Source organism: Orcinus orca, chromosome 6 (genome assembly GCF_937001465.1).
Source record: "Orcinus orca chromosome 6, mOrcOrc1.1, whole genome shotgun sequence".
Lineage (NCBI taxonomy): Eukaryota > Metazoa > Chordata > Mammalia > Artiodactyla > Delphinidae > Orcinus > Orcinus orca.
The window spans coordinates 62,701,879-62,773,967 of record NC_064564.1 but is presented as its reverse complement, the minus strand read 5'-3'; positions in this window follow the sequence as shown (position 1 = coordinate 62,773,967).

Below are 72,089 nucleotides of genomic sequence, written 5' to 3'. Positions count from 1 at the left end.
CTGTGCCAGAGCTTGTGCTAAAAGCTTGAGATAAAATATTGAACAAAATTAGACATGAGCCCTGCTTTCCTGGACCCATCGATGGGGGGAAGTCATTAATCAAAGAATCACATGATAATACTATAAATACAACTAGGATAAGTGTCATAAAGTCCACAGAGCTAAAAGGGTATGAGATAAAGGAAATGTGAAGTCTGCAAAATATTATCTGCATTTTATAGATGAGGAACCATATCAAAGAGACTGACTTGCTCAAGATTTCTCAGCTAGTTGATGTCAGAGTCAGAACTGGAATCCAGTACCCTTGAATCCTTATCTACTGCTTTCTCCATTATACCAAACATTGTGCTCTTAGGTGGCATTATGCATTTTGATTTGAAATGATCCTTGGCCAATCGTGGCTCCTAGTAAAGACTTTCTTCTCAGAAAACACAGTATCTGTCTCTCATGACCAATTAAAATCAATACCTTCAAGAAAATTATTTCAGTCAGTCTTTTTGCAGTGAGGTGGTAATGCCATTTAGCTAGAATAAGGTCTTTCATAGCAACATAAGAAAGGTTAAGCTCTGGGGGGTGGCAGGAGCAAAACATCTGTAATACATTTTCAGTACTACATTAATGTCATTTTCAGTTGTGCTAGCCAGATTCCTTGACTTTACTTGACAGACTGACAAAGAATGAAAACTAACCCAAATTATGCCTATTGAGGTCACACGTGGCTTAACTGGACTCTTTGGTTGAAGTGTTGACATGTGGCAATTTTGTAGAAACAAATGATCATTACAGAGGGCATGATAGTCAACACAAATAGGATGCAATTATCATGTGTCACCACTGGCTTCTGGTAGAAACATCTTAATAGACAACACATAATAAAGGTCAGTGTATTGAGAGCAGCTCAGTTAATTAGTTCCTTGTTGTTTCTGAGGAAGAAAGTAAACTAATCTTGTTTTTCCTCTTCTGTCAACAGCTACCACTGCTCCCCTTGGGAAGAGTCAGGGTCACTTGTATTCTCTTTAGCTCCTCACTTCTGTAAGGAGAGCTCTAAAATTTGTCCTTACAGTTTTATCACCTTCTTTGTAAAATAGATTTTGTTTTTTATTGCATTTTTCATGCTCAAGGTATCCCAAAGCAAATTACAGTAATGAGTTTCAAGTCTGGATTGACGGTAGCTCGGTAGGCAATCATGTTAGCCATTACATATTCAAGGCTAGCTTACATCCAGACCTGAAATTAAAATCTGCCTCTTCACAAGAGACAATGTCTCCTGAGAGACTTAGATAATTCTCCTCTCTTTCTCCCTCCCTCATTGTCTCTGTCTCTCTCTCTCTTTCCTTCTCCCCCTCACACCTACTTGCCCAGTACAGAACACCTGCACTGGCGATTATCAGATGGAGGTAAAAGGATATGATGTGTATTGCCCTCACAGGGATAGTTGATGATTAAAGAAATTAATTTGGAAAATGCTTGGAGCATCGTGGGAAAAAGTCAGTACAAAGAACCAGGTGAATGCAGCTTACACAGGGTCTGCACGTCAATGCTACCAGCAGGGCTAAACTTGCCTCGAAGAGGCATACAAGTTCAATGTCACTTCCTGGATACTCTATGCCTTCGTTAGTAACCACTCCTAACTGCTCCTAGCAAACTCTCCAAATCCCCTGTCATACCCTTTACAATACTTATTGTGTATTTATTAAATATTTACTTATTTACCTATTTATACCTTTCAGTAGACTGTGAACTCTGTAAGAGCAGCAACCTTGTCTAACTTGCTCATTGTTGAATTCACAGTTCTTACTACATTGCCTAACTGAGAGTAGTTGCTCATTAAGTATTAGTGAGAAGTGAGAAAAAATAAAAGATGGAAGGGAGACTAAGGGAGCAAAAGTGGAAAAGAAGGAAGGAGAAAATGTAAAGAGAGCAGGAAAAAAGGAACAGTTTTATGCACATACTGGAATAAGATCTGATTGGTCTGATTCATGGTAGCCAATGTAGAATATTCAGTTTGTAAAGGACAATGAAATGTATCTGATACCTTCCTCCTAATGCAGGAATCTCTTGTATCACAACTATGATGAAAAGTCATTCAGCCTTTGCTCAAACCACACAGTTTGTCCAAAATGGCCCTAGATATTTTTGAAAAGCCTTGATTATTAGAATATTTTTCTCCAAACTTGCACAACTTATCTTCTGCAACTTTTATGTATTTGTCCCATTTTGTACCTTTAGCATCTAACAAAGTAATTCAACTCCTTTTTATACATGAGAGCACCCAGATACTTGAAATGTCTTCCTTTAAAGAATCCTAGATCCGTCCTTGTCACTGTTCTAGTCATTGTCTTTTGGGCATCCTCTGGTTTCTCCTGAGTAATGGCACCTGTCATTGTAAAGAATACCACAGATGTACCTTCATCCTAGAGAACATATGGCACTCTTCCCTAAACTGAGCAAGATCCTCTGCTTGTATTTATGTAACTCTCTTCCTTGATTTTTTCTGAGCCTCTGGTTCTCTAAAACTGCAGATACCTTTTACTTTAATTTTGTGAAGCCATAAATTCTGTGATCTTTATTTTCAATAGAGAGTGTTTTTGTTTGTTTTTTGTTTCTATTTATTTAAGAAAAAAAAACTTTGTTTTTTTTTAATAACACTTTTATTTTGTCTGGATTGTTTGAGCTTATCTTTTGAGATTATTGATTTTTTTAAAGTCCTGATTTGGTCTTTCATTCATTCAATTCCAGTTAGTCTTAGAACATGGCAGGATATAAAATAAACTGCTAGGCTCCATGCTAGACTTTGAAGATAGAGAGTGAAATAAGATAAAATGTCTGCACGAGAAAAATTATAGACAACTTGACAAAAGAAAGAAATAAAATCAATGACTTCTAGACTATAGTTGAGGGCAAGGCATTGAGCAAATATAGATAAAAGCCATCTAAATCAGCTGTTGGTGGGAGGACAGAAGGCTTCCTGTAGGAGGTGACAGTTGAGATGAATTTTGAAAGATGTATATGAGTTACCTAGATGAAAAAGAAAGAATAAGGGGATTTCAGGCCAAATGAAAGACTCAGACAACAGCTTGGAAGCATGAAAGCAAATGACAGATTCTCTCACCTACTTTATTAGCTTTCCCATTCATCTTTGTCTCTATCACAAATTTGAAAAACACACCCTATGTCAACATCCACATTATTAATGAAATATTCAGTATATACCTGGACTGGCTCTTGCATGCCATAGTATGGTAAGAAAATAATTCATGTAGGACAAATTGACATTCTAACACTTATAAACTATATTTCCAGAACTTACCATCTCTAGGTCCCAGACTCTTAAAAATTTGTTTTTAGCCCAACAGAAAACATGAAATGTTTTCACTCTCCTAATATCCATGCAGCTAGTAAAATAATAATAATAATAATAAGGAAAGACAGAAAGAATGGAGGATAGTAGTCCTGGCACTCTTTACCTTCCAGACACTGGGTCATCCATTTTCTAGTAGGTGAGAGAATTACCACCAGCCAGAGCCTGTCACATACAGACCACTAAGTCTAGAACTCAATCAAGATGCCCCATTTTAATGGGCAAAACAATGACTTTTACAGAACTTTAACCTTTTTACTTAGAGTAACACCAGCTCTGATGAAAGCAAAGCATAACAAAACAAAATTACAGTGTCTTAACGTAATGAAAATTTATCACTCACGTAACAGTCTGATAACAGTTCTGAGTCAATGGGCAGATTTTTACCTAATGATTCATGGACCCAGGTGGCGTTCATAGTTCCACTCATCATAATAATATGGCTTCTAAGGTCTTCATGCTCATTTACATCAGACTGGTGAAAGGAGAAAGAAAACATAAGAAAGAACATGCACTTCTTAACCCCTTTGTCTTAGACGTGAAACTTATTACTTCTGCTTACATCCCGTTGGATAAAATTAGTCATGTGACCATACTGTGCCTTCTCACTGGTCAGCTGTTTCCCTGTTCTCTGGAAGGCAAAGCTCAAGGTTTGATGTCTTGCTTCAGCCGCAAGTTTTATCAGTTTTTTTTTTTTTTTTTTTTGGGCGGGGTGTACGCGGGCCTCTCACTGTTGTGGCCTCTCCCGTCGCGGAGCAACAGGCTCAGGACGCGCAGGCTCAGCGGCCATGGCTCACGGGCCCAGCTACTCCGCGGCATGTGGGATCTTCCCGGACCGGGGCACGAACCGATGTCCCCTGCATCGGCAGGCGGACTCTCAACCACTGCGCCACCAGGGAAGCCCCAAATTATTTTTAATATTTTAAACACTAACAACTAATTAAAACTAATTAAAACACTTTAAATATTTTAAAATCATCAACTGAGGAATATACCAGCCATCTACCCAGCACCTAGAAATTATTTCATTTCCTCAAAAGAAACTCCCTCTTATAATTATTAACCTATTACCATTAATTAGTCAATTTTTACCAATTTAAGGTATTACTTCAAAATAATTTTTAATAATTATCAGGCTCATGAAAATGACTTCCTGAAAATTTAATCACCCCAGAGGTATTTGTTATTGTCAGAAACAAATGGTTTAAAAAAACAAAACAAAACAAAAACCAGGGATATTCTAATATTTCCCTGAGATACAACAGCACACACAAAGCTTTCTTCTAACATTATAATCAAAATATTTGGCAAAATAATTTAACAGGCTATGCATACACTAACTATATTATCATCCAATGGATAATTTTCCATATTGCTCTAAAGACAAGGCTATTCAGTTTGGCAAAATGAATATCCTGAAGGGAAGCAACTGCATGTATAACTTGACGTGCTTGACTCCTGGTCCTATTTTAATACAAACAAACAAAAATGTGTGCTGTGTTTCTGTGATTTACTGAGTAGGTTTTTACCTATTCTGTCTCCTAGTGAGAATCAATTTTATTCCAAAGTGCTCAGGAATTATTTATTGCATTTCAAAAATGATTCTAGAATGCAAGAAGCTCTACTAGTCTGATAGATCCTAGAATCCATCACCCACACCATTGAAGTTCACTGGGGATCCCATGAAGCTGTCTTTAAAAAGTCCAATAAATTGGAACAGCCATGGCTTTCAGATTTCTCATTCTCAGAGTTATTAAGGCATGACAAGAGAAAGAAAGTAATAGAGAAGGGAAGAAAAAGGTTTTCATACTAAGTATCCTAGGGGCAAGGATATGGTAGCATGTATCAAAATTCCTTAGGTTTTTGTCTACCTAGTGGCATCCTCAGAGGGTCTATCCCTTGAGGAGAAAATAGCTGTTTTCACATTTTATAGCACCATCAGAAAAAAAGGCTTATCTATTTGCGTAGCCATATTATAAAAAGATACATCCAGAGTCCTTTTCTTCTGGGAAACTACCAGTAGAACTAATCTGTTAAGAATTGAACAGACAGTATTTCTATAGAAGTAACAAATTGGAGGAATGTATAGCTCTTGATACTTTGTCAAGGTGCTTCTGTGCAACTTTTGTGGGAAGGTAGAGATAGCTTCTACTTATTGGGCTTATTTTAAGATGCCAGAAATATTTGGCCATTGTTGGGAAAATGAGAAACTTGGGGAAAGTTGTCTTCTTTTAGCTTCTTTACTTTGATCACTGCTCTTATCTAGAGCTCTTTTGGACTATCTGTAGTTTGGTTTCTTGAATTATTCGATCTAGAATTTTTCCGTCATGAATATTCCTCTGAAAATCCATGGAAGCAGAACACCTTGGTTTGGGTCCTCCTGAACCACTGATTTTTAGTGGGACACACCACTTAATTATTAACTTTACTGAACCTCAGATGTCTCAGCTGCTAAATAGAGATGATAATATCAATCTACGTCACAGGGCTTGTACAAAACTTAAAGAAGATAAGCTATTAAAGAGTACATAAGGTGTTACCCTTGGGAATATCTCCAGAAATGGGGATATCTTACTTTTTCCATGTAATCTTCAGGTAAGCAGAGAGCCTTCCCTGTATACAGTTACAGCGATGATAATCACTGTGATTACATACCTCATTTCTGTAGAAAGGATCCTTATTATTTTTGTCTTAATTGGTATTACTGTTGGTCCTCCAAAACCAGAAGCAAATTAGACCAGTGACCAGAGTTTGAAGCTTGGTGATACGAAGAAGCATAAAGGACACAACATGTGGTGTCCGGCAGCTGTCATTTCTGAATTGATGAATTGTTATCAGTGCTGGGAAAAAAATCACATGACATCTACTGACACTGATTAAAGCTGATTTTCCCCTGAAATGCTCTCTTACATCTATTGCACGGTAATGAGTCATGCCCAATGTCAGCCTTTCACTTTCTGACAGTCTAAGTACACATCCTTGGATAGGCTCCAGCTGGGCTGACATCTCAAACATAATGAACAGTGCCATTCTAAATTGCCAATGCACATAAAAGTAAATGTGTGAGGAGCCATATGGAACTTGTGATTGTACTGGATGCTACAGTACATTGTTGAGCATTACTTAGCAGTGGGAAATGTGTACAGTAAAGGATGGGTGACATAATTCTCAGCTTGAGCAGAAAAAGCAACTTTTGAAATCACGATCATATAAAAATGTCCACATGCACTTCCAGACCATAGTAGTACCATGTCAGTTTCTCTCCTCTGGAGCTTACGCAGGATGAGAAGAGGATCTCGAGGTGGCTTCCCTTTTGAGTCAAGTCACCTGATATCTAGGCAGTTTCTTTTCTGGGCTAAACACTGGCAAAGTGGTCCCCGCCCTCAAGAATCCTATTCTGCAGAAAAGAAGCCAGACTTAAACACATTATTACAATAGGATACAAAAAGTATTTTATCTGAAAACTAGACATTGTGCAATGGAAGTGGCGAGAAGAAAATAATAGAGTGTTTCGTGAGGTGGTGCGAGAGGAGGAGAGGGAGAGATTTACAGAGGAAACAATAGTCAAGGACTTTGAATGTGGAATATTTCAATAAACAGGCTAGGGAAGGGGGGATTTGTGGCATAGAGCACACCATTCATAGAGGTAGGGTGGGATGAAGTCTGTCCTCTGTGCATGGCAGCCAGCAGTTGGATGACTCAGCTTGGAGAGCATGTGAGGAAGGAGTAAGAACTGAGGCTGGACAGGAGCCAGATCACAAACAACAACATTTCGAAAGCTAAAGATAATATATAGTAAATTTAACAGAATTTTGAGGTGTTTCCAAAAATTATCAGGCACACAGAAATGCTGGTTAGCCCACAAAAATGTAGCTTGGCTACAATCACATTACCCAGTGAGACTTTTTGCCTTTCTAAGTGGTTGCATGTGTCACTGGAGCCTCCTAGTTTTCAGGGACCCAAAGACATACGCTTGGCAGGGATATTCCTACTTTTCCTCTGACACAGAAACCCATGAAATGAATGACTCAGTAGAGCTTCATCAAAGAAAAGTAAGAAAATGTCCATTGATCAGGAGGTCAGTTAAATGTGTCAGGGTATATTTTAAAATGTAATCCTAGTTGCAGTTAAAATGAGTGAAGAAGTTCTTTACACACTAACTTGGAAAGATGAACAAAACATGTTGCTAAGTTAAAAAGTAAAGAACAATATATACAAAGAATTGTAAGATATGTACCAAAATATTATCATGACTCTTTCCAAAGGATATACTTGAGTAAGATGGAAATTTCATTTTTGAATTTAAATATTTTTCTTTTGCTTATTTGTTTAACAGTGAGCTTATATTATTTTACAATTTTCTAACTTCCCCTCAAAACACAATAGAAGAAGCAGTATAGAAAGGAGAAGCAGGAAAGACAAAGGTGAGATGTTCACCAAAAAACCTTCTGCTTGGAATTCTTTTGATGATATCACCACAACGAACCATTCAACAAATTGCTTACCTAATGGTTTTTTTTTTATTGACTTAATACTTAGCTAAATTAATCCAGCTACCTGGCTGTTTTAGATCCAGAGAAATAAAGCCCATGTATCTTTTTTTTTTTTTTTTTTTTTTTGCGGTACGCGGGTCTCTCACTGTTGTGGCCTCTCCCATTGTGGAACACAGGCTCCGGACACGCAGGCTCAGCAGCCATGGCTCATGGGCCCAGCCGCTCTGTGGCATGTGGGATCCTCCCAGACCGGGGCACGAACTCGTGTCCCCTGCATCGGCAGAAGGACTCTCAACCACTGCGCCACCAGGGAAGTCCTAAGCCCATGTTTCTTTTATCTCCATAGCTTTATTTTTTTAAGGCCCATGTAGGTTTCTCTTAGTCATTTTTCCTGTAGTAGATATTTACTGAGAGAAGACTACTCAGTTTTCAAATTTACATTGCGAAATATAATAATAATAATGCAGGGATTGAGGTAAGGATGGAGTATATTCTGATGCCTTGTGAATTAAAGTGTTAAAGGTAGGATGGGGACGATTTCCTGAGTGTTCACCATGAATTAAATTGCTTTATAAATATTCTCCAGATTAAGTCTCCCAGCAAACTTTGAGGTATATACTTCAGCTTCTGTTTTAAAAATAAAGAGGGATTAAGTAATGAATTAAGATGACACCTAGTAAGTGACAGAGGTTTTGAGATTTTAAAATAGGACTGTCTTAACCCTGGCAGTCCAGTGGTTAAAACTTTGCCTTCCAATGCAGGGGGTGCAGGTTCGATCCCTGGTTGGGGAGCTAAGATCTCATATGCCTCGTGGCCAAAAAACCAAAACATAAAACAGAAGCAATATTGTAGCAAATTCAATAAAGACTTTAAAAATGGTCCACATCAAACAAAAAATCTTAAAAAAATATATATATATATAGGTCTGTCCAGACAGAAACACATAGGCAAACAATTTCATCAATATGAAAATGGTTCTAAAGAGATTCATAGTAACTACCAGCCTCAGATATCTCAATGGTAGAAATGACTTAGGAAAGAGAAGGATACCCATGGAAATAAAGCGGCTGAAAAAGCTGTGTCCAATCCCATTCCCCACTCAAGTCGGCCCTTCTTTCACTCCTTAGACTCTCCTAAGTGCAATATAAAATGATGTCTTAAACTTCATTAGGATAAACTATTTATGCACAGATATTAATATTTTGGTCATGAGTTTTCAAGACAAGCCTCTCTCCCTCCCAGAGGCCTCTCAGGCATCTTCAGGCTGTATCCTTAGGGACCCACATTAGATGACCCTAAGTCTTCGCTTCTCTGATTCTCTTGTTTCTTTTGTCTTCTTTTAATAGTTGCAGCCAATTTGGGTTTGAAATGGTTGGGTTCACTGAAAAGATTAAAGAATAATTTTGTTTACTCTTAATTCAAATGAACCCTGGAGTCTAGTTAGTTATCTCAGGCCTAAGGCCTTGCTCCAGGAAAGAAACAGGGGATTGTTTCCAGACTCTGAAAACGATAAAGCACAGATCTGTTGCCTCCCACCCTTTCATTTCTCTTCCTTAGATCCAACTATCAGTAATGGAGGCAGGCTCAGTGGTTAAAACTGTTCGATTAGAGTGAAGAAATTTCTTGGGAGGAAAGGATTGAATTTATATGGGAGATAAGGAGACCAGAAACCCCTCAAGACCCTGGAAACAATAGCTGTGGAGTGTACAGAGCAAGTTTTCAACAGTGACATTGCAGGGCATTAAGAGGCCAGACTAATATTAGAGATGGATGAGATTCCTGATATCTTTGGCTTCTGAAGAACTGACCCCAAGCATATCATGGACAGTTGGCATGGGTGGCGGGTGATGCTTCCAAAAGGATTTAGGGTCTCAAGTGAATATATAAGGCAAAAATTACATACAGTGAAATTCCCTTGAAAATCTCTTTAGAGAATGCCACCTTTGGAATCCTTTCTCATTTACTACACTAAAGTTTCTTTTCCCTCTAGCTCTTAAGCATGTGCAGACATTATCTCTAGCACTAGAACAAATTTGAGTGTCTTCACTTGAGCATCACATGAAGATGAGTTGCCTTTCATTTGGCATCCATTTTGTAAGAAAAACACATTGCAGAGAATCCTGGACTTACTCTTCACACAGGAAGATGATTTCACTCTGAAAGCTTATAGGAAATGAAACCCACTGAGGGAAGATGCCTCTCCTGGGGCACAGCTCATTGAGTGTAATGACTTGCAGAATTGCCCCTGAATTTACTGCTTAAAAACATAGGCTTATGAGAAATTTAAAACATACACGTACATAAATAGTGTAAGAAACCGTCATCACCCAGCTAAAACAATCAGCAGCATTCTGCCCATGCTATTTCAATGAGTTGATGTTCTCACATTTTTCTTTGGGCAAGTATATTTAGGTCATTTAAAAAAAAAAAAATAATGTGTGAGCAGTGCAAAAAAGTCAGCCTGCACTTTAATCATTGAAAAAAATAACTGGGCTGTGATCATATTTGCATCTCAAGCCCATGGACCAGGCCATACCAATTTCAGTAACATCTATGGATTTTCTACATATATATAATTTCTTGAAGCTGGGCATAGCCAGGAACCCAAGCTGAATTCCCTTGATGATAAGAACATAAAAGGAGCATATACAAAGGGATCTCCCAAGATAATCATCTTTAAATAAAGGGGAAAATCACGGGCTGATTTCTCCCCTCTCTCCCGACACTACTTACTCCGTTCTCTGTCACTAAAAGAAGCACAAAGAAGAGGATTTTATTTTCCCTCTATCTTTTTATAAGCCTAATTCAAAGTGTGGATTTGGAGCTAGGGTAGAGGTGCCCGTGTCCTCATCTCACAGTTCAGCTGGACCGTTAGTTTCTGAACCAGATGAGTCCTTTCCCTTTTTAAAGTTATCCTAGGCCTCTGATCTGTACAAAGCTACTGAAAAAAAAAAAAAAGGGTCAAGTAGCTGCTGATATATTCTATAGAAAATATTTTATAAAACACTGGCAGTACAAGGACTTGGATTTGAGAAATATTCCAACATTCTAATGGGTTCTATTTTGAATAGTCAGTGAGCTTTCCTCTTGCTTTGTCAGAATGCATTTCTGCCCTTTAGAAATCGGATTGCATTCACCTCCATGTTGACTTTTCTAATTCGATTCTGGGATTTTTCTAAAAATTTTTAAATGTGTGTTTTTATAATATTGAAGTTATATTTTGAATGGTTTTAACGGTATTCGCTAGGCAGACTGAGACAGGGTAGAAATTCTTTACCAGGAGAAAAAGATTACCATTTCAAACTGCTGGCTTTAAGTGAGTAGAAAAAAATGATCATCATCAGAAAGAGGGAATACACCAAGCACTCATAGGCAGTGCATCTAGAAACATAAGCACTTCACCATTGCTCAACCTGTAACTTGGTGCAGAATGGCTATACAGATCGAGAGTACGGGACGGATAACTCACGGACAACAGCGATATCCTAGCTCAATCAGTCGTGTGTTTTTTCTATGTAGAAAAAAAAATGCCCCTTATAACCAAGTTCCCAATACCTTAAACTTTTATTGAAATGGAGCAGAAACAGCCAGGCCCACACCCTCTAAAGCAGTTGGATCAGAATGTGAGAATATTCTTCAGGCTTAGATAATGGAGGTAGCATATCAAGATGGCAAGGTCTGAGTGGAACAATGTACATCATTATCAGGAAAACAAACAAACAAAAAATATAGCACATGCAACCCCAATATATGTAAATTTATTTATTTATAAATTTTAAATGTGTCCTACTAAAACAATAAATTATGTACTATCAAGCAAACTTAAAAAGGATAACATAAATAAAAATATAAATTGAAATGTTTTTCTTCCCAAAGGAGCATGTTGAGCAATCACCTGGATGAATGTACTTTAGTTTTATGTTCCCTGGTATAAAGAATCCTTTTCTGCTCAAATATAGCACTCCCTCTGGCTTTCTAGACAGTTCCATCATTAACTATATCATTGGGTTAAGAAACTATTGGCATCTATGGCTCAACGTAAATATTACTCTTGAGATAAGTAAAAGTGTAAGCTACTATATTATCTTCACGAGTTTGTTTTGCCCGTTAAAAGCAATCCTCTGTACAAGGTAGATCCATCACAAATATATGATTTTAAATAGCCACAACTAAAGAAGATAGGTTTTGGGGGCCTGATTATTTTATCAGGAAACCCTGGGTGGCTTCTGTCCCCGGTTCTCATACAAGAGGATGTAAATGAAGGAGCATGAAAAGCTCACATATTGAAGAGCATCAAACAGCCGTGTCTTGCCTGAGCTCAGTCCTTCCCCTTCAGTGCAGCTACCATGATTTCTCTGCATGCTGTGGGCATCTATTCTAGAAAATGGCCAATGTTGCTTCGAGAGTTCCTGACTATTCACATCAAAGTCCTTTGCCTTCACCTCCCTGATACCACCACAGCACCTCCTAATGGCTCTATATTCTGTCTTCACTTCAAGCTTGACTGGAGACTAATTGACATGGAAGGATTAGAGGATCTCATGCCTTCCATTCTTCAGAGGTTGTTGCGTTTTTAGTTCCCTTCTTTCGAAAGGAATTCAAATGTTTGAGTTTGAAATATTATAATAGATGGTATAATTTTAGTTCACTTCTTTTTTCCATCAGGTTAAAAATATCTTTCAAATAACTTTCCTCTCATTGGATTTTCTTAGTCTCAGATTCTCTCAAACCCAAATTTGGAGCCTTTATTAGTTGATAGTGTCTCCTTACTATTAATCACGCTCTTTGATATATATTAAATTTGACTTGATTTATTGAGAGATTGATACCAATGACCTTAGAATGAATAAAAATTATAATGATACTTAATAGTGAAGCCTGGTTATCATGCTAGCTGCATATTAATAGCCTGATGGATTTGATGATGCATTTTGAGCTAAAACATTAGACATTTTTCTTTTTGTTTTTCTGGATTCTTATCGAAAAACTCCATACAAGTACCTATGGCAAACCACTAAAACACATCACCAAAACATCTTGACTGATGCTTCTTTTAGAGTGAAAGAGGGCAGGGAATAAGTTGGGAGGGCTCTGAGGACATTCCTGGGAAAACAAAGCCACTTCATTTTATTGTTTTGGCAATATATGTTTAATGACATTAAACATTATTTGGGCACTTAAAATGTGCTGGACACTCTGTGGGCAGCTGGATACAGAGATAAATAAGATATAAAGCTTCCCCTGGAAGGACTCACATTCTGGCACGATACCTTCCGGGTCTCAGAGATTGAGTCTACAATATCCACTCCACCCTCAAAAGCCAATCATGAGGCTCAGAGTCCCCTTGTCAATGGTCGGTTCAGAAATAGGAATACAATCTGGTCTTGGCCAATGAGACACAAAGGAAACCATCATGGGAAGTTCTCAGAAATATTTTCTTGCTTTATGTAGTAAACATGGAGGGAGACACTCCCCTTATGCTTCCCCTGGACATTGTAGTATCTGCACATGATGGCTGGAATCACTTTCACAAATCCCTTCTGAAGCTGCTGTACCTCTAGGTTTGTCATGCAAGCTATTCATTTTCATTTCTGTTTAAACCAGTGTTAATTTCCTGTTTCTTGCTTCTCTGATAAAAACGGACCCAGGATCTTAAAAGTGATCCTCAATTAGCTATCTACCATCACCTGGAAGACTCAAAGGAGAGATACAAAGAGAGAACAAGGGCAGGTGGATGCATGCTAGATGACCTATGGTGGGGTGTGTGCAGATTCCTTTTGTCCAGGCAAGAGGCACAGCTAAACAGCCTGCTTTCCTATTCCCTCTATACTAGGGGTTTTTATGCAGGTTCTATTAACCCCTTAGCAGACTGTAACACCAACAGACCACTTCCAGGTAAATATTTTTAAAGTAATAAAAGAAAACACATATACTTACATATATTATTTGCAATAGTTATCAAATTATGTTTAAAAAACTAAATTTGTGGTGTATGTTACATGTGCTTCTTCATTAATGTTTTACATAAAAGGTCTACTGCCCAGTCTAATAGCTTCTATAATTTCAAAGTAGCAAATGAAAATATTTCAAGCTATCTGCAAGTATAGAGTGATATAAAAAAACGACAGTTCTTGTTCATCATGGTCACAGTTTTTATTAATACTTCTGTGGATTATTGCCCTTAATTCATAACTGAAGAAAATACTTAATTTTAGTTATAATTAGTGAAATAATAATATACAGATTTTATTATCCAATTTTATAGGCCCTCTGAATTTTATCCAAGGATTACTTGCTTAGGAACCCCTGTTCTTGTTTTCTTAAAAAAAAATTCTGATCCACCGTGAAGGCAGCCTTCTTTGTTTTGCTAATTGAGCCTGCAAATATAATATTAGAACCATAACTGTATGTGCTTGCACCAAATGTAAGTAAAGATTGCTGCCTTCTCAAGTCTTTATTTCAAACATTTATGAATATTTATGTTTAAAAGTCTCCCGGTTACTTTTTCTTAACTAAGTATTATGTTGGTTGGGGATTTTCTAGACAGCTACTAAAAAAGAATTTCTTTGTGATTCAGGAAGAAAAATTCCAATATTTCAAAAGTATTTTCTATATCATCTAATAATTGAAAAGTTACATGACTCTTGCTTGGAAATTATCTCTCTGACTAGGTGGTATTACTAACCTTGACTAGGGCAAAATTAAGAAGGTAAAATTTGTTATCTGCTCGAATGCCCATCCTAACAATCATAATTCCTATTTCATTGGCTCAAGTCTCAAATGTATTTCCCTAAAAATCACGTATAGCTTCCCTCTATGCTTAATTAAAAATCCAGAAAGCAAGAACACATATTTTATGATTTAGTAGAGATCTTTCACAAAAGTCTTTACTATTTAGTTTAAGAAGAGAAAACAATGATACTAAGGAGATAGCTATCCCCTGCCCTTCTCCCTAAACTTCCATTACCAAAGTACTTCATTTGGGGCCTCTCTTTCAATGAATCCCAGTGAACTTTGCAAAATATTTAAACCTCATTTTGAATAGGATTTTATGTACAAAAAATGGTGGCTTGTCTTTATTGAGTAGTAGGCCAGCTAAATGAGTGGAAATATGGAAGAGCTTATGAGTTACAAGGGAATAGAGGGCCAATGGTGGTAGAGGGCATCAGTTCTATGCATCTTCACAATTACTATTTAATGCCAAACTGTCTTTCCGGAAGGATGTCATCTCTCTTCCCCATAGCAATGCATTAGAGTTTTTGAGTTCTGCATCCTTTCCAACACTTGATATCAGACTTTTTAATTTCTATCAGTTTGTTATGTGTGCAATATATGTCTTTGTCTTATTAATTTGTATTTCCCTAATTACTAATAAGCTTGAACCCCCTTTAATGTTTATTGACTATTTAGTTTTTGGATAATAGATGATATTAAGGAAAAAAATTCATGTGAATATATATATACACACACACACCTGACTATTCATGTGTATATTCCTGTGTGTGCATATGTGTGTATATATATATTGATGACCCAGTTGACCTTGAGCAATCTTGTTGATGCAGCAGCTCTCCCAGCACCCACTCTTTATAAAAGTAGATGAATTTTTAGCAATAAGTTTTATTTAAAATAAGCTGTCTGATGTTTCAGTATTATCCATTGGTGTAACTTTAATTGAACTCTCATTGTTAGTAGAAGCTGTAAGAAACTACCAGAAAATAGTCTCCTTGGGGTTTCCATTTGATCAAGTGTTCATCATTGCCTGAAATGGCTAAGCCTCATTAATGGCTACTATTTCTACTTTCTGAAGAAACTGCCCTGATTCTTCACGTGGAGCTTATCAGGCTTTGATAATGAATGATGTGAAGAAAACGGGTAAGCATTAGCATCAGAATCATCATTAGAGACAAGATTATATCATTAAAAATTATTACAACCAGAATGAAAATCAGGGTAACAGAGGAATAAAGAGGTAACGGGCTGCTTAGAAGGAAACATTAAAAATCAGGTAAAATGGATGGCTTAAAGTTTTCAGCTTACTTTCTCAAAAGACTCTGAATTTGATTCCTTTTTGTGAGGTCAAGGATGGTATACTCAAAACTGCTCTGAGAATGAGCCATAGAATTCAAGTCAATTCATCAAGTATTTATTCATTTTTGCATTTGTTTTTAAAAAAATATGTGCTAGAACTTCTTCAGTCTAATAAAGTATATTATGAGAAACCCACAGCTAACATCACATTTAATGCTGAAAAACCAAATGTTTTCCCTCTAAGATCAAGAACGTGACACCCCTGCCACTTCTGTTAGATATTATACTGCAAGTTCTAGCCATGACAGTAAGGCATGAAAAAGATATGAAAGGTACCCAGATTGGAAATGAAGAAGTGAAACTACCCCTATTTACAGATAACATGAGCTTGTAAATGATCATGTATATAGAAAATCCTTTAGAAGTCCACTGCAAAACTATGAGAGCTAATAAACAAGTTCAGCAAGGTTGCAGGAATCAAGAGCAACATGCAAAAATCAATTGTATTTCTATCTCCAGCAAAAAAAAAACGAAAAACCTCTGCAAGTAAATGAAGAAAACAATTCAATGTACAATAGTATCAAAAAGAATAAAATAATTAGAATTAAGTTTAACATAAAAGCATGGAACCTGAACTCTGAAAACTACAAAACATTGTTAACTAGAATGAAAGAAGATAAAATAAATGGACTGATAGCTTGTGTTTGTGGATTAGAAAATTTAATATTGTTAAAATAACAGTACTTCCCCATTTCATCTACAGCTTTAGTGTGTTCCCTGTGAAAATCTCAGCTGGACTTTTCATAGAAATTAACGAGATGATCCTAAATTGATATGGAAATGTGAGGGACCAAGTATAGCCAAGCAATCCTGCAAAAGAAGAACAGAGTAAGAGGACTCACACGTCTCAATTTTAAAACTTATTGCCAAGCTATGATAATTAAGACATAGTGACATCAGTAAGGATAGACAAAGAACAGAATTAAGAGTCCATATGTAAGACTATTTGTGGTCAGTTGGCTTCAACAGTGCTGCCAAGATTATTCAATGAGGAAAAAATAGTCTTTCCAACAAACAGTGCTAGAACAACTGGATATCCACATGCAGAAGAATGCAATTCGACCCCATCATGCATGTAAATTAACTCAAAATCAATTATAGACCTATGCAAGACCTAAAACTGTAAAACTTAGAAGAAAACATCAAGCAAGTCCTCATTGGATAAGGCAAAGCCTTCTTAGACCCAACAGCAAAAGCACAAGGAAAAAAAAAAAAAAAGATGAATTGGACTCCAGCAAAATTTTAAATGTTCAAGCAAGATGGTGGTCAGGAATTTCTAGCATTCTTCCCCAACCAGAAACATCATTATGAACAGCTATCCACACACAAAAGACACTTCCACAAGAGCTAAGGATTCCAGGATATCAGGTACTGGAAAGATTACAGTCCCTGACAGGAGGATAGAAAAGACATAGCTAAGAGGGTAGGAAAGATAGTTTTACCTTATCTCTATCACCCCTCCCTTAAGTCCAGGCAGCCCAGCGAAGAGACAGATACCCTCTCCACATGGGAAGGAGAGTAAAGTAAGCACCCAACTTCACCACAGACCCCAAGCACCAGGCCAGCTCCCACAGGCACAGGAGGCTCCCGTAAGCCCAGGCTCCAGTCCACTCCACTGCCAGACCAACACAGCCTGGATCTAGCTTCCAGATTTGCGCACGTGGATGCAGGCTCCTGGTCTACCCCAATGTCAGATCGGTCCCTATGGCCCCAGTCTCCAGGCTGGCTCCCACTCATCTGGGTTCCGGGCCCATCCCAGCACCAGGCTGGCCCTCGCAGACCCAACCTCCAAGCTGTCTCCCATGGTGTCAGGCTCCAGGTTCACCCTATTGCCAAGCCTGCACACCCATTCTCTAAGTCCAAAAACTAAGGAACTATGATTATTTACTATTCTTTATACATTCTCTCACTTTCTTCATTTCATGCCTTGGCAATGCTGACCCTTAGCTTGAAGGGCTTTGCCTGACCCTGATCTCCATATAGCCAAGTCTTATCTTCACCTCAAAGTTCATCTTAAATGTTACCTGGGACAGGGACTTTCTCATCTCTAAACAACTCCACTACTTTATTGCTATCTTTTGATGCCATTTGCCACCATCTCTTATAATTATTTGTCAGTCTGTTATATCCCATTTCTTATATCTCTGTTCCCAATAATGGATATAGTAGCTAAGGGGCTTTATTTTGGCCAAGATTGTTCTGTCACTTCTAATGTTCTCCCACTGATCATTCATTTGTGTTTATTCTATGAAGGGATGTCTTCTGTCATTTTATGTATTTATTCATATTTTCTGCCAGTTGTTGTACTGTACTTCTTATTAATTATGCAGTAGCGCACAAACGCGTCTCAGGTTTTGACCTATCAAAGGCAACAGTGGGATGGAGCCAGTTGAAATTTCTTTGGGAAGCTTATTTTTGTCTCAGAGAATCCTGTTGAGGTGAGTGATGGAATATGAAAGAGCAATGGAGGATTGGGAGGGAAAAACAGTTTCCCTTGTCCCATGCCTAAGACTAGAGTGAGGAATCGCAGGGGTGGTTTTCAATTCCAGCCTTCTGAACTGAGGAATGAGTTTTAAAGTATTTGCATACATTAGACAGAAGCAGGAGAGCTTCCAGCTTCTGGCAGGGTGTCTTCCCAACTAAAACGAATTCACAGAAAAGCAGACTGTCTGGTGTGGCATTTGCATTTCAGATTAACCAGCAGGCCTATACAAACTCCTTCAGCTGGTCAGCTATTGCTGATGGCTTAGGACAGCGGTCCCCAACCTTTTTAGCATCAGGGACCGGTTTCGTGAAACACAGTTTTTCCATAGCCGGGGGTGTGGGGGTGGGAGGGTGCCAGTAATGGGATGGTTCAGGCGGTAACGCGAGCAACGGGGAGCGGCAGATGAAGCTTCGCGTGCTGCCCGCCGCTCACCTCCTGCTGTGCGGCCCGGTTCCTAACGGGCCACGGACCAGTATGGGTCTGCAGACCGGGGATTGGGGACCCCTGGCTTAGGACATCAACACATTGTCAAAGAGGACTTATTGCAATTAAACACCCCCACTCCCCCTCCACCTAGATTCATGGCCATGATCTGGATTTATAGTGCAGCTTTAGAACTGTAAATGGTCTGGCTTCAAATAAAATGTCCAGGTAACTTAAAAATCTTTATTTCTTTCCATTTTACGATAATATACAGTTTTCATCCAGCCCCATAAAACTCAAATCCTTGTACTGCTGTGCCAATCCATAGTTCAGAAAACTTGAGTTTTAAAGATTGGAAATGTACTGAGTTAGTTTCCTAGACACTGCAATTGGTTGTTCGCCTGCCCATTAGGTTTACTTCCCAAAAGTACCGTGAGTTCAAAATCACTTTTGCCCTGTAAATATATTCAGCAAATGCCAGTGAGGCATGAAAGAGTCCGGGACAACCAAAACCAGCATGCTGTAGGCTACAGAATTTTGTTTCACATGTTTATTCCCTCCCAGTGGAGAATTAACTCCCAGTTAGAAAAGGAAGACTAGCATAAGAATTGTGTCCTATTTCATTTCCTCATGGGATGTTTAAATCCATTAAATGCATTGAATCATGACAGTTGTTGCTGACACATCTCAGCATCTAATCAAATAAACTAGCGTGCCAAAGTTAGTAGGTACTGACCAAGGACACACTGTACCTTAAGGGGTTAGTTTTTTGTAGTGGAAGATGGAAAGGTGGATGTCAGTGCTCAGCTTTCCACATTTCACTAGTGCCACAGGCTCGATTGGGGGAAGCTGCTGCTTTGGTTTTCCTGCTTTTAAAATGATTCTGGGAAAAGACAAACATTCCCAACAAAGATATAACCAAGGACTTGACTTTGCCTTCATGGATGTAACATAACCTACGTATTCTCTATAGCCCAGAATTCAAGGTTCGTTATATTGCCATGGGAAAAATACATGAGGCTCCAGATTAACGATGACCAAGCTCAAGCCCAAAGCATCCATTTGGCCAGTTTATTCAAATACCTGGTTAGTCTAGGGAAAACATAGTACGGGGTAAGTTGCTAGCCCAGAGGTTTTCAAGCGAGGCTGATCATCAGATGCCTTGGGAAAGTTTTCTGACATATTCAGTTTCCTAGGCTCCACCCCAGCCTTGGAGAATCAGAATCTCCAGAGATGGGGCTGTTGAGTTTGCATGTGTAAAAATAATTCTCAAAAGATTCTGATTTGCAGCTAGTTCTGAGGACCAAAGAAGTAAACCACTCTTCTTCAGTTACTGGCCCAAGGATGTTGAGGAATTACCTCAATGCTTTTATATTTCCTTACATTTTAATTAGTTTATTTATTTTATGTGCCTGTACAGGAAGTAAGTAGATTGTGGTGAGTAATAAATTTCCTAGCTCAGTAAATTTATTACTGCCCTCTACTCCCTAATTATCCACAATACCACCATCATTTTTTGACATTTCAAACATACACTTTTCATCTGGTTATAATGGCATATTTAAGCATAATTAAAATATTTAATTCTTTTTCCCCAGTTGTGAGCTGTTCAATGTTAGATTATTTCATGTTCCTAGAGCATATTTTATAATTGAGGGACTTATATCCTAGTAAGAAAAAAAAAATTAATAAATATATGCGATGTAATTTTATGTAGTCTTAAGTGCAATAATAGTAATAATAAAGTTAGATAACAGGATAAAAAGTGATAGGAGAAATGGCCAGTTTCAGGAAGGCCTTTCTGAGGAAGAGACATTTCAGATGAGAATCCCAGTGCTGAAAACAGTGCCTGCTATATTTTCTGAACCTGAATAAATAGTTGAATGAGTGACAAAAATGGTAAGACCTCATGAGAGTCTAGGGTACGAGCCTGTAGGGCAGTATAATCGTGGCATGTCTTAGAAGAGGCAAGAAGGTAAGTGTGGCTGAAGAGGCATCCGCAGAGTGAATTAGGTGGCCAATGATAGGACATAAGCTAGGAGAGGTAGACTGGGGCCCAAGGAAGTGGGCTTTGTAAGACAAAGAGTCTGGACTTTTTTCTGTGTACTGATGGGATTTTATCAGAGAGTTTCAGTCAGAGAGGTGATACGGTTTAATTTATGTTTTTAGAGATCACTCAGGCTGCTGTGAGGTAAATGGATTGTGAGATCCAAAAGCAGAGAGACTAGACAAGAGGCCATTGCAGGAGAGAGTGGAGTTTGCAGACCTGGTAGGAAGGGCTCGTATTCTGGATATATTTTGAAGGTGGACCAATGCTAATGGATTGGATTCGGGAAGGAATGGAAAGAAAAGAGTCAATGACTAGTGTCTATATATTTGGCTTGAGAAACTCAGTTTCTCAAGGTTGTAGATGGTACAACCTACTGAGGTCAGGAAGACTAAGGAGAAGCAGGGTGAGGAGGGTGGGGAATCAGGAGTTGTGTCCTGAACTTATAAGACTAAGTGCATATCAGGCTTCAAGTCACATGTTAAGCAGGCAGTTGGAATCTCAGGACTCTGGTTAGACCAAGAGATTGGGAGTCGTCGGCACAGCACACATTTGAATTGGCCTTGCTGCCTCCCGCTTTTGCCCTTTCTCCTTTCTTTCCTTTCATCTTCATAATAACTCTGACCTTCCTTCTTTTACTACCTTCCCTTCTTCTCCTTTGCCCCTTCTTCTGTCATATATACATACTTTTAGGATCTACTGGCCTCTTATTTTTTTCTCTACATTTTTTTTCACCACGGAATTATTTCTAGCTTAGAAATACGTGTTCGTTCCCACTGGAAGACACCACCTCTACTGTGTTAAGTCACTCCTCCCTCTCTGAGCCTCAGTCTTTTCATTTGTGAAACATGGGGTCAGTCAGGCTACATCAGTGGATGGGAAGACACTGGGATGCCCAGACCCTTATCCTGCTTCAAGCCTGTTTGATCTGATTTTGTTGATTCCATCATTGTTGTTGGAGATGATGATGTTTATATAAGATCCATTTCAACGAAAGTGTCCACAATCAAAGAAGGAAGTGTAGAATCCACTGGCTTAAAATGATAGATGATCTTTAATTTACTTTCTGACACTTGATTCAATTTTTTATGTAACTTGGGCCAAGGAAATGCAAGCAGAAGTGATTATAGTTTAAGGCCTAAAATTAAGGCTCAATGTGCTAATATTAGAAAATCAGTAGGCCTTCAGATGGCCTAATCCCAAGTTCCTCTCCCCACTCTGCTTCCTCGGATGAGGTCCCCTAGCCAAACAACCTTCTTTATCAAAGGGACCAGGGCAGTCCTTTTGTAGCAGGTTTCAATTCCTAGCAAGGAAATGTTCTAACTAGCCAATTACAGAATTACTTAATTTATCAATTATGGAATTCCAGCTATAGGATTATTCAAACAAGGTGATTTCATCCTCTTGTGGGAACCAGGGGATACCTCGTCGTCTTGACACTACAAAGCCTGCCTTCCACAGCCCCTGCTTGTCCACACTGCTCCTGAATGAACCTTCTTGTGACTCTGCATCATGTGCAGTATCCTCCTCCCCTGGGCTGTGGGTTCATGTGACTAATAAACTGCTGTTGATGTCATCTGTCCAGTGTCAGGTGTCATGTGTTCAGCCATTCCCATAATTTTAGGGCAGGAATCCCTCCTTCAACAATGGGGTGAATGGCAAGCATTTTAAAAAGTGATGTAAGACACATCTGTGTGGAAGCTTTAAAAGTTAACCTGTGGTTTTTCTCCCTTTCTTTTTTCATCGCACATTACAATGTCCCAGACAGAAGCTGCTCCTTCACCCTGGGCCTGATTGAGGAGTTGGTGCCAGCCCTGACAGACACTTACAAGAGTGAGAAACTAACGTTAGTTGGTATAAACCCTGAGATTTCAGAGTTGGTATTTACCTCTGAATAATTTAGAATACCTCAGCATAATTTAGCATAAGCTAAGCTGAAACAGGCTTGTATGGGGAGTCGAGGGCAATGGCAAATAGAGAGCTTGTGGGTACTGGGATACCAAAGAAAAGAGGAAGGGAGTTGTCTTGGTTCTGTACGTAATACAGCTATTTTATATTTATTGTTTCTTTTATTTTAATCTTTATCACAACCCTATAGGACCAAAAATTATCTCTCATTTTATATAAGGTTAAAATTTGCTTAGCATCAAACAGGAGGGTAGGATTTCTCAACCTCAGCACTACTAACACTCTGAGCGGGGTAGTTCTTTGCTGTAGAGGGATAAGGGGGAACAGGCCCTCCTGTGCATGGTAGGATGACATCTTCCTAGAAGCCCCTCCCCAGTCATGACAATCACAAATGCCTCCAGACATTGCCAAGTATCTCCTGGGGGACCAAATCCACCCTGGTTGTGAACCTCTACAGTAGAGTCATAGACCTGAATTCAAAAGCAAGTCTACTTGGCTCAAGTGTCTCTGCCCTTCCTCTTACACTGAGGGTATGCAAAGGAGGAAGACTTGACCCCTTCTTGACCTAGCCTGGGACCCACCTGGCCAGCTCAGTGGATTAGGAAAGGAGGTGGATTCTTACTTCCCTCAGCAACTTACCAGAACTGTCATCTGGCATTAAGCAGCACAGCTCACAGTGTGTAAAAAGCTCCATATCCTATTACCAAATAGTTGAGCCATTCATCCCCATAGAGGATGTTCCTAGGAAATCATAGGTCTGAGAGACAGTGATGAGCCTGAAGAAGGGTCATGATGAGTCTTTCGTTACTGCTATTAAGAAAAATAAAACCATGGTTAACCACATGGACCGTACGGAGAATAAATCAAGGAAACTTAAATATGTACTGGGAAGAATTTCCGAGGCCAGGAAATGCAGCACAAGCTTGCTCTTCCGCCAACCTGTTAGAAGACTCGTGCTTGACTCACAGCGAACTGTGTCCTGTGGCTGGCAGCCAGGAGACTTTGGTGAGGTTGTGGGCATGCAAGGAACACATGTCCACGGAACAGACTCCTGCCTCCTCATTAAGGCTCAGAAATAAGATTTCAGCTAGCTGGGCCTTGGAGAGGCAGGCTGAGACTCCGAACACTGCAGTCAATGCAAAATCAAATGGTCAAATCTTCCTCATGCTGTGGAGAAGTCACGGGAAGCCAGCAGTCTTTGGAATTCCAGGGTGGTGTCCTGTTTTGTTCCGTACAGAAGAGATTCCCCTTTCCTGAAACTACTTAATCAATCTCTTTCATGAAGATGGCTTCTTCAGCTCTTGCTGAAACTCTGCTCTTCTTGAAGCAAATGCTTATATGAAAGGAAAGCTCCACAGATCATGAAGACTTAGAGAAAAGATGCCACCATGTCCCCTTGCCTTTTCCATCTCTCTAAGTGCCCATACTCCCATTCCTCCTTTCTCCTTCAACCAGCAAACAGTGCCCCCAAGTAAAACATCACAGGCACAAAGACTAGAAGGGGGCTTCCCTGGTGGCGCAGTGGTTGAGAGTCCGCCTGCTGATGCAGGGGACGCGGGTTCGTGCCCCGGTCCGGGAAGATCCATATGCCGCGGAGCGGCTGGGCCCGTGAGCCATGGCCGCTGAGCCTGCGCGTCCGGAGCCTGTGCTCCGCAGCGGGAGAGGCCACAACAGTGAGAGGCCCGCGTACCGCAAAAAAAAAAAAAAAAAAAAAAAAAAGAGACTACAAAGGACCACCACCAATAGCACAGTCCCTTAAACTTGAAACTTCTTTAGGTTTACTAGAATTGTCCTGCCTATAATTATTAACCCACAGACAAAAAAAATAATAAAAATGGATTCGAACTGCCCTTCTCCATTTTTCAGACTCCTCCCTTCAAGTCCCTGAATTCAGTGACTCTCCCTTTAAGGTTCCCACTGTTACTTCACTATAATTCACTTAGTTGAAATGTTGGTCAGGGGAACATTGCATAGAATATGACTTGCTTACCTATTTACTTTGAAGAATAATTCAAATTCGTTATGACATATATGTGTTGAGGCATAGGAGGAATCTTACAAATTCAAGTCTAACATATAATCATACTTTACTTTTCCGAAAGAAAACAGTTAACATTTTCCTGGGGAATTGTTCAGTACTTGGTGAAGTCCTTTGGATAAACAGAGTTAAGACAGAGTGACATATAATATAAGGTTCCCACTGCAGCATCATAGCTGACAGCAAAATTCCGAGGTTACTCAGTGATGTGTTTTTGATAGTTTGCATTTTGGTTAACTGTTATTGCTTAGATGTGTGCATACAAATGTACAGAATTTCAGCTGTCTCAAGTTCTCTGCTTTGAGGATATGTTTAATCCTCTTTAAGGATAAGTGATTTTATTATTTTAGAGTCGGTCTCCTATAGTGTAAAAGTGTCCATTCATGTGCATAGCATTTGCTATGGGTGAGCATTGTGGGCTCCAGGCCATTTTTGGACAGAAAGGATTTCCAAAGAAGTGCTTATTGCTTGAGCAGTCTCCTTCCTAGGATAAAAGAAAAGAAATTTTCTTAGGTCTTGGAAATGTATCTTTGTTTAGTGCAATTGCACCAAACATATGGGTCTTTAAAAGATGCCTGAGGATCTAATGTACTTATCTGAGTGTTGAATATGGGTGTGGTACATTTCTCTGAGCCCAGTTTTCAGAGGGTTCATAGAGTTTTGGGGGGTTTTTTCCTAATAGTTAAAAAACTTTCTTGAGGGCTCTTCAACTTGTTTGCTTGCTTTTCATTTCATTTGGTTCTTTGTTCTTTGTTTTAGAGTGTCTCCCTCCCCTCCCCTTGAATGTATATCATCTCTTTGAATTTCCTGCCATAACAACTGTTTCAGTAAAATAAATGAGAAGCAGGAAGGGCTTTGGATTTGTTTCCTTGGATTGGATTCAGTGAGATTGGATGGCCGCACCTAAATCTAATGATCTATTGCGTCACATTTTCCCATGTCTACATGGCAAAAGTTACGAAAGAGAAGCCAATCCATTGCTTATCGTATTTTTTTTCTTTTTGTTTATGTTTTAGCAATCTTAATGCCAGTCTCAGATTGGAAGTGTCCATAACAAATCCATCATATGAAAATCAATGATTAAGATGATAAGTAAAAAAAAAAAAGTTTTGCATATATAATTTTTGACCTGACTGTTGAATGTATCTCAATTTATTTTATTCAAGCACATTTTGATTTTATTAAATGGTGGCAAAATATATTTATAGCAAAAATTTATTCCAAATTTCTTCCTTTCTACCTGCTAATTTCTGGAGCAAATAATAGTGTGAATTTAGGAAAATTCCATGCTAATTATTATTTTCTTATCCAAATTAAATAAATCCTTATTTCTTCCTCCAAATATGGCTCACTCTCCTCATAGGAGAAATCTTTCCTCCAGGCAAAGTTCTAAATGACATGTAATCGCTCAATACTGAAGCAGATGCAACGGCATTCACATACCCAGAACAGTGTTTGGTATAAAATAGGTGCTCAGTAAATATTTGTTGAATGAGTGAGTTGTAATTGATAAAATAATGAAGCTTCTCCAGCCATGAGAACAAAATTGAATTTTCTCAAACACTCCTAGAAAATTTTGGACATATAGAAAGTAATGGGTTTGAGGAAGTATGAACAATTCAGAGATCTAACTTCTAATAATCCACCACCTTCCCCCTGCCCCTCTCATCATCCTAATTAACAATTTTATCATCATAATCATCTCAGGAAGTCATCTTAAGATCAAAGACAGGTAGAAATTCATTGTATATTAACCATTATTTTTCATTTGAATGATATGAAATGCCATCACTCTTCTCTCAATTTATTATGTTCACTTTACTTGCATATGTTAGTATATGCAGGAAAAACAAAGTATAATTGTTTTCAGAGGTTTGTTGTGACCTCATTCCCCTTACCCTACTTTCCTTTAAGTTATTCAATACTATATTTTCATACCACAAGCAGGTTAAGGAGGCAGAGGCTAAAGAAATTGATATATGATGTTCTGTAGATTGTTTTAGATTTAGTGATTCGCTGATTGTCAAAATGCCTTAACAAATGAAAACTCCCCACCAAAAGTATTCAACGATTATTATTTCTACTTCCTGAAAAATGGCACAAAATCACCACCAAACTGAGCAGTTGAACTAGTGCCTAAATACAAACTAAATTACCAAGTGGAATTTTTTCTTTCTAATTCTAAATTCAGTCAATTACAATAGTCAGCCTTATGACATGATATGCCATTGAATGATTTTTTGAGCAAATATTGATTGCAATAATGATTTTCCTAATGAGTCAAAATAGTCTGTACAGTACAAGTACTGTTATGCATGTTTTTCAGGAGCAGGACTTGGAACAAAAGTTCATAACGTCATGCTATGTATTGAACACTCTTAGTATGACTTAACTAAATGGTAAATGTATCCATTGGAACCCATTACATGGGGTCTTTTTTTGCTTTAAGATTGAGAAGAGCACTTTTTTAAATGACATAGCCTCTGATTTCTGGGTGTACAGATTCATCCAACAAAAATTTATCAGTCATCTACTTTGAGCCATTGACTTCTCTGTGCACTGCAGATGTAGCAAAGAACATAACAAAGTCCCTATTGTCATGGAGCAGATTGTGTGGGGCCCCGTGGGCCTTCATAGTGACTTTTACCATGAGTGAGATGGAAAAAATTGGAGGGTCTCAAAGAGGAGTAATATGAATTTATGTTTCAAAAGAATACTCTGCTGTGTTGAAAATAAATATAGAGAAGTAAGGGTGCAGGAAGGAAGACCAGTTAGGAGGCCATTGCACTAATCTAGCCAAAGACAATAGTGGGTTAGACTAGAAAGTTAGCAGTGGACATGAGCAATGGGGTTGAATTCTGAAAAGAGAGCCAACTAACTGTCATTGCTGATGAATTGGTCGTGTGGTATAAGAGCATAAGAAGAATCAAAGATGACACAAAGGATATGGGCTTGAGGAAAAGAAAAAAACTGAGTTTACATTTGCCAAAATGGAGACAACTATGAAGAGAGTTTGGAAGGGAAGATGCAGATGCCATTTTTGGACTTATGCTTGAGTTGCTTGTTAGACAGCAAATGTTATGCACAGCAAGACTTTTCTAGTTTATTCATTCAAATAAATATTGGTTGAGCACCTACTGTGAGCTAGGCACTGCACATACAGTGGAAAACAAAAATAGACATGTACGCTGTCCATACATTGAATTTTGGTCTAGTTTGGAAGTCTGTCATTAAACAAGGAATGATACCATTAAATGTAAAGTTACAACTGTGAAAAGTGATATGAATGAAAGGTACATAATATAGATAATGGGGCTTTGACTTGGATCAGGAGATTAGAAAAGGCTTTTCTGAAGAAGTGAAGGTTGAGATGAGATCTTAAGAACAACCAAAGCATATCATGTTCTAAACGAAAACATGTTTGTGTGATGAACCACCAACTCTTAATTAAAGCCAGTGTCCAGGATGTGGTAGAAACTCAGGAATTTAGGACAATAGAAGTTCCAAGCAAAGAAAGTGAAAACAAATGCGAAAAGGAATGGTGTGAAAGAAGAACACATAGAATAGGAAATATGAGAAAGAAGGGACTTCAAAGTGAAATTTCAGACTTCCCTTCCAGTTCACTGGAGGGAAATATTCACCCTTAATACCGTGCAGTAAAAAGAGCTAATTAGACCATCCACCAAAAGCTGAATACTGAGTGTTTGTGTGAGTGCAATTATAACAGCACTAAGTCTTAAATTTCAGACGCCATATTTATTGGCGCTTTGTCTTAAATTTCCTTCCCTGTCATCTTTTATTACAAAAGATAGCATTTACATTTTATTTGACATCCTGCAAATATAATACTCTTCACAGGAATTTGTTTCTTTAAAAAATGCCAGAGTCAGCTTGTTTAGTGATTATTATTTTATTGCTACCACATTTCACTGTCATTTATTGTCTTTGCAAACTTGAATTCTGACGAAAAATGGGAATGGAGGAGACTTAAAGAGGAACACCTTTCCTATGTATAAATATAAGTCTCTAGTAATGAGGAGAGTAAAAGATCTTGAAGAACTGCAGGATGAGGGGGAAATTCCATCAGCCTCTCTATCTTTTTGGGTTCCATTTAACACGAAAAGGAGATGGAAACAGTACTGGATTGTGTGAAAGCATTTACATTATTCTCATGGTTTCTTCCCAACCACCAACACTGATTCCAGACAACTTTACTGTGTAAGGAGAAGGTGTAATTGATTTTGCAGTCACTGATTATCACCACAAATTTTGAACATCAAGACCCTTTTGATTCCATGAATCCATTGCTCTGTGTATAAGTAGTGGGTTGAGTGTTAGCTAAAGGAGAAATGGACTCCATGACATTTGAAACCTTCTGCCAGTCCTGAGTCTCTTTGTCCACACATCTATTTCTTGCCCTTCATCTACTCTACTCTGTTAACACTGGGAGACTGACCGCTGCCTCCTACCTGGAAAGGAGTCTCAGATGCCCCTGGCCTGGCACTTTTTTAGGGTGCAGTTATCCTAGTGATGTGCCTGCCAGCCTCCTTCTTTCCTCTCTGGAATCAAATTTAAATAATAAGAGATGTTAAAATGCATACAAGCAACATCAATAGTGTAAGACTTCAGCTTATACAATTATTGTTCTACACTTTTTCTGTTTCTTTATTAGTACAGAAAACTGTAAAATAAGTCATAGGCCATCTGTTGGCCTTACCCTCAGGGCACCAAGGGTAAAAGGGACTCAAGGCTTACATATCTGAGTACCAGGAAAAAAACAGAGTCAGCTGATTTACCTAAGGGTCTTGAAAGGAATACCCTGGGGATTAATTTAGCTCAAGTTGAGATTTAATTTGAAGTTTTTCTTCTCTTATTTGACTTTGAAAACATGCAAAAAAAAAATATTACTGTAATGACAGTTTACTGTTCTATTGTTCCTGAGTTTGCTACTTTCAAAGCACAAATCAATAATATTTAAACTGAGCTTAAAGTGCTTTCATATATCACCACCAATCCTGAAATCAAAGCTCTGGTACAACTACAAAATGTCACACCTTAAGATTTTTTTTTTTTTTTTTTAGTCAATAGAGGTTTTTGTTGTTGTTCTCGTCACTTATCTTTTTTAAAAAAGACACGATTTAGAAAATTTAGAAAGCCTATTTCTTCCACTAATAACTGGAGCACTTTTGTAGGCTGTGCGGCTATTGCTAAAGACTATTTTACACGTGACAAACTTTTTTATTCAAATTTATCGCATATTTGCTCACTCGATTAGTAGTTCTGGTAAAGTCTTATCCTTAAAGTCTCATGTATGCTAAGCACTCTCAGAATTGCAGATAACTGGCTTCAGAACAGAAGATGGTGCAGCAGATAGGGTCTTGGTTGCACAACAGACATAAAAGACACTTAGAAAGGCACACCTCAGGGAGCAACACTTCCAGAAGTAAGTTGGTGGATGATTAATATAGTTGTGAGTTCGGTCAGCTACTGCAATTCCAATTCTTTAGCATTCCAAGGGCATTTTGGCATAGTCTTACAGATTTTTCAATGGTGAGGGATTCATGTCTGTTCATTACCTGATTACCAATGACCAAAACAAGCTTGAATAATCAGTCTGATCCTCAATTTTATAGAGATAATTTAAAAAATAAAACCAAGGGTCTAGGAGTTAATACCAGAAGGAAGAGATCGTGTGTGGGCTTGTTCCACAGAGGAAAGCCCCATAACTTTAGTGATAAACTATAAGCTGATATTGATAAAAGTGGAACACACCCGCTGAAAGGCTCCTTTAATTATCAAGTGGTGGGTTTCTATCAATATTTATGTGGCAAGCGTGAGGCAGAAGATCATCTGCACTTAAAAGAGGAAAGATTGTGAAAGTTAGATTCTGAATGTTTATGTCTTTATGGTATTTGTTACCTGGCTATTTTTATTTTCTCCTTGAGTAATTAAATTACTATGACTTACCTTACTTCTCCCTCATGGTGATCACTGAAAAGAGTATCTGCATTTAATTACTGGGAGAGTTAAGGTTTATCTTAGATCACAGTATTTATACTGATATCTGAGTTGGAAAGTTGAGCCTGCCCCTTTATTCCACCCTTGGGCATGGAACATGCAGGAAGATCATATGATATTATCTAGAGGTTGACAGAATAACAGAACCATACCTTGAAAAGGAACAAATGAATAGTCTAGACCACCCCAATAAATGATGGACTTTTCTCTCTTTCACCTGCATGGTACTTTTGTTATATACTGTCCACTGAGCACATCTAACAACCTGCTTAATATTCTTCTTTATCTGCATTCCTCATTTTTCCCAGCTACAAAATAATAAATTCCCTCAAGGCTAGAACTGCATCGTACCTAACTCCATCCAATGTTGGATTTTTAAAAGGCTCAGCTCTCATTTTCACAGTTTATGTGTGTTACCCAAGTTGCAACTCTGAATTTGATTTTTGTTCAGGTAAAAAAACCCAGCTGACTGAGTGGCTGTAGGGCTTAAATAAAATCATGTAAGAGGAAAAGCACTTTACAAATGTACAGATGATAGTTGTTACTATTACCGAGTGTTTATGGATAGCTCATTAATCGAAGGGCCGGAAGGAGATAAACAATCTCATAGGAGGTGTTTGTGACACAGGGAGCAGAGCTTTGGACATGAGATTGGCAATTTGACATGTAGCGTCTGCACTAAATGCTGCCCCCCTGCCCTTTGATTTGACCAGTATCAACTCTGAACTGTGACGGAGCTTTGTGTTGGCAGCAAAACCTACGCCTGCTGCTACAGCTGGAATGGAAAGAAGCCAATTTCCATTGCGTTCATTATTGGCATGAAAGAGCTCACTCTTTGATTCCTTATTCATTTTGCCAAAATTATGCCAGAACTCAGGGTGAGCAACAACATCATTAAAGGTATTTTGTAATTTCCAGAGACGCTGGTCGGTTGGTTCTCTACTGGTAAGATTATTCTGCTTCTATTAGTTAAATCGTATCATTGGCCAAAGTAGCTTGGGACAGTCCCAACTGTCCTGTTTCTCCAGAAAGTCTCCCTAGGCTGGTCCAGCCTCCCCATAGAGCCTCTCAGAGGCTGAGAAAGGCCAGGTTACTTCTACTTTTTGAGTATATGGTGACATAATACTAATGTATAATAATTTTTAAAAATGAAGAAATGCAGGGACTTCCCTAGTGGTCCAGTGGTTAAGACTGCACTCCCAATGCAGGGGGCACGGGCTTGATCCCTGGTCAGGGAACTAGATCCCGCATGCCACAACTAAGAGCCTGCATGCCACAGCTAAAAGATCCTGCATGGCACAGCTAAGACCCAGCACAGCCAAATAAATAAATAAATAGTTTTTTAAAATGAAGAAATTCAAACAAGATTACAAAAATGTAGTGTGTTTTAAAAGTGTATATTTAATAAATTAATCTTTGTACCAGAAGATAGTATAATACTATATAATTGATATTTATTAGGTAATTGTGGGATTTACTTTTTAAACCTTGCTAGTAATTTGTTTAAGAAAGTTTGTGTTACATTTTCTAGCCAATGACATGGGAGAGCAAGTAAGGTGGAGTTTATCTCACTCCTTAAAAAGAACACAAAAAAGGGACATTTCCCTTTTCTGCCTTTGAATGTTGTCTTCAACATTCAGCTATCTTGAAGTGTTCATGGAATCCAGCCTAAGGGAAAAGCCATCCATCCCTGAGGATGGCCTCGAGGGAAGACAAAAGGATATTTGTCCTTCATAGTGTTATTGAACTGTTGAATTTTCCAGCTCTACCAGATGCTTTCTGTTGTCACTTAGCCCCATTCCGGTCTTTCTGTGGTCTTCTCTTTATAGCTGGTGGGAGGTGGGGGGGTTGTATGAGAACCCTAGAAACAGCATTTCCCAGACTCCCTTGCCAGCTGGTTGCTGGTAGCTTCTGTCAATGGCAAGGCACTTGCACAAGACTGGATGGAGGGAAGAAGGAAGACTGAAGTAATTCTTTATGTTTCTGGCTTTAGCATTAAGAGCAGTGAGAGACTTGCAGGCAACTGTTGTTTCCTATACCAGCAACAGCAGGCGAATGCAGGTGGCTGGGCTATCCAGCAGTATTCAAGGCACCACAGGCTCCTGGCTCAGCAGCACTAATATTGGGTCCGGCAGCCTTACCTGCACAAACACTCAGGAGGTCACCCTTTGGCTTCTCTAGCCCTTTCAATACCTTGGTGAGCAATTCCTTATATTGAAGTTCCTCTGCTTGAAAAATCTACACTGATTTATATTTTCCTGTCTAGACCCTGACTGATATATCATCTGGGGAACTGCTTTCCCTTCAGACTTGTTATAAGAAATAGTGAATTGCTGTTATTGTTAGAACTACTTAATTGAAGCTAAAAGCATCCTAAGTGATGCTCAGTTTGGGATACACAGTGGGTAGGGGAAAGGGAATTTGTTGAGCCACTACTCAATGCCAAGCTTTGTGGAAAGTAATTGATACACAGTATCTTATGTTTTTAATAGAATAATTTTATGTTACTTGCCATACACATTTTTCTCCTGTTATAATCTTCTTGAGGACATAGTCTCTCTATTTATCTGTATTTGTCATTCACCATTCGTTGAAGAGGACTTGTCCAGAGCAGGTTCAATTTATTTTTGGATATTCTGAAGCCAAACCAAAGGCATGCTGCATACTTTTTGTTCTCCTCTGTTTTGAAAATCTTGACGTTTCTTTTCACATTTTCCACGTTCACCAGTAGTCAAAGCAAATTAGCAGCTACAACCCTCCCTAAGCCCATCTGAAATAAATGTCAATGAAATCTTTCATCTGTAGGTTATTTTGACATAAGGAATGTCTGTTTTTTGAGGCAAAACCCGAAAATCTACTTATCAAATTCTGAACTGCTGAACCACCCTCAACACAACTGATGGCTCTTTAAACAACCCAGCTTTCCCTTTAATGGTCCTCATTAAGCACTCTCTGTGCTCTCCAAATGAATGAAGTAAAGTCGACTAGCGCATTGGCCAGTTTCCCTTTGAACAGTTTCTCCCTCCCCAGCCTCTCCACACTTGCCAGATCCCACCAGGCAGCCTGGGGAAACCTGGTTACCAGGGAGGGGTGGGTGATGGGTTTTAAACAGTTGCAAGTCAGCAGAGGAGAAATGTGAATGCTTCACAAAATCAGCAGCCATCTGGCCTTGGAATGAGAACGCAGGGAAGATTCAGAAGGGAAATCAAGAAAGAAGAGAAGAAAGGCACTGCTGGGGTTCTGGGGAGGAGGGCACAGGCTCAGGGAAAAGGGGTTCTAACGTGATTCCAGCTCCAGCTCCGAGATGAGGGGAGGCAGGCCCTGCTGAGCAGAAAGGCTGGGGGTGGGAAGAAAGCAGAGCCAGCTTTCTGGCTAAGCTGCTTACGGAGGATGTTAGCGAGGATTCTGACTCTGGGAGGGAGCCTGTGCAGAGGGGCTTGAGCTTAAAATTGGCTCCTTTTGCTACCTGAGAACTGGAGAGATTAAAATAAAAGTCTAAATGGAATGCTTCTGTTTTTCAACTTAATTGAAATGAATGCTTGTTACAGAAAATGTGGGAAATGCAGAAAATTAGAAAGAAGAACACAGTAGTCTCATTACCCAATCCTCTGTCATCCCACCTCCCAAACATAACCTGTGCCGTCATTAAGGTGTGTGCCCTTCCTTTGCTTTTCTATGCCAGCATTTGCATTACATAATCATAACGATGCTATTTGTAAACTTTGCAATTCTGTTGTTTTCGCCTAATGTTATTTTGGAATCATTTCCCTGTTTTTTCATATTGTGATTTGTAGTATTATAATTATGCGTAATGTGACATCAAATATGTGCAGTTCCTAACACATCCATTTACCTATAGTTATATATTTATGCTGTTTCTAGTGTTTTGTTATAAATAATGCTACCATGTACACCTAAATGTCAAGTTTATTTGGTGTTTCAGATTATTTCCTTAGGCTAGTCCTACAAATACATTGATTGAGTGAATAGGCAAATGTATTTTTGTCTATGGACACATTAAATGGATATTTAATTCTGAAAAACCTCTACATACCTTTACAGGTAAAATATTTTCTTCATTCATTATCCTTACAAGAACACATCACCCCTCACCCCCGTACTTCTTCCTAGCATGGTGTAGAATACCATAAGAGTTCTAGGTCTCTTTACCCCTAGAAAAATAAAATAGGAATATAGATTGCAGTCTATATCACTTGAGTATGCATCTAAAACTATTAGGCTTTTGCAGGAGTAACGACTTTTCTGCCCCCAGCCCCAACAGGCGCACTTTCAGTAGGACTGTTATTCAGTAGTGCAGGACTGAACAGTTGATGTCGAATGTGCCACTGAAATGCATGTAAGAGAGCTCTAATAAGACCAATGCTACACCTGCAAGGAGCTGCCACCCAGTGAATAGCAGTGCTTTGCAAGTACCTATAGGTAAGCATTCTATGCATAACAGAAAAGCTGAGTAAACAGATGCCATTAACTGAGTGCTTGTGCCCCAATTTGTATGTTGAAGCCCTAACCCCCAACGTGATTGTGTGTGGAAGTGGTGAGTAATTGGGTTTAGATGAGGTCATGAGGGTGGAGCCCCCATTACAAGATTATGCCCTTATAAGTAGAGGAAGAGACCAGAGCTCTTGCTCTTTCTCTGCCGTGTAGGGACACAGCAAGAAGGCCGCCATCTACAAACCAGACAGATGGCTGTCACCAGATGCCAAATCTGCTGGCACCTTGATCTTGGACTTCCTAGCCTCCAAAACTGTGAGAAGTAAATATTTGTTGCTTAAACCACCCAATCTATGGTATTTTCTGACAGCAATTCGAACAAAGACAACAGATCATATTGATCCACTTCTAACTTTCTTAGCTGCCCAAAGATTTAATTTGCTTCCACTTATAACACTAGTGTCACAAGTCAAATCACGATAAGGAGTATTTTCAAAAGAAATACAAACAGGCTTCTTGCTCCTTTTACTAACTCCCAATTACCTCACATCACTTCCTACTAGTAAGTAGTCTATGCATATCCTTCAAAGTCAATAGCCTGTAATAATATTGCTTATCTATTATGAGAGAGTAAGTAAGCAAGAAAATTTCCTCTTTTCTCTTCCCCATTTCTGTACTTTTTCCATTCTGGGAGTCTTGCTACTTTAAAGAGTGTCATAAGAGCCGGGGAGTTTTCTTAGTAACCAGTCTTAATCACTCATTTTACCTACAGGGAGATTGTGGCCTGGCTAAAGAAAGGGACTTAATTAATTCATGACTAAAAGTGAAAAGGCAACATTTGATTTGACAGCCCACTCCCCATCCCACCCCCCACTATCCATCAAGAAACATATTACGTACACCAACTATGTTTCTTGCTCCTCCCAACATTCTTCTGCCTATTGAATACTTACGAAAAAGGAAATAATCATACAGACTTTTTAAAATAAAGAAGTCACTAATTCCCAAAAAAGCTACCCTATATAACTTATGTTCCCTACAAAGCTACACTTGAAATAGTTCTAATTTATTACCACTGATAGTATACATAGGTAGAAAATTATAGCCTTAAATCTATCCATCTTAAGTTGAACATAACTCTAAATGGTTGCACCCACGTCTAATGTCAACATTAGACGTATATAAGAAACCAAAATTTGCTTCACGTAAAGCAAGTATTTTAATCAATAAATACATTAATGATGAGATATTGTCAGCCGCCACAAAAATTGTCCAATAAGCTAATTCTTTCTTTAACAATAAAACAATTTTAATTATTGCATTTCTGTGAGAAATTTCATGTGAGGAGGAGGAGAACCTTTTGTGAAGTCTCTTATTAACCCAGTTTTTAACAAGAAGTGCAAAATGGAAGGTAATCAGCCTTTGTGCACAGCATTATAATGATGGTAATCGAAGCCATGCAATCACATAGATATTTTCCTCTCTATAACTAGCTCTGAATAATCAGTGATTTTCAATGGCAGAAGTGGCTATTTCAATTGCAACACTAGAAAAGCATTGTGATGTTTACATTTAACCCAGATATAGTCTCTTTTGATGTTTTTTATAAGGAGCAAGATTTCAATGGGAGGGAAGAAAACAAGGGTTTTTAATATTACAATTTAGTTGAGCATTTTGTTCAGAATGGTAAAAATGCATTACTGCTTGCTTGGTTTTACCAAATTACTTTTTAAAAACATTACCCTAAGAATAAGACAGCTGCGCTGCAGCTACTCACTGGAAACTGATGCCCTTGGCTACAGCCCGAGACCGGAAACGGAACCGGAAGCACCAGGCGGTGCCAAGGAAGGAGTCGTGGGATGGCTCACTGCCGTGGGTGTAAAGTTTTCTCCGCAGGAGGCTGGATTCACGTGGCAAGTTATCTCTGGAGTTCAAGTTTGAGTTGAAACCAGGCTCAAGATTCACCTGTCCTCACTGACCCGTAGATTTCTGTGTGGTCAGGGGAAGTCTGCTGGTGATGTATCCCCTCAAGGTATTTGTGTGAGAAAGTCTTTATTTTTCCTGTATTTTTGAAGGACATTTTCCCTGGACAGAGAATTCAAGGAGTAAGATCAACAGGCAGCTCTACCCAACACCAGACCCTCCCATCAGGAAAATTGCACAAGCCTCTTAGATAGCCTCATACACCAGAGGGCAGACAGCAGAAGCAAGAAGAATTACAATCCTGCAGCCTGTGGAACAAAAACCATATTCACAGAAAGGTAGACAAGATGAAAAGGCAGAGGGCTATGTACCAGATGAAGGAACAAGATAAAACTCCAGAAAAACAACTAAATGAAGTGGAGATAGGCAACTTTCCAGAAAAAGAATTCAGAATAATGATAGTGAAGATAATCCAGGACCTCAGAAAAAGAATGGAGGCAAAGATTGAGAAGAAATGTTTAACAAAGACCTAGAAGAATTAAAGAACAAACAAACAGAGATGAACAATACAATAACTGACATGAAAACTACACTGGTAGGAATCAATAGCAGAATAACTGAGGCAGAAGAATGGATAAGTGACCTGGAAGGCAGAATGGTAGAATTCACTGCTGTGGAACAGAATAAAGAAAAAAGAATGAAAAGAAATGAAGACAGCCTAAGAGATGTCTGGGGCAACATTAAATGCAACAACATTCACATTATAGGGGTCCCAGAAGGAGAAGAGAGAGAGAAAGGACCCTAGAAAATATTTGAAGAGATTATAGTCGTAAACTTCCCCAACATGGGAAAGGAAATAGCCACCCAAGTCCAGGAAGTGCAGCGAGTCCCATACAGGATAAATCCAAGGAGAAACACACCGAGACACATAGTAATCAAATTGGCAAAAACTAAAGACAAATAAAAAGTATTGAAAGCAGCAAGGGAAAAATGACAAATAACGTACAAGGGAACTCCCATATGGTTAACAGCTGATTTCTCAGCAGAAGCTCTACAAGCCAGAAGGGAGTGACATGATATACTTAAAGTGATGAAAGGGAAGAACCTACAACCAAGATTACTCTACCTGGCAAGGATCTCATTCAGATTTGATGGAGAAATCAAAAGCTTTACAGACAAACAAAAGCTAAGAGAATTCAGCACCAACAAACCAGCTCTACAACAAATGCTAAAGGAACTTCTCTAAGTGGGAAACACAAGAGAAGAAAAGAACCTACAAAAAAACCCCAAAACAATTAAGAAAATGGTCATAGGAACATACGTATCGATAATTACCTTAAACGTGAATGGATTAAATGCTTCAACCAAAAGACACAGCCTTGCTGAATGGATAAAAAACAAGACCCATATATATATGCTGTCTACAAGAGACCCACTTCAGACCTAGGGACACATACAGGCTGAAAGTGAGGGGATGGAAAAAGATATTCCATGCAACTGGAAATAAAAAGAAGGCTAGAGTAGCAATATTCATATCAGATAAAATAGACTTCAAAATAAAGAATGTTATAAGAGACAAGGAAGGACAATACATAATGATCACGGAATCAATCCAAGAAGAAGATATAACAATTATAAATATATATGCACCCAACATAGGAGCACCTCAATACATAAGGCAACTGCTACCAGCTATAAAAGAAGAAATCGACAGTAACACAATAATAGTGGAGGACTTTAACACCTCACTTACACCAATGGACAGATCATCCAAAATGAAAATAAATAAGGAAACAGAAGCTTTAAATGACACAAGAGACCAGATAGATTTAATTGATATTTATAGGACATTCCATCCAAAAACAGCAGATTACACTTTCTTCTCAAATGTGCACGGAACATTCTCCAGGATAGATCACATCTTGGGTCACAAATCAAGCCTCAGTAAATTTAAGAAAATTGAAATCATATCAAGCATATTTTCTGGCCACAACGCTATGAGATTAGAAATGAATTACAGGGGAAAAAATGTAAAAAACACAAACACATGGAGGCTAAACAATACGTTACTACACAACCAAGAGATCACTGAAGAAATCAAAAAATACCTAGATAACAAATGACAATGAAAACACGACGCTCCAAAACCTTTGGGATGCAGCAAAAGCAGTTCTAAGAAGGAAGTTTATACCTATACAAGCCTACCTCAAGAAACAAGAAAAATCTCAAATAAACAATCTAACCTTACACCTAAAGGAACTAGAGAAAGAAGAACAAATAAAAGCCAAAGTTAGCAGAAAGAAAGAAATCATAAAGATCAGAGCAGAAATAAATGAAATAGAAATAAAGAAAACAATAGCAAAGATCAATAAAACTAAAAGCTGATTCTTTGAGAACATAAACAAAATTGATAAATCATTAGCCAGACTCATCAAGAAAAAGAGGGAGAGGACTCAAATCAATAAAATCAGAAATGAAAAAGGAGAAGTTACAACAGACACTGCAGAAATACAAAGCATCCTAAGAGACTACAACAAGCAACTCTATGCCAATAAAATGGACAACCTGGAAGAAATGGACAAATTCTTAGAAAGATATAAGCTTCCAAGATTGAACCAGGAAGAAACAGAAAATATGAACAGACCAATCACAAGTAATGAAATTGAAACTGTGATTAAAAATCTTCCAACAAACAAAGTCCAGGACCAGATGGCTTCACATGTGAATTCTATCAAACATTTAGAGAAGAGCTCACACCCATCCTTCTCAAACTCTTCCAAAAAATTGCAGAGGAAGGAACACTCCCAAACACATTCTATGAGGCCAGCATCTCCCTGATACCAAAATAAGACAAAGATACTACAAAAAAAAAAGAAAATTACAGATCAATATCACTGATGAATATAGATTCAAAAATCCTCAACAAAATACTAGCAGAGTCCAACAACACATGAAAAGGACCATACACCATGATCAAGTGGGATTTATCCCAGGGATGCAAGGATTCTTCAATATACGCAAATCAATCAATGTGATACACCATATTGACAAATTGAAGAATAAAAACCATATGATCATCTCAATAGATGCAGAAAAAGCTTTTGACAGAATTCAACACCCATTTATGATAAAAAAACTCTTCAGAAAGTGGGCAGAGAGGGAACCTACCTCAACATAATAAAGTCCATATACAACAAACCCACAGCAAACATCCTTCTGAATGGTGAAAAACTGAAAGCATTTCCTCTAAGATCAGGAACACGACAAGGATGTCCACTTTCACCACTATTATTCAACATAGTTTTGGAAGTCCTAGCTATGGCAATCAAAGAAAAAGGAATAAAAGCAATACAAACTGGAAACGAAGAAGTAAAACTGTCACTGTTTGCAGATGACATGATACTATATGTAGAGGATCCTAAACATGCCATCAGAAAACTACTAGAGCTAATCAATGAATTTGGTAAAGTTTCAGGATACAAAATTAATGCACAGAAATCTGTTGCATTCCTATACACTAATGATGAAAAATCTGAAAGAGAAATTATGGAAACGCTCCCATTTACTATTGCAACAAAAAGAATACAATACCTAGGAATAAACCTACCTAAGGAGACAAAAACCCTGTATGCAGAAAACTATAAGACACTGGTGAAAGAAATTAAAGATGATACCAACAGATGGAGAGATATACCATGTTTTTGGATTGGAAGAATCAATATTGTGAAAATGACTATACTACACAAAGCAATCTACAGATTCAATGCAATCCCTATCAAATTATGAATGGTGGGCTTCCCTGGTGGCGCAGTGGTTGAGAGTCTGCCTGCCACTGCAGGGGACACGGGTTTGTGCCCCGGTCCGGGAAGATCCCACATGCTGTGGAGCAGCTGGGTCATGAGCCATGGCCGCTGAGCCTGCGTGTCCGGAGCCTGTGCTCTGCAACGGGAGAGGCCACAACAGTAAGAGGCCCGTGTACTGCAAAAAAAATTATGAATGGCATTTTTCACGGAACTAGAACAAAAAATCTTAAAATTTGTATGGAGACACAAAAGACCCCGAATAGCCAAAGCAGTCTTGAGGGGAAAATATGGAGCTGGAGGAATCAGGCTCCCTGACTTCAGACTATACTACAAAGCTACAGTAATCAAGACAATATGGTACTGGCACAAAAACAGAAACATAGATCAGTGGAACAAGATAGAAAGCCCAGAGATAAACCCGGGCACCTATGGTCAACTAATCTATGACAAAGGAGGCAGGATATACAATGGAGAAAGGCAGTCTCTTCAATAAGTGGTGCTGGGAAAACTGGAGAGCTACATGTAAAAGAATGAAATTAGAACACTCCCTAACACCATACACAAAAATACACTCAAAATGGATTAAAGACCTAAATGTAAGACCGGACACTATAAAAGTCTTAGAGGAAAACATAGGAAGAACACTCTTTGACATAAATCACAGCAAGATCTGTTTTCACCCACCTCCTAGAGTAATGGAAATAAAATAAATAAATAAACAAATGGGACCTAAAGAAACTTCAAAGCTTTTGCACAGCAAAGGAAACCATAAATAAGACGAAAAGACAACCCTAAGAATGGGAGAAAATATTTGCAAACGAATCAACAGACAAAGGATTAATCTCCAAAATATATAAACAGCTCATGCAGCTCAATATTAAGAAAACAAACAACCCAATCCAAAAATGGGCAGAAGACCTAAATAGACATTTATCCAAAGAAGACATACAGCTGGCCAAGAAGCACATGAAAAGCTGCTTAACATCACTAATTATTAGAGAAATGAAAATCAAAACTACAATGAGGGGCTTTCCTGGTGGCGCAGTGGTTGAGAATCTGCCTGCTAATGCAGGGGACACGGGTTCGAGCCCTGGTCTGGGAAGATCCCACATGCCACGGAGCAACTAGGCCCGTGAGCCACGACTACTGAGCCTGTGTGTCTGGAGCCTCTGCTCCGCAACAAGAGAGGCCGCGATAGTGAGAGGCCCACGCACCGCGATGAGAGTGGCCCCACTTGCCACAACTAGAGAAAGCCCTCGCACAGAAATGAAGACCCAACACAGCCAAAAATAAATAAATAAAATCAAAAAATAAAATTAATAATAAAAAAAAAAAACTACAATGAGGTATCACCTCACACCATTTAGAATGGGCATCATCAGAAAATCTACAAACAACAAATGCTGGAGAGGATGTGGAGAAAAGGGAACCCTCTTGCACTGTTGGTGGGAATGTAAAGTGATACAGCCACTATGAAGAACAGTATGGAGGTTCCTTAAAAAACTAAAAATAGAATTACCATATGATCCAGCAATCTCACTAGTCAGCATATACCCAGAGAAAACCATAATTCAAAAAGACACCTGCACCCCAATGTTCATTGAAGCACTGTTTACAATAGCCAGGTCATGGAAGCAACCTAAATGCCCATCGACAGACGAATGGATAAAGAAGATGTGGTGCATACATACAATGGAATATACTCAGCCATAAAAAGGAACAAAATTGGGTCATTTGTTGAGACGTGGATGGATCTAGAGAGTGTCATACAGAGTGAAGTAAGTCAGAAAGAGAAAAACAAATATCGTATATTAACGCATGTATGTGGGACCTAGAAAAATGGTACAGATGAACCGGTTTGCAAGGCACAAGTTGAGACACAGATGTAGAGAACAAACGTATGGACACCAAGGGGGTAAAGCCGTGGGGGGGGAGGTGTGTGATCAATTGGGCAATTGGGATTGACATGTATACATTGATGTCTATAAAATGGATGACTAATAAGAACCTGCTGTATAAAAAGCTAAAATTCAAGACAGAAAGAAAGAAAGAAAGAAAACTACTTAAGTAACTGTTAAAAAAAAAAAAAGAACATTACAAAGCCTTGGTGGAAGTGAGGGAGAGAAGTCGAAACCGCAAATAGTAACACAACTAGTAAAAAAAAAAAAAAAAAAGTTTTCACCAGGAACTCAATACCACTGTGAGAATGAGGGCTTAACCCCCATCCTGACTCACTGCATCACTTTCCTATATAAAAATACACAAGTGTGTACATACGCTCTAGAAAAAGCCTTATCTGGCATGAATTTCAGATAGCAAGAAGAAAAATTGAAGAGGTTCAGAGAAGCATCCCGAAGCTCAGATGATTACCTGGCACTAATACAACTTGCTTGACAGGAAAATAGAGCTGTAAATCTCACAGAATTAGATGACCTTTTAAGAATTTTAAAACCTCCTGCTATTAATTGGAATTCCTAGAAGAATAGCTTCTTTTAAAAGGTACTGATAATATGCTTTACAGCTTAATATTCAGCAGCCTATGTTTTGGCTAAGTGAGCTTCAGGAAAGAAGGAAACTTATGGTTTAGTTCCATTTACTTCAGAACCTCTGGTTCCAAACATCTACTTCTGTGCTCAGCCATCTTATCATCTGTAAAATGGAGGCATCTCTCAGAAAACATAGTTACAGAGATGTTGCACAGCTTCATGTGTCATTGTCTTCATTTGTTTCAGAAAACCTATTATGTCTAAGCTACTACTGCAAAGAGTGCAGTGTTACTTGGGGTCATCTAGTGCAGCTCTGTCAAAGTAAAGAAAAGGAAAGGGGCCTAGAATAACTATAATTTTCCCAGGAGGACACAATTATTTTATGGTAAATCTGGGACAAGAACCCTGATCTCTTCGATCCCATTCCATTGTTCTTTCATTGGGTTCTGAACAACCCAGAGCAAGAAAGAAAAATAAAACTCCTATGTGCTATGTCACTGGTACAGGACCTGGCAAGATTGGAACTGAAGCACTACATATTAAGAGGTATCTGGGAAATTCTTCAAACTAATTGAGATATATACCAGGTACATAGAAAACAGTATGTTTTCTGAAGATGATTCTGTGGAATGAACAGAACTGGTAACTGATGGTGTGTGTGTGCTGCAGTTCCAAACAGGATGGGTGAATTCTTGTTTTCTGGTGCCTTGAAGACTCCACCCCAACATACACATTAAAATAAAATTAACATTTGAACTGGGTCATATTTAATTCTGCATGCTCTTGTAAGTCAGCAAAATATTCCATATATCATTTAAGTTGTCACCCACTTTTTAACTTGATTTTTAATTTCTAAAAGTCTTTCCAAACACAAAACAGAGGTTGGACAATGGTATATGAGAAGCTGCAGAGATGAAATAAGCTTATTTCATTCAGCATAAAGGTGAATATCCAAACAACTTCTTCATGGCTGAAAGTGTCCAAATCTACTGTCTTCATTTTGTAGTCAAGGCTTCCGGAAAAATATGCTAACGGATTCCTAATTACCCAAATGCCCCATATCTGTTTCAGTAAGTATCATTATATATTATGGAAATTTTTCTCAGTGACAGAGAAAGACATCCTGGCTGAACATCCCCCTGCCCATGACACAGAGATGATGCTCTCAATCTACCTTGAAGGTGTTGGAGCCCACTTTATCTGTTACTAATATTAATGGAGGACAAAACTTAATATTCTGTTTGCTCTGTATTTGTTAAATCACTTCTTCCCTTCATTAAAATGGATGGCTCATTAAAAAAAAAAAAAGAATAAGAGAGTCCTCAAATGTTGATTTGGCCATTCCATATTACTCAATATGGCTGAAAACATGTTTCTTGCCAGACACAGATTGGAAGGAGTGTAAGATTTTCAGTCTCCTTCAGTATAGGGTGGTATAGTCTGGCCTCATTTCACCATTTCAGGAGAACAGTGTACTCATGTTGTTCCCATTCATTTATAAAACAATTTACATCATCCCTACCTCCTTCATCAGACATTCCTCACCTAAACAACAGATGGGTGAACCTTGAGGATTTGAGAGGAGCAAGCATTCATCATGGATGGAGATAAGAGTAGCTTTATGGAGAAAGATGATGGCATTTTTATGATACCATTCACCAAATTCTCAAAGTGATATAAAAACCTGAATTGTCCTACAGATCCCAGACCTTGATAAGGTTTTTTTTTTTGTTTTTTTTTTTCAGTCAGAGTCTTTCTATTTCTCTGAGTTCTACATCCAAAACCTTTAAAAATTATATCTTCCTCCTGGGCTATCCCATAGCCCCCTGATGTAGCGCTATAGGCAAAATAGGTCTTTCTAAAAAATATTGACTTTCTAAAGATTAAAGAAACATTTAGTTTTTCTTACTGGAAAATTACTGAATGATCCCAAAGTATATAAAATCCACTCATAAAATTGCAACAGCCACCATCAGATTTTTTTTTTTAATCACTTCTAGCTCACAAAAATAGGGAAACCATATTTGATTAAAGATTAGCTGGCATGTTTGAGAGTTTCAAATGGAATTTGGAGAAGGAAACGATAAAACACTGGAAACTTTGAATGATCTCAATGAAAAGAACAGCAATGAGAGAAGCTTCTGGGACTATAGAAAGAAAAATAATTAAAAAGAAGATCAGGAAAGTTTCTTATTGCATTATATATCTGACTACATATCCATGAGTGGGGCAAGTAATAAACAAAGGGGCCTGGAAATTGTGAAGCAGAAGATTCTCCTTGAGAATTCTCACACTTAACAGGCGATTCCCATGTCCAATGTTCCAGCAAAATGGAAAATCATATAGAAATATTGAGGTTCAAGTCAACAGCAAGGGAATGAAGAGGTTTACTGCTCCTTATAAGGCTATAAACAGGTGTGTAGATGTGGATCAGGAAACCTGGGGCCAAAAAAATGAGAATTAAAACAAGTTTAAGGAGAGACTTTAAAGGATCTAGCAGATCCTAAAAACATCTAAAAGTTCTGAGATTTTAAAAATCTGCTTTATTTTGTTTCAGTGTTTTATAAACATTTAAGTAAGATTTAGATATATTTCTTAAGTAATACCAGTTAATATTGCATAAAACTAATATATATATGTAGGATACACTTTGGGAAATTAGCATTGTTGGCTTATGAACTAGCAGAAGTAATTTAATAGCTAAGAAGGCAAGCTCTGGAATCAGAATGTCTGAATTTGAGCCTGCTCTCAAACTTAATTCTAATGTGATCTTGGACTTCTAATTTAAACATTCTATACCTCCATTTTCTTATCTATAAAATGAGGCTCGTAATAGTATTTTTCTCATAAGGTTGTTACAAAGGTTACAGGCATAAAACCTGTAAAACACTTAGCACAGTGCTGGGACCGTGGTAAATTCTCGATAAATATTAGTTGTTATCATCATCATCATCATTACCATCATCCTCGTTACTATCAGTGAACTGGACCAGCTTTAAAAAAAATCAGAGAAGAATAATATATTGATCAGGATAGAACAGAATTTTCCTATGGTTACAACATCCTAATTCCAGTGATTTAAACCTGCACCACTAGGAGAAGCGTATTCATCCGAGTCACTCAAGGGCTCAGGTTGTGGAGGCTCTATTTTGTCACGTTTCCATGATTGTTGACCCAGGAAAAGAGAACATGTAGAATCACACAGAGTAATTAAAGCTTCTAACCAAAAGTGACATAAGTTCCTTCAGTTCCCATTTCACTGGCCAAAGTAGGTCACTTAACTTCAATCCTTGCCAGGTATACTTAGTAGCTATATTGCTCTTCACTTGGCTGTCCATCACATTCGTATCATGCATTACTTTTGACCAATTTTTCTAAGATTAGAAGATTTCATGAATAATATCCCTTCTAACTTTAAAATTCTAAGACCATGAGATCTCTAAAAGCTTTTCCAGGCCTAAAGTAGTATGATTATAAATCTTTCCGTTGTATACTTTAGGCCATAATGTACCCCCTCATTTATCTGCAGAATGACCATTAGAGTCAACTCCCAATTTTTAATAATGGTGGATAGAGAAGAAGGTATACTGAACAAACAATGCTGGGTTATAAAGCTGAAATGTTTTAAAAACCAAAGAATAAAATATTTTTAAATTAGAACAAACTAAGCCAGAACAATATAAATAATGGCAAAAAAACCCCAACAATTCCTTGACCCCAGCAAATAGATAAAATCACGTATATCACAGTTACAGTATATAGCAGTTTTTCTAAATGAGTGATTCACACTGGGGTGCTTATTAAAAATGCAAATTCCTAAGTCTCTACATCAGATCTGCTGAATTGTTATCAAAGTGTCTGGCCATATTAGGTACTTCATTAAATAGTTGCTATTTTTACTTTTAGTAGGTAAAACTATTAAACATATCTTTTCAAAAAGAAAGGAATAAAAAGAAAACTCATGGCATAAAAAGAAAACTCATTTCCTTTCTACAAAGGCAATGTGAAGGTAGCTGTAGCAGAAACTTAGGTGTGAAGGCTCCAATGAGGGTGGCAATGAGGATGCCGAGGAGGAAGGAAGAGTCTTGGTAATGGGAGCGAAAAAGAGGAAGAATAAAGCAATGAGTGAGGCATCTCCAAATTCTTGAGCCTGGATGAGTAACAAGCAGGGGATGATTAAATTTTCGAAGGAATGGTACAGGCAACAAATGTTACAAAGGGTCAAAACGTTAGCAAAGCCATGTGGCCGACCCAGAGAATTTGGGGCAGTCTTAGGAAAGGGACATATGGGGACAATGTTTCATAGAAAAAAATATGATAGTAATTTGTGATAGACATGATATGGGATTTGGGGGAGCATAAGGGCAAGCTGAAAGTAACCTTGAGATTTCCAGGCACTGTGACAAGGATGGATGGTGTTTGATTTGCAGGAAAAAAAAATTTAGTAGGAGTTGGATAAACTTTATTTTTCTAGTGGTGGAAATGTTACTTCAAACCCACTTCAAACTGGTATAAAAGGGTTTATGCTGTAGTTTATTATTCAAAGCCCGAGTTTAATGTTGCATACAGGTGATTATTTGAAGTCAGGACAGCCCAGCTAGCTCAAAGTGCTACTACATGTTCCACGACACTTCCCTTTCACTTCCTCTGCCTCTTTGACTTAATATCCACCTCCACTCCATGATTCACTTGGGTTTTGCGACAAATCCCTCCCGACAATCCCACAAATCTTCCCAGACTTAGTGCAAAGTCATGGAGCTGAACTAACCTCCGAGTTCTTGTTTTGACTTTGGGGTTGTTCTTTCAGGTGTTTAGGAAGAAGGCTTCCTGAGCAACAGGGTTAAAAATTATGGAGAAAGATGCCTGGAAGGGTAGCTGGCCCTGCCTCAGGGCCCTGAGAGCTGTTCACACTCACATGAATGACAGCTGCAGGTCTCTGAGAGTTCCTGGGGGGAGGCTCACAGCAGAAAGCTGAGTGCTTGATTTGTAGTTGCCAATTTGAGCTTGTAGCCTAGTATGTGCTTTGATTTGAGGACTCAGCAAATTGGATGAGGTAGTCATAAATGGGAGATGAATATGCGACACAAAACAGCCTGTTTGTAATAACCTGTCACCTATCTTTGGAGAGGCAAGTTTTTTAAGAGGTGAAATGTGGCTGAATTTGGAAGTTAGAAATCTGCAAAAGTTTGCATGTGATGCTACAGGGACATTACTGTTCGGGAAAAATAGTCCTAAGAATGGAGGGATTCTACATCTGTCTTATTCTGACTTTGATTCTTTTCTTGAAAAACTGCTATCAAGCGAAAACCTCACCTCTAGACAGGATTTCGGGTTGTGTCGAGCAGTCAGGTGTACCTTCAAGGAAGAAAGGAACTGACAGCTGGAGAATTATGCCTCAGAAATTCCCAGCAGCGTTAATGAGGAGGTCAGCTTCACACCTCCTGCAAGGAGGCAAGCTTCTTCCCATCAGGTGTTTTGTCTATAAGGGCTGGAGAGATGTCTTTGATAAAATTCAAAGAGCCTGAAGAATTATAATAAAATAAAAATCAGCAGTTCAAAAATTTTCATGAATCTAAGACCTGCCATGGGAGTGTATTATAGAATCATATGTTCAGCCCCTGAGATTTTGATTCCACTGGTTTGGGATGGTCCTGGGAATCTACATTTTTAAATAAGCACTAAGAGGATTCTGAAAGAGTAAGTCCAAGAATTACACTTAGAGAAACATTGAATTAGAAAAAGATGTAGAGGAAGGGGAAGAATTAACCTACCTTTCTTCCTCCCACAGATAATTGTTGAACTCTTGCTATGGACCCTGGACTTTGCTATGTAATAGGGACATAATGGTATATTTGTTTTCTAGGGCTGATATAACAAATTCTCACAAATTGGGCACCTTAAAACAACAGAAATTCATTCTTTCCCAGTTTTGGAGTCCAGAAATCCAAAATCAAGGTGTGAACAGGGTCAGTTCCTTTGGGAGGCTGTGAGTGAGACTGTCCCATGACTCTCTCCTAACTTCTAGTGGTTTCCTGACAATCCTCGGTGTTCCTTGGCTTTGTAGATACATTACTCCAATCTCTGCCTTCATCTTCACACCTTCTTTTCTCTGTCTCTGTGTGTCCTTTTCTCTCTCTTACAAAGATACTCTCCTTAGATTGAGGACCCTCCCTAATCCGGTATGATCGCCTCATAAGCTTTACCATAAATATATCTGCAAAGACTCGATTTCCCAAAATAAGATCACATTCTGAGATTTTGGGTGGAAGTGATAGGGGGTGGAGGAATATTCAACCCACTACAAATAATGAGCAAAAGTAGAATTGGTCCCTGCCCTCATGGAGCTTATAGTCCATTCGGGGAGACAGATATTCAGCAAGTAATCACTCAAAGGAATGTAAAAGTTCCTTAGGTCTCTGTATCTGAACAGGTGGGCAACTTTTAACAGGAGTGACTATGACTAATTTGGGCACAGTAATTGTGCCTCGAAGGTGGCAGATAAGCCTACTTGCTATTTCAGCCTCACTGTGAGAACCGTAATGTTTCCTCTTCCTTCTTCTTTATTATAATTAGACATATTTCTTTTACGGTTCTTAACTTTGATGACTGGATTCCTTTCCCATCTCCTTACACCTGTCTTCTAGCATTTTTGACTGTACACTCCCTCATTTAGAAACCTCTTTCAAGCTATGTTTGTCAGTCCTGGGATACCCCGGCTCAATTCTCCTTGGGTCTTCAAATAGGAACTCATAGCTCCTGGGGCCCCAATTCCCTTGGAGCTGAAGAGTGGGCAGGTCTGAATCCAGGACACTGGGGAACCTGTAAGAGAATTGTTTCTTGAGGAGTTTTAGGGGCAAAAGATCAGACCACATATGTGGAAAGCACTAAATAACCCAAGGCAACAAAGGCCCCATTTAGATCACTGCTTTCAGAGATAACAGAGTCTTAATTACCCATGAATTGCTTTCCAGTGAGCCACTGACCAACATTTTGCCTGAATGTCCCACAGTAAGTCTGCCTATAAAGACTTTTTACAGAGAAATCTCTGCCTCTGAAACTAAATTGACAATTTCTTTTCCTGGGCTGTTTAATGCGGCCTGTTATTGTTATGCTAATGTAGCCTCTGTTAATACTGAGGTGACTTTATAGAATGCCAAAATGTGTGGGAGCAGCATTCCATAAACCAATTAATAGTATTTTCTGGAGTGGAGAAATCATCAATCTATTTGGCAACTAAGCAATGTTAAATGTATCATGGACTAATGAAAGATGAATAGTGGGAGGTAGAACTTGGGGGGGAAATGAGATATTCGAGCATCAGTAGTTACCCACCAATCATGTAAGGACATTAACTCTTCAAGAAAATTATAGGGTCAGGCAGGTCTCCTTAACTATCCAAGTAAAAGGGATTTCTGGTCAGCTGATTCCAGACTTCTTTTCAATAAAGCAGCAGAAATATCCCCCTATGAAAGATGGATGCAGGGCCATTTTCAGACTTCATAGGTCCTACCCACCACCATCTGAAACATATTTAAATGTAGCTACATTCTCATTAAACATATACTTTTGGAGTAAAGATTTTGGAAAAGAAATTAATATATTAATTTGCTTTCAAAAATATGTGACTACAGGTCACTCATTTAATTAATCATTGACTATAACTTCTCAGATATCATCATACATTCTCTAGGATACTACAAATTGTATTCAACCACATGAAAACATAATAGTGAGTTAAGCTGACATAATGTTTCATTTTGTAGACATGGGAATAAACATCTAAGAATTTTAATTATGCAATTTTGTTTTTGTATTTAGAGCCAACTTTTTTTTTTCCCCAGGATTTAACCATTTTAGTACAACCTTGAGAAGGTCGTAGCCCCAGGCATTGTGTCTGCAGATGCAATAGACAGAATGGCCCTGGATGGGTGCCCTGGTTTCTTTTAGCTTGATGACTCTAGCCGTTATGATTTTCTACTGTATTAAATTGCTCCTATGTAATGTTTTCCAAATAACCTTCTGGTTGTAACTTGACCACTCAAAGACTTTCCTACACAAAGAAAATGTGCTGATCAATCAAGTCCAATTTTGCAAATAACAAATGTGTGTGCATATAAATAATTACTCTCCATAAAATTTATTGAATGGCTACTATATGTCAGGCACAAATATACATTTTGTTCGCTTTCTTTTTCTTTGGAGTATGTATGTCTTTGAGCTTTATGAAAACAATTGACAAAGGCGAAAAGAGACGAAAAGGCAGAGATAAAGATTAGAGAAATAGAAAAACAGAAGACAGTGCAGTAGAGTGGCTTTGCCCTAGATTTCTGGAGAGAGATTATGGGGTTATACTCCTAGATCCTCCTTTAAAGCTTAGTACAACCTTGGACAAGTTTTAAGGCATCTGAACTTTGGTTTCATTATCCACAAAATGGAGCTAAAAATAGTACCCATTTCAGAGAATTCTTGTAAAAATGAAAAGATCCAGTATACTAAGAAGAGGGCCTGACAAGTAATGAATATTCAATAAATGCTAATTATTATGAAATCTGATTGAAAATTTAACCTGAGTTTGGATCTCCTTGAGCCTTGCTACTGAACATTCCTGGGACCAGTGGAGGTTCAATATACATCAACAGGTTTGTCCAAGATGTTAAAATGCAGTGCAATCTATGAAGAGGAAAAGTCTGACAACTTTAGGACCTGTACAGTTTTTGAATTTTCCAATATTCCAGTATCACCTTGTTTCTATTGCTTTGAAGTTAAAACATTTTAAGGCATTTTCTTTCTTACTCTTTTGAAAATACAAAACATTAAACAAAGGAGGAAAAAAATGCCCTCATGACTTAGACATTCTAGAGGTCACTGAACCTTCAAAGTTTCTAAATTGTGGGCCAGCTGCTCTTCCATCTCCCAATACAGAACAGATTTTCAGCCCAGAATTCACAGCATTCCTTTTATGTCCTTCATTAAAGGATTTTTGCATGATAGCAACTCCAGCTTCATTTCTCTTCTTTCTCTTTTGGCCAATATCTTATCTGGCAGGATTATCAGTTAAATATTCATTGGTCAAATTAGAATTCAGCCAAATGCCTTCCTATTTAAAATGGCTGGGTGAATATAGCGATCATTTGTCAATGTCCCTTCTGAATTGTTATTGAGACAGACTTGCACACATTATTTGAGACAGAAAATGAATAGTTTCAGTTGCTATGGTTACAGCTAGGATAGGGGGTAGTTGTTTACAAGTGATCTTTGTTTTTTAGACTCTTCGCATGTGGACATGGTGTACATCTACATATGCATGCACACAGGTGCTTGTATATTTAAGTCCCAGGTTTTCTGGAAAAGTACCCACTTCAAATATTCTGTCTCCATTTCATTCTCCTTACGGTTAGGTTACTTATCAAGATTTTCTTTTTAGCAGTTATAATTTCATATATATCACAAAAAGGACATCACAGGTAAGTTAGGGCCACTGTCTTCAAATGTTCTGAGAATTAACAGATTTTTGCTGCTGTTGAAAATTTTATTATGATTTATTTCCTTATTCTTAAAGAGTTACCTATTTAAACAACAAAATAATCCCCGAAAGGAATCTGAGGGAGAGTAGTTTAACATTTTGCTACATTCCTTAAGCACTGCACTAGGCAGAGTCCTTAACTGAAAGCAAAACAAACCTGAGTCTGGCAGATTAAGGAGAAAAAGGGCTTCATTAAAAATATGAGGAGCTCCCTCAGACTCACAGGAAGGGTAGAAAATCAGGCTCAATCCTAAACTTCCAGGAACAAAACCCTAAATCACTCCACAGAATCCGTGTATTTAAAAAAGCAACGGAAAAAACAAAAACAAAACCTGCCTCCCTTATGTTCCAGATGCCCTATTTTGTATCTCTGCCCCTTGAGCACCAGGAACTCAGCTTTACTGCAGCCACCTCTCTCTTCCACTCCAATGGCACATTTCTACACGAGGGATGCAGCCTGTTAATCAGGGTAGTCACAGCTGATGCCACCTTCACCAGGAAATGGATACTGCTCGTCATGCTGATCACTTCTTATTTTAAGTCTCACGGGAGTGTATCTAATTGGAGGAGGAGCTGGATCGTTGTACTGCACCCTAACTGGGAAGGGAGGCTGGGAAATGAATTAGTTGCCTGGCTTTTACCAGGAGGTGACAGGACTCAAAGGCAAACAAACAAATAAAAACAACAAAGAAAAAACCCCAAAACCTCAAGAGTGTAAAGCTTCAAAAAGATGCTGGAAGGCAGGAAAACATAACAAACGACCCCTATAAATACAATCTGATGTGTATATAATGGTTTTTAGTTAAAAATAGTTAAGTCAACCAGTTAATTAATTCAAACAAGGAAGAAATTCTCCACGCTTCGATCTAAGGCCAATTCCTCTCCTTGTATACCATGTCCATCCTCTCTCACCTCAAGAGCATTGCTCCAAAAACACATTAGAAATATTATTCTTTCTACCTGATTATTTTCAACAGAATATAAACATACTGTTATTTCTCTCATCTTAAAAACACACAAATACCTTTCTATCCCGTTCCCCCCCACCCCTTCTCTTTCCAGTTACTGCCCTCAAGCTACAGCCCCATTCTGATACGTTTTGCAGCAAACTACCAGATAGAGCTGTTCGTATTTGTGGTTGCCCATTCATTTTGTTCATTCTCTCTGTAACTCACTCCAATCATACTGTGGCCTCCACCACTCTACTCGCTAAATCCAACTGATGGCCAATTCCCATTCCTCTTTATACCTAAACTACAGTTCATTCTCTTCTCATTAACATATTAATTTGGCTTTCAGTCCATCATATTTTTCTGTTTTTTTCCTACCTAAGGTCACATTTTCAGTCTCCTTTTCCAGTATTTTTAATACCCTAATGTCTAACCATTGGAGTCCTTAGGGTTTCTTCTCTTTTCTGTACACACACTCTCTTACATGGGCTTATAGGATGAATATATGTAACTATCATCTGCACATGGAAGACTCCTAAATTTATAGCTCCAGAATTTTCTCTTCTTTTTGCCAGAGTCATATTACAACAACCACATGACATCTCTCTTAGAAGTATAATATGTGTTCAAATGTACATGACCAGGAAAAAAAAAAAAACAAAAAAAACCTTTTGATTTCTACCTTCTATACTTCTTTCTACATCTTAAAAACTTCAACCAACTGCTTAGGTCGAAAATTTTGGAATCATTTTTGATTCCTCTTGTTTCTTCATACCCTATATCCAATCCATTAGGAATACCTGTTGATTCTACATCACTATTTATTTATAGATATCAATAGACATTTAGAATTCAACCTTTTCTCATCAGCTTCATTGCTACCACAATGTCAAAGACACCATCACTGTTTACATTGATTTGTACAATAGCCTCTTAACTTACCTTTCTGCTCCCACCTTTGTAACCCTACAGTCTGTTTTTCATACAGCAATGAGAGTGGTCCTTTAGAAATACGACTTTATCACTACTCGAAATTCTTATTATGTTTAGAATAACTATGAAAGTCCTTACCCTCGAGGACAAGCCTTAGATAATGTGGCTTTTGGTCTTTTCAGACCACATCTCTTAACATTCCTCCTCCCACACTCACATTCCTCTAGCCACATTACTTAAAAGGGCAAGGGGGAAAATTACATATAAAAACAAACAACAATTAAGATAGTATGTGATAAGTTTAAGAGTAATGGTTCAAACCTAGTATTTGGTGAGAATTGAGGTAGGAAAATCAAAGAAGTGATCATGGAGAAGTTGACATTTGAGCTGTGCTTTGGGAATGGGTACCATGTTGAAAAGTAGGGATGAGAAGACGGAAGGCATGTCGTGTTAAACAACCTAGAAAAAACTGAACACCTACTATGTGTTAGAGACTATGTAGTGTAAAAAAAAAAAAAAAGAGTACAGATAGGAGAGCTTATGTATAGCTGGGGAACACGTTCTTGGAGTTCTGGGAATCATGAGTGTTCTTAGTGTAGGTAGACTGTTGGCTACTACAGCTATGAAGAAGAAAGCCACATGCTACCTAGTGGGTGCTAACGTCAGTGCATAGCTACTCTTTTTTCCTTTTTCCTTCCACCGTTCCCCAGTACTCAATGAATCAAATCAATTTTTAAATGGTTGTGTTAATGAATGTATGCCTACTATGTGCCAAGCAGAATGTAAGCACTGGGATACCAGTAATCTTGGGATAAAATTTTAAGAAATAAGACTGCTCTCAATATTCTCAGTCTACTTGCTTATTCAGGGTACTAGACTTAAGATAATCACAGAAATATAAAATGCGGGGGAAAGGGCTTTGGGGGATAAAAGAAAGGCTTCCTAGCACTGCTTGTCCTCTGCAAGCACTTGTTCACTGATGTTATCCTAGAAATGTCTAGTTTTTAAATGTCTTATGTTTGATAACTTCTTAGTCTTCTTACTCTGTAACTATTGCAAGCGTTTCCTTCATATTCACTCTATCAGTGTGTTTTGGCAAACAGAGTATTTAAAACAATGGGCATTACTCATATGTTATGGATTGTAGGATCTCAATTATAAAGCCAAGAGTTACAACGCATGCCATACTCCAAACAGAGAGAGAGAAAGAAACTTTGGTGTGTTTTCCAAAATTTCAAAAGCATATACTCAGTTTTTAAGGGATCGTAAATATTTGCTTGTCTATTGTGACAGTGAAAGAGGAAGTTAATACTCCTTTTTATTTGGTGCTTATTTTTTGCCAGACTAGGCTGAACATTTTATGTGTGCAAGCCTAATTAATCTTTCAACAACTCAGATTATAAAAGTGATGCTCAAACTATGATGTGCCCCCAAGTAATCCAGCTAGAGAGTAGCTGACAAAACAGCTGTATGTATGGAATCATTGGATGATTGCCATGGATGCCAGTGGGAGTAATGTGATTCTGGTACCCTTCTAGGCCCTCAGTTATTCACCTGAGTCAGGCTTTCACTACAGAAAGGCAAGGAGATAAAGGGCAGCTTGGAACCCACAGTGATCAGAAGCCCCTTCCCTGCTTACTGGGTGGTTAGTAGAGGAGAAACTAGAGAAGACGTGAGAAGAATTGTGGGAAGTCATCTGGGGAGGGGAGGAGAAGAGCCTCCCCCAGGGCCAGTCCCATCCCCTGATTCTTCTTTAGTGGCAGGCTGGGAGAGGAGAGAAGGGAGGGTCTGGAGAGGCTGGGCACAGCAGAGCATGTAATACTTTCCTTTTTAAGTATGTAAAGGAAGATCTTCTTTAAGGGGTCAAAAGGAATGCCTCATATATCACGTAAGGGAGAAACTTCTTGCCAATGATGACCCTCACCAAATAAATCTTATACATTTTTTTGAAATTTCTAATGTATTTTCTGATGGGTAGGGATGGGTAGGACTATTTCAGCAAATAGTCCTCCGTTTATTCTGCCACATTCTTATGAAACCTGTCTTATCTAGTGCTCCATGTAGAAGAGACTCAATTGCCTATTTGTCCTGGTTGGGAAATGCCAAACTGACATGAGATTGACTATCTATCTTTCTTGGATTTCAAAGAAGCTTTTTTTTTTTTTTTTTTTTAGCGGTATGCGGGCCTCTCACTGCTGTGGCCTCTCCCGTCGCGGAGCACAGGCTCCGGACGCGCAGGCCCAGCGGCCACGGCCCACGGGCCCAGCCGCTCCGCGGCACGTGGGATCCCCCCGGACCGGGGCACGAACCCGCGCCCCCTGCATCGGCAGGCGGACTCCCAACCACTGCGCCACCAGGGAAGCCCCAAAGAAGCTTTTTTATGCAAAGAGATGGGAAATAAGAAAAAGTAGCACAAGTCATATCAGCTAATATCTTTCTTAAATTATTAAGGGTAGAATTAGCATAATCTCTCTTTAAATTAAAATTCTGATTCCCCCCAACCCCACCCCGGCCCATCTCTGTTGTGTCTGTAGCTTCATTTGTTTCTGGGTTTTTGTGGAGAATAATGATGGCTGTGCTCTTGGTCCCCAGTGGAAGCACCCTTGATAGATGTTAATGAAGTGATCGTTTTCTTCCCAGGGAGGAGTTGATACTGTGAACCTGCCACTTTGATCATTAATACTAAACACGACCTTCTCTTCCTTTACCAAGGACTGCCCTGGGGGCCATTCAAAAGGCTTGGTAATGGAGGAAAAAATTAACCTTTTGTAGAGAAACTAGCAGGTCCATTAGAGAATTCATTATGCAGGGTCTGGCCAGTGAAGGAGTCTCTACAATCTCTCCGATAAACAAGTTGGTTAATTCAATATTTGAAGTGATAACATATTTTCTCACATTTCTAATTGAATTGACTGTATCATATTCCAAATGATACTTGGACAGAATACTAGAGGGTCTCCAAACTGGTCCACATTGACCAGTCTCAATGTACAAGCCAAGTTCAGGGGCACCAAATGAGTGCTTAGTTAGTGTTAAGTGTCGTGGGGAATGCACAGATGAGTGATACCTGGCAGAAGTGTCCGCTTTCTTCCATGACAACCTTCATAATAAATAATAATGCTGTGAATGAACTGTCCCTCCCAGACACTGACATATGTGGGCCATGCATTCCCATGGAAATATCCAATAATGTAGAAGGAAGTACAAACTTTCCTAAAGCTCTTTACAGACTTAGAAAAGCTTAAATCCTGTCTCTGGCATGGCAGACACTTTTTTTTTTTTTTTAACGTCTTTATTGGAGTATAATTGCTTTACAATGGTACATTAGTTTCTGCTTTATAACAAAGTGAACCAGCTATACATATACATATATCTCCATATCTCCTCCCTCTTTTTTTTTGATTATCTAATTCGGCCATGGTCCCAGTCAGTCCTGGGAAGAAGGAAGGGAGAAAGAAAACTAGCAGATATCAAATATCTATATCTATTTTGTATGGGGATTTCACAGAGGTATCTTATTTGATAAATACTGTAATCCAGTAAGTTGCATATCATCACCCCCATTTTATAAAAGAAAGAACTGAGAGGGCTCAAGGAGGTTAAATGGCTTGTTAAAGCTCATACCTCAGAAAACAGGGTGCTAAGAGTCAGAGATATACACAGTCCTGTCTTGTCAATGCTTTTCTACTTGATTTTGAAAAGAATCTAACTAGGTATGAAGAAGCACTTTGAAGGTATTTAACATAAACGGATATCTGCATACCTTTAGAAAATGTTTCACAAGAAGCCACTGTTCTCAGCGGAGCTAGAAATTTGACTTGAAACCTAGAAATTAATCCTACTCCACCAAGCAAACCTAAAATCTATTAGGCTCTTTACTTTGAAAAGAACCACAGATCTTATACATAGACCTTATATATGTACAAAAGATGAGAATGTTAAACCTTCCCTAGTTGTTTGGTTTTTTTTTTTTTTGATTTGTTTTTATCACAGTAATCCACGTGCCAGGTTTCAGTGTCAAGCAGTGCTACAAGTCTTATATCAAAGCCTCTGTCCCAGCCACTTCTGCTCTCCAGAGGAGCCACTTCTAAACTCTTTTGGCTCTTCTGCTGTTCACTTTCATGTTGCTATATAGTGTGGTTTACTGCTCTGGTTTTTGATTGTTTTATTTTAGACATTGTCTATTCAGCATGATGTGAATATCTAGGTTTCTAACACACATATGCACACACACATACACTTCCACTCCTCCTAAATTTGTATTAACTTATTTAGGAGAAATTACTGAGGTATCCTAGGTACTCAGCTCTGTTCTAGGCAATGTGATGATGCAATGGTGGCCAAAATAAACCGAGTCTTTGCCCTCACTGGGCTTATGTTCTAATAAGAGAGACAAAAGCAAGCAAATATTGATATGCACCATCAGGTAGATAATAGCTTGGGGTGGGGGGAGTAGGGTAAAGGGTTAGAGAATGAAGGACCAGAAGTGGTGGTTTCAATAAGATTTTTTATTTTGTTTAAATCAAAATGCAGCATTTACCTTATTTTGACTATGTAGATTTGTTTTACACAGCCATATGTATTATAATTACATTTAATTTCTTGGAAAATTTCTGTTTTCTCTGGAATTAATCATTGCTTTGACAAGAGGATTGGGTGCAGTGTTGGTTTGCCTCTCTTTCTATCACTAAATCATTGCCAGAGTCTCTTTCAGTTAGTCAAATGAGTCTTTCAAGTCTCAAACAAGGCAAGAAATCTACCCAGTTCCGCAGCTTGCCCACACTTTCCACATTCTGCTTCCTCCTCTGGCAGCTCTTCTTCACCATCATCCTGAGAAATCCCTTTGCCTCTCTCAGGTGTCAGATCCCCTCTTACTTGATCCATGTTTTCTTCTTTCTTAGATAAGATTCTCCTTTTGATGGGATACATCTCCAGCAGTTTCCTAGGAAAAAGTACATACAAGGTACATTCTTTATGAAACTTTGCTTGAAAACATCTTTATTCTGTCCTCACAATTGAGGGTTAATTTGTGTAGGTAGAGTATCTTAAATTGGAAAATATTCTCCTTTAGAATTTTGAAGACATTACTCTGTTACCTTCCAGCTTCCAATGTTGCGCTTGAAAAAGTCAAAGCACATCTTGAATTTTTAATCCGTTCTATGTAAACTGTGATTTTTCTTTTTCCTTTTCTCAGACTTTTAGGCTGGTTTCTTGATGGCCACTTCTGCAATCCTGGAACAGGTGCGTTGGTGAAGACATAGGTCTTCATCAGGTTCTAGGCACTCAAAATCTGAAGTTCATGTCCTTTGATTCTATAGCACTTTCCCTGTATCATTTTATGGTCATTTCCTCCTTTCATCTGTTTCTTTTTCTAGAATGACTGTTAGTCAGCCATTGGACTGCCTTAATTGATTCCCTAAATTCCTTCTTGTATTTCCTCTTTTTTCCCTTCTTGCTTTGTTTTCCTTTGGGGAAATTTTCCCAACTTTACATTTCAGCTCTTGAGCTGAATTTTTCTCATCTTTTTAAGTAAAAAAAATCAGTTTTACAGCAAAGTTGAAAGATTTTTACAGTAAACACCCTCTTGTATTTGACTTTTAAGTTTCTAATATTAATTTTTAATTTTCAGTATGCTTTTCTAGTACTCCAGTTATTTCTACATATAACATCCTGGTAGTATTTCATAGATGTGGCATTTTCCCTTACCTTTATAAGGATTTGTCTTTAAGTTTTATTTTATTCTTTTTCTCTGTTTCCTCAAGGCTACTGGCATTTTTCTCTTTGCTTTCCGCTTTCTCTTTAGTGTTAAGCATTGCTTTCAAGTGTCTGGTGAAACTTGGCTGTTTGTTCATATTAAGAGTAAAGAATGGCTGCACAATTTTAACGTTTTTCCTTTCTTCTGGAAATCGTCCAAAAGAAGCAAAAAGAATGGAAAATATTGAAAACTCCACTTTTGGTAAAATTAGTAGACAGACTCCAAAATACTTTCAAAGGAAGCCAAAAATAGCTTATTCTGCACTAAAGCCCCCCCACCAAGGGTAAGTAGAAACAAGCTGAGGAGAAATTTCAGTGGAAGGAAAAAGCCACCAAAACAGGTCTCAGAAACTGCCCACACACACACACACAAAAACTATTTCCTGATGGTGGGCAGAACGATCTGTCGACTGAAGGAAAACATACAACCTAAAAGTTGGGAGTTAAGTTTTATTCAGACTTAGCTATAGCCCAGGAGACAGCCTCTCAGATAGCTATGAGGAAATACACCAAAGAGGTCAGGGAGGAGCCAGAATATAGAGGAGGTTTTTGCTGGAAAAAAAATGTAGTTGAACATCAGAAGATTACTGCTAACCACAAAGAACAGACATATCAAGTTAATGATTTTAGTGCTTTTCTACGTATGAGAAGATGCAAGGATCTGGGTTCATTGAAGTTATTCCTTAGATACACATCTTAACTATCTAGGGACAGTATCTAAAGCACAGAATGCTTCCCATTTTTCTCCATCCTGAATTCCACCCAGGGCAAACCATTGGTGGGCAACTGCAGTGGCTAATGGCTTGATCCTCGTAGAACTAGGATGGCAGGCAACGTTCTTTGCCTACTGCAACGGCAGACAACAGTCCCTGTCCAGAGTGCTGAGGGATCCAAAGCTGCTCCCTGATCTCTAGAGGGTGTAGAGATTGGGAAGAGCGAGGTGAGACAGAAGGCCCCTCCTTAACCCACATTTGTGAGAAGCAGAGGAGCTAGGGCTACCTGAAGTATCATAGAAGAATTATCTTTGAAGGAGTCAGAGTATCTTTGTGACAGTTGAGAGCTTTTTGTTGTACAATGTGCTAGCGTGGGAGAGAGCTGCCGTGGTTCTTTCACACTCTCGTAAGTTGCTGGTCTAGGAAAGCCAACTCATTCAAAGACAGATACATACGTATCCAACCTAATTACATGTATAATGATACATCTGTATGTAGACATATATATATAAATCATCTATCTAAACATACACATACACAAGATACTATATATAAAAAAGTGAGGAAAAGAAAAGCAAAATTTATTAATAGATAAGGTATATTCCCTAGAAATGTTGCCATGGAGAAGCTGAGACTACTAAACATCCTAGACCAATGTGAGACAGCAATCCTTGCTCTGACTGTTTTGTGGAATCAGACTTTCAGGTAAGCTGTCCCTCGGACTTGACTGAGACGGAGAATGGAACAGAGGACAGTAACGAGCTCTTTTGGTCACAGATTTACAGCCATGGTCCCCGATCCGCTTCTCAATACTAAAATTTGATATTTTGATCTCCATCTGTCACTTTCTTCTGTCTTATTTATCATTTAATTTGGAGTCAGAAGGAACTGATACTTATTGAGTCCTTCAAATACCAAAGTATGTAATTAAATAAAAAATAAGATTTAATGTGTACTGTACTAGTGTTGGAGGAATGCCCCAGTGAGGCATAGTCTTACTCCTAACAATATGAATGGAGCGGGACTCTAGTTAAGTGGTGTCACCGCTCTGGTCTGCATCCCGTTCCACAGAATGATATGCTAAGACCCTATTTGATCCTATAGCTCTCCTTGCATAAGCCATTTAAATGGGGGTAGAGCAGGATACTAGTAACACATCAGTCACCAATACCCTGAAACAGATTGCCTGGCCCATCAGATTCTTTTATTCTATACCTAAAGTAGAGAGTTAAGGAGACATGGACATTACTTACCATTCCTTCTCTTTTTGTTCAGTGAACCCAAATGCATATGTATTTTTCATTTACACTGATTTCTGTGTGTGGGTTTAGGAAGACTGAGATGGGAATTATTTACTACTAAATTCCCCCAAAGTCAGTATAGCCACCAGTATTGTAGGAACAACAAGAAAAAGATTTTTTGGAAATAATTTGAAATTAAATGAAAAAAAAGAATCATCATCATCTTTGGGGAAAAAGTTAAACATTTGTTTTAATGTTTAAAGTGGATGAATTACTTACGGATGGAGTATCATACTCTTTTTAGAGTTTAGGGCCTGGAAAGATCTTATCCAAACAGACTATGTTTTCCCTGTCCTTAATTTCTCTATAACCAAACCAGGGACCCACTTTAACAGCTTGACAATTCTGTTTCTGATAATAAATGGGAAAAAAATGACATTGTGATTTATATATTCCAGACCTGTGAGTGACTTAGTGAGAGTCAACATTCCTAAATCAAGAATCAGTTTCTAAGTGGGAACTTGAAAGCCAGACCCTAGGCCATTGGTGATATCACCAAAGTAAAATTGATGAAGACCCAAAACCTGGGTAATAAAAATTATTCTAGTGTTTTAAAACATAAAAATTATTCTAGTGTTTTAAAAGCTTTCCACACTAGAAGGACATTAAATCAATTACTTGATTAACCTTTCACAGGTAAGTGTACAGGCTTTATCAGACCGTTGACTGTGGGGTTCAGATCCCAAATCCTCTGGAAGAATCCCAAAGGATAAGTAAGGAGAGTTTTAAAAAACATAGATGTCTGGTCTCCACTTCCATAGATCCTAAATTAATTGGTTAAGTAAGGGCCACATATTTCTGTTAAGTTACCAGATTCTAATTAGCAGCCATGGTTGGGACCCTCAGGACTCGGCAGAGACCAATCTTGGCGGCAGTGCCTGGGTCACTGGGGAACAGAGGGGGCAGAGTGTGTCAGGTGAGTCTCATCAGCCTGTACCACAGCACAGACCCCATGAGCACACACTAGAATGATGGGCCCAGCAGAACAAGGCACAGACTGTTCCTTAGACTCAAGAACCATAACCTGAGGCATGGCTGAAACTCTGATGAAACATATTCTGAGATAATCATCTCTCTAACCTCATCCCAACCCTGAGGGGTAGAAATGGAGGCTTTGAGTCTCTTGCCCAAATTTATTCCAGTAAGTGGTACCCCTGGAATCACCAGCCAGGTGTGTCTGATCCCAAGGTCCATGCTCAGACTTTTATAAAAGGGTATGGGAGTCCCATACAAGTTAAACCTTCCTAGTATCTTTTCAGAAAACAAACTGAGTAGGTAATAGAACATTCTGAGTCACAGTCAGGCCATCATGCTCCCATGCCAGCACCACTGCCCCTGAGACTCAGGGTCCAGTCAGGTCTCCCACAAGAAACCATCCGCATTCTGGGAATCTTCCTCCTAGGGCAGCGATCTCCCCTCTTGCAGCGTGGCCCACGACGACCTGCCATGGGGTTAAGCTGGGAAGTGCTGGGCTTGAGGGGACTTGGCCACTATTTGTTTTCTCCATGCCCAGCTATAAGCAACAGAGTTTATAGCTGCAGATGAATTTTTCCCCTTATTGCAAATGGTTTTGATTTAATAATAACATTTTCCAAGCTATTGGCCCATAATGAGGATTATCGCCTGTGGGTATTTAATACACAAAATAGAAATGGGCCCACTTCACCATGTAAATAGCTGTCACAAACCCTGTAGCACGAGGACTGGAGTGACAGTTTTACTACGCCAGCACTGTCTAGGGGGTCTATAAAGAGGCAGGCAGTTAAAGTCTCATTCTTGTTTAGCCAGGGCTCAACCAAGTCTCGGTGGATGACTTTGCGGGGAACCGACTCTTAAAAGCCAAAACCCACTTTATTCTGGGGCTCTAAGCAGAGCCTGAAGAGAATTGGTGAATTTGCAAACCGAACCAGAAGTGACTGAGCCAAGGCAAGGATGGGAGATGAAGGGGGCTTGGATGGGTAGGGATTTGAAGGAGGCAGCGTCGAATTTTGGAGATGGAGGGAAATGGCAAAACTAAACGCCAGATGCAGAACTAGGGGTTGTTCTGACGTGACTTCTTTTAGTCCTTGTATCAGCTAACTCTCTGTGGTAGATACTGCTACTTTGCCTGTTTTATGAGGAAACTGATACCTTCTAAGATGCAGAGGAACTTTTCTCAGGGCACAAGAAGAAACCGAGCATGAATTCCAGGGCAGGTTGGACTGGCCTGGACGCCCAAGTGGATCCTGGCTCTCCGCTTGTGGGCAGGGCAGCCTCAAGCACTCATCCGAAGCTTTCTGCTCTTCTACATGAGCACCTCCCCTTTCTGAACCCTAAAGTTCTCTTTATCTTTCTATCTCAAAGCCCAGGGGCCGATTCCTTGGGTGTCTCATCTAAGGCTCCTATCAGAATGGGCTTGTTGTCAGTCATTTGCTCCCTGGTGAGTGTTTATCAGTGGTTTCCATCCCCTGGAGGTACTGGCAGCCTAAGCATTCTTTAATTCTGTGTGGCATGAACTCTTTCTAACACCTAAGATTTATAACCTCCCTTCACAGGATGGAATTGAAGAGCAGGGAGGTGTTTGGGAAGACGAGACACATTTCCCAGAGTTACCTGGAGTTTCTAAGTGAGAGCTGCCGGCTGCTTAAGCCTGTCTCTGGTGACTAGCCTTTTTGGGGATGGTTGGTAGCTGGGACTGGATAGAGAGAGGGTTAGGGAATGAAAAAGAGGAAAGTGAAATCCTGAGGCTCTGGGGCGCTTCCTGTTTCCCTATCCAGACACCACTGAGGGGTCTCTGTTCCCCTCCACCCTTCCCTCCTTTGTCCCGCCTCCCTCACCAGCACGGATGTGGCATTTACCTGGTGTCAAGCAGGGTGCTAGGCACGTTACATACAGTACATCAACTCACCTGGTCCTCCTCTCAGCCCTGTGAGGTAGCCCTCATTTTTAGGATCCCCGTTTTACAGGTGAAGTCGACGAGGTAGACGGAGGCTAAGGAACTTGCTGCAGGCCACACAACTGGCCAGTAGCAGAGCTGGGCTCCTGGACAGAGACCACCTCTTGAGCCGAGCCCTCCCCAGGCTCACAACACTGCCTCTCGTGATTGGTGGGTTTTCTGAGGCCAGCTATTTTGCAATGCTTTTGAATTCTCAATATTCCCCCAGTGTTCTGCTCAAAAGACATTATTTCCCCCAACCCCATTTTCTGTCTTCACACACAGATTCTTTGTCCGGGATCGTTCCTGTCACTGGATCTCAGCAGTCTGTGGGGTTCTAATCTATTTGCTGGTTCCTGAAGTGCTTTTGGAGTACCATTTTCTATTTGGAAAGAGAAATTCAAAAGTCCCTGAGTGTTGCCCTAAAAAAGATTACGTCTTCTGAGCTTGGTCATAAGTAACTGACAGTAGCATCTGTGCAACCTGTAGTTGACAAATATGTTGAAGCTTTCTTTCCTTTTTTTCCCTTTGTTGAGATTCAATTTTGTGAATGTTTTTTGGGAAGTATCCTTTTTATTTCTAGTGGTGATACCACCCTTCAAAGTACAAAATTTTGCAAAGTCCGTGCAGTCACCTAACACCCTTCGGGGTCCCTAACTTTCTGGCCTGGAGCCCCAGCAGGAGTGCTGCCCAGGGCGTCCCAGCTGAAGTTTGGACAGGATACTTGTCCAGGTGGCTAGGAATGTGGGGAGTCAGAGGAAAAAATCAGATATATCCTGGGAGTACTGGGGCTCATACCCAGGAGGCAAAGCCATCATCAGTCCCAGGAGAAGAAAGGAAGGCGGTAAAGGAAGTTGTCCAGAACCAAAAGATGAAGGGAAAGAACTGCTGGATGCAGATGAAATAGAATAATATATGGAGAGTATGAGCAGGGAGGATTTAGAACCATCGCCTTACATAGAATACAGACCCCTTTTTCTTTTGCATCAGTCGTGAGACGTGTGTGCACGCGTGTGTATGCATGTGTGTGCACACACACAGGTGTCAGTGTATAGGCACAGGTTTAGGATGAACAAACAGTAATCATCTTAAATTCAGCTTCAAACCAAAAAAAAATGTGATACGGGCAAGCTTTTCTGAATGATGTCAGCAACTGGACAGGGCATGGTGTCTGCTGCCAGGGCGGAGGAAGGGAAGGAGGAGGTGACGGATTTGCAGCCAGAGCACACACACAGCCCCCACCTCAAGGTCCTCACTCTCAGAGCCCAGGTGCAAATGGGGATCTAAAAATCCGTGATTGCTGTGAAGCCATCCTCTGCAAACTTGCTCAGAGGAGAGAGAAAGACTCCTTTTGGAGGAAGGCTGAGTACAACCTGCCAGGAGGCCTCAGGGGTCTAAGGCTCACAGGGCAAAGAGAGTGGACACAGTGCCCTGCTGTACCAATGGCCAAACTGAGAAGGAGCTTAGCACACAATTACTCAAATGTCCCAAAGGGCAGAGAGGTCTGGAGAAACAAGGGGCGCATGTCAGAATCTTACTCTTGACCTTCAAATCCCTTCCCAAATCTTATTATCTTCTATCTCTGAAATTCCCCTTTATCTATCAGATTCTCCTTTACATTAAATTGTCTGTATTGTGGGCTAATGATCGCAATTTGCCCAATTTTCTCTGATTCTGCTGTGATTGCCTCTCCTTCATGCCCCTTTAATCTTCTTCATGTAACCTTGATGTCAGCTGGGGCCCTCTCTCTCCTAGATTTCCAGAATGTTTAATTCAGGACCAGGAATGATAGACTCCTAAAGCCCTCCCTGAAGTGTCTGGTGAGTCCCCAGGGCTAATGCCCTGTGGCCTGCTGAAGAGCATTTGTGATGAAGGATCAAAAGAAACTCCCTTCTTGCCAGACCTTAAATCAATTAGTTGGCTCTTTTCTTAAAGGTGTGAACAAGTGTTTTAGATCTCTGAGACAGACTCAATCAAAGGGTTTTTCCAACCAAGTTCCTTTTATTTTTGACTCAAGAGACTATCAAGTAATAATAAGATATTTCCCATCCTGATTTGTCAGGTCTCTGTTGAGAGGTTTCTTTGTTTCGAATATTCAAACAGCTGAGGCTTATCTCCCCTGTATTAGGAGAAGCAGACAAAAAGATTTCAGTGACAGCAAAGCCATGAGCTATATATGATCAGTGATTCCATAAAGCAAGGTGATTGACTCCATTTTTAAATCGAGATGATTGACAGGAATGATGTCCAATTACAATTCTCCCTTTCTCTCTGAGTCTCTGAGGCAAGGACTTCCTATTTTCTAAGAGAAATATCATAAGATGGTAAACATAAATAGAATTTTGGGACTAAGAGAAGATTTCTTATGTTTTTTTTCTATTCCCTTGTTATAAGGTGTACAAATATGCACATTGTTCTGTGCTTCAAGAAAACTAGCAAGGATTTATCAAGTCCATCATTTTTTCAGATTAAGGAAGGCTTTTCATATGGCTGAGGTCCAAGGTTCTTGGCCTTTGAGGCAAGATTGTCCAGGCCCTTGGCTTCTGTCTTGGGCTCTGGTATCTGTACATGTTAACTCTAATTCTTTTGTTTTCAACCTGGGGTGAGAAATTTAGAACATCCATGAATTTCCACAAGAAATGTTTTCATATGACAGAGAACATGGTCTTCAACCTCCTTCTAATCCTCCTAGTTTTCCTCTTTTCTTCCTATACGAATTGCTGTCTGGGAACTCTCAGTTCTTTCCTTTCTATTATGAAAAGTATTTGTGTTTGCCCCAGTTTCTGGCCTGAACTCTGGGACCCAATCCCTCAAGATCCCCAGCGAAAGCAGGAGTCTTGAAGTTAATGTTACCCATCCTCCTTCGAAGGCAATCAGGGTTCGCACTAGCAATATCTGTCTACTGCAGTTATCTTGCTCCTGGATCTTTCAGCTTCTTGCTCTTTTACTCCAGGTTTAAAGGTGAATCCTCTAATTGATCTTTAGGATCTAGAGCCTGCTGTGGACTCTGTCAGAGGGATTTGGTAGCTGTAGGAGAAGTGTTTCTGTCTTGGGCTCAGGGTCTTGGTATAACCATATGAATACGAGCTCCCAAGGCATAGCAACTGTGTCATTTTTGTCATGGTGCTACTGCATCCTGGATAAACCCAGAAGCCTCTCCCTGAAGCTACAACTTTTCTTAATTGAGAAAAATAAAAGTCTCAGTGCTTATCTGACACAGCTGGATACAAGAAAGTGCGAATGGACCAGTGACTGCCTCAAATACATTTTAATAAAACTACTTCCAAGAAGCTATGGGCAACTGAGATAAGAATATGAAAGGAGTCTAGAAGCTGGAAGGAGGTAAGAGAGACAGCAGAAAAGGGTCTTTGTATAGGTCTTGTGAGGAGTAATGAAGATAGGCCTTAAAGGGCAGGTGTCTTTCAAAAATTTCCACTGCCTTCCACCGTGGGCTTGCTTTTTCTATTCTCTCCTACAGGCTTTCTGCCGAAGTGAATATTACAACCTAATTATGCAGGCAGTGGAGATTAGCTGCCTGCTATGAGCATGCATCATTCATTTATTACAAACCAACATATACTGAGCGGTTCTACGGACAAGGTGCTATCCTGGACACTGTTACTTATACAAGGATGAATCAACTCACCCCTAACCTGCAGGAGCTTACAGTCTAGCGGATAGTCAGATCACCAAACGACTATAATATAAGATGTATTGAAGCAGATGGGAAAATACATTCTATAGTCGTGTGTACTGTAATACATAGTAGGGAGTAATTCTTACCAAGGAAGTCAGGGAAACTCAGCAGAAGAAGTGATGTTTTAGCTGGACTTTAAAGTAACTTTCCGATTGCTTACAGGGGTGAGAGGGGCATTCAAGAGAGAAAGAACTATGAAAGTATGAAAGAGAAAAGCATTTTTCCAAGGTCTGTGAAACAGAGAGCAGGCAGAAGGATCTTAGGAGATAAGTTTGAAAAGGTATTTTAGAACTTGATGAAGGCCTAAGAAGTTTTGGCTTTTTCCTTTGAGCAATGAGAGAGTCATCCAAGGTGTTCAGGCTGCAATGATAAGAACTGTGTTACAAGAAGTCACACTGGCAGCAGTGTGGACTGGAGCAGATTGTACCAGAGGCTATTTCATTCAGCAGGTAAGAAATTTAAAAAGAATGCAAGATTTACTGAGGACCTGAGTTGAAATTGTGGTAGTGGAGATGGAGAGAAAGGGACAATAGAAAGCATGTTGTAATAAACCGATTGGTCTCAAGGATGTGGTGGAATATAGAAGAAAAAGGAGGATTCTTGCACGCTCTAGAGAAGCCCTCAGTACTGAGAGAATGGAGACTAGCTTTCCGTATACTGGATGAGCCTGCATTAACCACTGAGGCTGTGTCCCTAACCTCTGAGCTTGCTAATTGTCTTAGAGCTACTTTCAGTTCCTAGATTTATGTACAACTCATCAATGCCTCTTGTTTCCGTTGTTCATCCAATGCTCCCTAGTCTTTACCAGGGAAAGGAAGCATTATTAGAGGAGCAAGGCACCAGTCCTTCCTTTCTGACACTCAGATTCTTCACACTGTCAGTTAAATGTTTATATATGTGCATTGTTTTACCTGGTACAAAAATAATTTCACACAACTCACATAGAAATGAGAGGAGTACAGAGTGCAGTGTGGGGAAGGGGAGATGGGAGGACAGGGGAAAAGATACAAGACTCTCTTTCTTAATGGATGGTGCTGGTAGGCAGAGGAAGTGTCCAATTTGGACCATCAGTCGAGCCTAAAATATCCTCCTGCCCAGCACCTGGCCTCCTTGGCTCTATTCAACTGTTATTGGGAATTTTGGAAGCACAGTTTGGCTGGGATGTTCTTTGGAGAGCTCTGCCTGGGGTCAGGTCCCAGCCGTCATCACTGGCTGAAACAGAATATGGAAGGATAATACACACAGCGGAAAATACCAGCAGGGTTTGTCATGACAGTTTTCAGTCTTTTTATTTTTTCTTTAAGAATAAGTAAAAGCAAAAAATAGTATCTTCGTGGACTCAGCCCACACAGCACACAATCATCTAGGGAAAGATCATCCTTGGAAAGATTTGTACATTACTTGAATTTTGAGTTGAATTTAGAGGAGTCTTGAAGGAAACTGAAGTATGGCAGGATACAGAATCACACAGCATCTTGGATAATTGAATGAAAAGCCATAGAGGGAGTTGGATTATCTGAGGTCGGGCTCTACTGAGAATGACATATATCATTAGGGTTGGTTTACCTGAAAATTCTCCTTATTGACTAAAATATTTGTATTCGCTGATCTCCAAGTCCTTCTCTAGGCATTGCATCTTCTCAAGCTTACCGTGTGTGAGAATCGTCTGGGTTAGATATTCTGACTCAGCTGATCAGGAATGGGGCCCAGGAATTTACAGTTTTCACCCGTGTTGCAGGTGAATTTAAACCCTCTTTGCAGCTCATTGCCTCTGCTTGACAGCGATGGTGGCTCTGCTATGAGCTCCTCTTCTTTTGCCTCCTGGCTGTCTCTGAGACGGAGGGCAGGGAGTCTGTGTAGGGCCCAATTTTCCCAAAGTTAGAAAGCACGCCTCCAAATATAGGTGCATTTTTGAGCTCCTTGAATCCCACATCCACTTGCAGCACGGAATGAGAAAAGAAGAAGCCTAGGACTGAGCGTTTCGAATAAGGGTGATCATCACTCCTCCTGGGGTAATAGGCTCCCCTTGGAGAAAGAGATTACACATTACTAATAGTTCATATGGCAAATAATTGCAAATTCCAAGCAAAATAAATGTGTTCTTCCATTTCTCGGGTTTGCAATTGACTATAATGTAGGAGAGTGCAGTATTAATAGGCAGCTATCAAATAGAACAGTGATGTTAAATTACATAATCAATTTAATGTTCTGGGTCAGTTAACAAAGAAATCTCTTCTCTCACTGCCAGTAATTTAGAGCTTTGAATATCCCATTCACAAGTCTCTCTCTCGCTCTTTTTTTAACTTCTGGGAAATGTTTGGTATATCAGATGCTTCCATAAACGTCTGTAGCAGCTGTATAAGGGATCCCAGACTAGCTGACCTTTCTTCTTTTGTAGTCTGAGGGTGGAAATGAGAACATAATCATCCATGATGAGTTGGCTGAGCAAAGTTGGGCCAAGCCATTAAATGCAGCTGTTGACTTTCTACCAGATTGATCTCTTTTGCCTCCCAGGACACTTAAGGATGTAGACGTGCGGGATATCTGGCCACATGTTCAGTGTGGGTATGTATATGTGTATGTGTGTGCAAGTATGCATGTTCACATACACACGGTGACTGGGGCAAGGGAGATACAGAAATTTAAAGGAGGCATTACGTAGCTCTCGAGCTAAAGTTTTCTATTGGAAAGCCACCTGGTTCTTTTGCTCTAGACAGTGGAAAAGCACCGTGTTTCTTCTCAAGTGGTAACAGCAGATAGGTTTTCTCTCATGTGC